Below are 72,089 nucleotides of genomic sequence, written 5' to 3' on the forward strand. Positions count from 1 at the left end.
GAAACTAGACTCGTCCGACAGATAATATGTTTCCAGTGAACAGTCCAGTGTCGGTGTTGACGGACCCAGGTGAGGCGTAAGGCTTTGTGTCCTGCAATCATGAAGGGTACACGAGTGGGCCTTCAGCTCCGAAAGCCCACATCGACGATGTTTTGTTTAATGGTTCGCATGCTGACATTTATTGATGGCACAGCATTGGAATCTGCAGAAGGTTTGCACTTCTGTTACGTTGAACGATTCTCTTCAGTCGTTGTTGGGCCCGTTCTTGTAGGATCTTTTACCGGCGCAGCAAAATCTGGTATATGATGTATTACCGGATTTCTGATATTCACGGTACACTCGTGAAATCGTCGTAGGGGAAAATCCTTACTTCATCTCTACCTTAGAGGTGGTGTGTCCCATCGCTCGTGCGCCGACTGGAGCACCACGTTCAAACTTACTTGAATGATAATAACTTGCCATTCTAGCAGCAGTAACCGATCTAATAACTGCTCCAGACACTTATTGTTTTGTATAGGCGGTACCGATCGCAACGGCGTATTCTGCCTGTTTACATATCTCTGTATTTGAATACGCATACCTACACCACTTTATTTGGCGCTTCCGTGTATAAAGTGCCAGCCAGGCCGTGACTTTGCGCATGCGAGCGGTGTCGTGAGCTTGCCTCGCAGAATCGTGTGCTAAATATCAACGTCGCCTGCGACTTCCATCCGAAGTGCCAGTTGGTCCCTTAATAACTACCTTCCAGTCATAGCTGCGCTAAATTTACAATTCCCCGAAATCCACGGCCGTACTTACTTGTGGCACAACAGCGTCAGCTTAACTGCCACCTTCCATGGGGCGTTTATTTCCAAACATTTTGCGGTCGAGAATAAGATATCGCAGTGCGATTACCAACAAGAAGACGTTCTTCACAAAATTTGACTCTGCTGATAACGTCGGCTGTTTCAGACGTTCTGTAGGGACACTATGTGGTTGCATCCCCACCGAAATTGATCGCATTCGTTTGGAGCGCACCGCAACCACAACTTTTGCTCTCGTGTTTAGGTTGTAACTGCCAGGGACCGTTTAAAAGTACTCAACGAAATTTACTCGTGGTCCGCAGAGGATATGGGTGCTTATGCTATTCCAGGGCTCCTATTTGATGTGTCGTGATGACGGAGAATGACACGTTGACACTTGAATGAATAAACCGGTGAAGTGCCCCTCTAAGACCCCCAGTTTGGCCTCAGTGGCACCCGCTCGCGTTTATTAAGAATTTTCAATATGGACCTGTACAGACAGCCAGTGACGATGTCCTAGGCGCCTGCAGACTGGCATCCCCTTCGACACTCTCCTAATTCTGAATAGCCTTCTATCTGATAAATGAGCAGCAATGTAACGGTGAAAGAGCTGAAGGGTAGCCTTGGATACGAGAGCGTGACGATCTACCGACCGTGGGACCTGCCCACAATGGCACTGGGCGGAACTCTGATGAACTCTAAGAAAATGGCTCCGAGCACTATGGGACTTAACTTCTGAGGTCACCAGTCACCTAGGACTTAGAACTACTTAAACGTAACCAGCCTAAGGACATCACACACATCCATGACAGAGGCAGGATTCGAACTCACTTTATTGTATGTTAGTATTGCAGAACACTGATCAGCTGCAGCTGTCAGAGATACGCAAATACTGTTAAGGTCGTGTTCGAGGCAACGACTTTGTCCGATTGTGAACACACAGACCAGTTGTTTTCCTCTGAGCATGTGCGCATTTTGTGTGTGTGTGTGTGTGTGTGTGTGTGCGTGTGCGCGCGTGTGCGTGTGTGTGCGTTTGTATATTGTGGGGGGGCCCCACCCTCAGACGCTCGTACAGACCTAATGCAGGTGGATTCTCGTCCTACCGCACTTGTAGGCAATGGGTCACAATGCAGCACATGTACTAGGGAGAATCGTCGTCCTAAAAGACTGCAGAGGAGGCAGTAGTTGCACTTGCGTTCTCCTCGATATGCGTCCACAAACTGCTGAAAATTTAGGCCCTCTTCCACCCTCCCTCCGACTTTTTCTCCCTCCACCCACAGCCTTAAGGAGGTGGTACTAGACATCGCGAAAGGGAAATACACAGAACGGAAATTAAGTAGCATAACCCCACCCTTTCTAAGTATGCTCCGAATCAGCACTCATCTTTCCACCATCTGGCCGCCACCTTAAGGCGACGGTCCTATGCCAACACAGTAGCGTGTATGGTCATCTAAACAATAGGAGATAAAAGGACAGCCTCCTCATGTGCAACCTATTCGTCTAAAATATAGCCACAGAGTCCCCACACGCCGTCCCCCCCCCCATCCCCCCAGACAGAGAGCAGCTGTGTCCGTCGACCACCATGGCAGACACGCCCCTCCCCCCTCCCCCGCCCCCTCGCCCGCAGGAGATTGTGATGGACAACTATTGTATTTGACGACAATGCATCTATAATCAAGCATGTATTAAAAACAGCAAAACACATTTGCGACCATAGTAAATGTCCTCTCTCCACGAAAATAGGTAATGTCGATTTTCTCTTGGTTTTCTGAGCAAAACAGGTATAGTTTCTACGATCGACTGCAGTTGCATCTCATTACTCTGTGACGTCCGGCGAGGTGTGCCGCCACCGATCACAAATGATCAACAGAGACCCTGCGTAAGAACAGGAAAAAAGAAATTTTTGCATAAACAGACATAATGTCTTATGGGATACCGCAATCACTGGTTATACAATGTTACCCATAATCCGTCTTGATTGCAAAAATGTTTATTCACATGACCGGTTTCAGTTCCTCTAGAACCATCTTCAGATCTGCAATTTCGATTACAGGAGTAACCCGTTCACACACAGCAACCTTCACATGCTGTGTCACGCATATCAATTTGATATCAAGGCGGCCAGTTCCCTACTACTTGCGAGATGTTATAAAGAGGAAGCTTGTGAAGTTGCCTCGAAAACGGACATAAAATACAATCTTAAAAGACGACAGTCTTGGTTCATGCTTCATTATATTGGGATTCCATTACAAAGCATGCGGTCAAGATAAAACTGCAACAGTTTTAACAGAGACAAGGGGTATATACTTAGTCGGTAAAGAAGCTGGATATCGAATGAAGACATAGACGGAGGAAGGCGGGAGGCGTCAGTTCAAGCCCGTCGCTGGACCCTCACGCCGCTTAACGTCACTCACTCCTGCGGGGTACCAGAGTTGCTACGAGCTGCCAACTAGCCGTCCTGCACTGTGTCTCTTTGGCCCTTTCTGCAGGCTGCCAGTCACTGCTATCGCTGCTCCATAAGCGGAATACCGTCCCAGTAAATGCATTTTAATCCTGTTGACTATGGTAGAGGCAACTATTGAAAGCTCAGGTGCCTTAGTTTGATTGCCACTGCTTATAACCCGAGATGGCCGGCCGAAGTGGCCGTGCGGTTAAAGGCGCTGCAGTCTGGAACCGCAAGACCGCTACGGTCGCAGGTTCGAATCCTGCCTCGGGCATGGATGTTTGTGATGTCCTTAGGTTAGTTAGGTTTAACTAGTTCTAAGTTCTAGGGGACTAATGACCTCAGCAGTTGAGTCCCATAGTGCTCAGAGCCATAACCCGAGATGATTCTATTCGCATCATGTGAGTGTAGATGGAACTGTAGATGTTAAATCAGTTGTCAACAGGCAACCACATATTTTAGTGAATAGTGTGAAAATGTGATGCAGTTTACAGTCACACGTTCATTGATAGAATCTTGTTTTCATGTCCTTAGACTGAAGATCACTTTTAGTTCGAAGTATCTAAAATCAGTATATCTGAAATGTGCTTCATTTCAGATATATTATTAGGAACGTTATGTTACATGAGAGTAGTGCTAAAAGCCAGTACTATCATATTATCAGTATTGTACTGTATGGAACTGGGGACCTAGAAATGACAGAGAGGCTTCGTCCCCGCCGCAGCACTCAATGGTTTACAGCCCCACAACAGGCTACAGCAGTCAACTCACCCCACCGCCGCCCCACACCGAACCCAAGGTATTGTGCGGCTCTCCCCCCAGTAAATAATTTTCAACTTGCATGTAGTTTTGTCCCCACAATACTGGATCCCAAAAGAAACCATAATCCAGCCAATAGTTTCCCTTCTATTACATACAACTTCGAAGATCTGACGACAATCTTTAACAAGCCAGTCACATGATTTTCAATGGAAATTATTTTGTAACAAACGACGACGTCGACTATGACGGCAGAGGAGCAGACATCACACAGCATCTTGCTGCAGCCATGGACGTTAAAAAAAAAGAGAGGAGGTGGCATTACGTCGCGAACTTGAAGCCGATGACCACCATCTAACTAGCCCAAAACATTAGGTTCACCGCATTCATACCCCCACTGCGCATGACGTTATTTTACTAAAAGCTACAGCTGTGTCACGTGATTCGGGGTACGAAGCCGAGTATGTCATCACGCACTTATAGTGCACAATTTATGACCTTTTGTTACAGATCAAACTTTGTGCTCTTTACTAGATGCAGCAGTAAAGACCATCACATATGCGCAGGTAAGTCTTGTTTTGTATCCTACAGGCTTGGTAAAGTGACGATAATCTCAGTTGTGTAAGTGAATTACTTTAAAATACTGAGACGGGTTTTGCGATTAATCATGGAAAACCCCCAGTTGGGAAACGAGGCCAAAATTTGTTGGTTACTGTCGAGTTGCCATTTACAATTTCTTTATTGATTACTTCAACCATTAAAAGTCATTTCTTTACCACCTGACCAGGATCAGATCCAAAGAAGCTAGCAGGCGTGAGTGCCTTTTCAAAACAATTTACTTTACAGTTAACGGCAAAGCCATTTTACTTAAAACCGGCTTTGATAAAACATTTGACATCAAATCAAAATTTTCCAAGTAATGAAATTAAAAACTTTACTTTACAGATAATAGCCAAGCCATTTTACTTAAAACAGACTTTGATAAAGCATTTAATAACAAAATTAACACTTTCCAAGTAGTGAAACACAAACACCAATTTGCATACAATTTCGGTACCGCACATGTAGGGAGCCACTTCATTTACATTTTGCCACAACAAGATATTAAATTACAAGTGCTCGCTAACAGGGAGGCAGAAATAGCATTTTCAAATGATGCCAAGTAAGTTAAAACAATCAAAGTAAAGATACAGTCATTCACCATTTACAATAATTAACCATTTTAAAGCCACGTAATTTTAAAAACCCAACAATGAAAGGCAAACTTAAACTTTTTAAACAGTGGCCCAAAACAATCAGAGTAAAATACGACCATTTAACATTTTACAATAACTGACAACTTTAATACCATGTCCTGCCACCAAAATGTCCTGGGATAGAAATAATTAACCGACCGGGAGTAAGGGCAGCCACAATTGTCTCCCGAAGGATGCTCAGGCTAGAAGCGGACTAACAGACACACAACGCCTCACATTCAGCAATCACATCGACCTCACGCGAGGCCATGGGAGTAGGAGAAATCAAATCAGGAACCATAATCCCTGCCCAAAAATACACTTTCTACCGGGCAGTACTAATAAGAAGCGGAAAAGATCACTGTCTAGAAGTATACCGGCGACAGGGACAGGAAACACGAACGCAGGAGGCCACAAGGCAGAAAAGACGCTGGTTGCACAAACCAAAATTCTTCAATTAACATCTAAACCTTTAACCAACTTAACTTGCAGTTTATCAGAGCAACACCAGGTGAACTCCGATGCAAAGGTTCCTCACACCCGACCGTGTCCACGTCGTCAGCGTACCCCACTAGGCACAGTCACACAGCCACGCGCTCTGTCACCGGAGCCCTCGTCTTCTCTGCACCCACGGCGGCGAAATACCACTCCTCAGGTTAGGTGAGTTAGTAGTCCATCATTCCCGCCTCCTGACGGAAAATTTAAAGACATCCGTTGCCGCTCCCACCAAGTAGTGACTCGGAACCACAGCCGTGGCCCCCGGGTGTTCACCGCAAGAGCTTACAGCCTTGTCCCATCAACTCGTCCCACAGGTCTCGCATCGCCATGATAGATCACGCGGCTTCTCGGAACAACAGCCAACTCTCCACCGACACGCCACGCCGCGGTGTCATCGTACGACATTCTGTAATTCCCGATTTTAAAAATCGACCGACCGTCTCGTCACCGCTAGGCAACCAACCGGCCATCCCCCCAAAGATCTTGTTCCCTTACACAAAGCGAACAGGAAGCAACGACTGGAAGATCGATAAGACCAGACACGCCGCCAGAGGGGAATCTCGACAGAATCGTACGCAGGATAACGATAAATACGAAAGAATCAATTAACGATGGAATGGGAGGACTCAGAACAATGTTAACAGCACGATATATATTGAGAGCCGACACACGGCTCAAATACCTGCAGGTGTTTCCATAAGTTGAAAGTTTGGATGGTTATTGGTCGTTGGGTGTAAATATGATGGCCGGCCGAAGCGGCCGTGCGGTTAAAGGCGGTACAGTCTGGAACCGCAAGACCGCTACGGTCGCAGGTTCGAATCCTGCCTCGGGCATGGATGTTTGTGATGTCCTTAGGTTAGTTAGGTTTAACTAGTTCTAAGTTCTAGGGGACTAATGACCTCAGCAGTTGAGTCCCATAGTGCTCAGAGCCATTTGTAAATATGATGAATGAGTAAGCTTTTGATATGACAAATCGTTAGTATGTAGCTCACTACACCAATATAATCAGGGCTTTTAATATAGTGCGCTACGTATTTTGATAACGTTTCAGTATCAATACTGGATTAAACATAAATCAGAAAACATACGATGTGCTTATTACGCGTAAATACCTGACATCATGCACATAAACTATTTTCCTTCCTCACAAAAGCTTACTAAAGCGTTTCACACATAGCCTTATAGAATCATTAGAGAGCTAAAGCTGCTTTCGAAATTGTAATTATGCCTTCTACTCCCGTTGACGCAATGAACTACAAAAATTCAAAATCCAAAATAAGAAAAAGAAAAAGGTTTCCCTAAATAACAGGCAGTCTGTCGCGTGTTAAAAGAACTGTTAATAGATTTCAATTTGACCACATGTAAAATCCATAACAACTGCTTCATTATCAGGAATTTCGGAGAAATTACAGCAACTGGGCTACTACTTATGTAAGAGTAGTACCACAGATCGTTGAACTGCCAAAATCAATGCTTGATTTCAGCCGTAAATGCCGGCCGCGGTGGCCCAGCGGTTCTAGGAGCTTCATTCCGGAACCACGCGGCTGCTACGGTCGCAGGTTCGAACCCTGCCTCGGGCATGGATGTGTGTCAAGTCCTTAGGTTAGTTAGGATTAAGTAGTTCTAAGATCTAGGGGACTGATGAACTCAAATGTTAAGTCCCATAGTGCTCAGAGCCATTTGCACCATTTTTTCAGCACTAAATAAGAGAACCGGTAACTGTCAGCTCCACTTCACACAGCGCGTAATGGCAGGAAGTCAGCTTTCTGCCTCGAGTCACGTGACTTAGATGTTGGTTTCAAGCGTTAACACGGCAGAGATATGGAATGCGAGGTCTGTGTTGTATGTGGTCTACGCATACCCTCAGTTTACCACGGTGACACATCCCCGTGACGTCACTCTATGTCGTATTGCTAAAGCAAATACGCCCTCAAGAACAGAATAAAGTTCGAAATTTTCATCATACTTCATGTAAGCTCTATAATTTTTAGTGTTTAAAACAGTTAGTGCTAGCACACGACAGAAGTAATGAACAAGAAGCACCATTAAACAGTAGTACGCTAACGTTTCGGGCTACTTAAAATGGAGCCCACTCTGGCTTCTAAACAACGCAACGTATAATTCTACAGTGCCAACTCCCTTCATTTTATTTACCTCCATGGCTGCGGCAATCTGTGACATCAGCAAGGTAGGAGGCGACGATAAATAAATCGCTAGTCACAGGCGCGTAATAGTAACAATGGCACTCTGTAACTAGAGTATAACCTTATTTGTTAGGCCTCATTTTCTTGTATTATTCACAAGGGCAGTTGTGTCAGATATAGTTTTGGAACTTGGCAAGGCCTTAAATAAGCTAGAGGAAAAAGTTAAATAAAATAAACTTACTTCATAATGAAATATTTTGCTATAGAATCATCGTAGCTATCACTAATTTGACTTATTAGATACATTACAGAAGCTACAATTTCTCGCAGGCGAAACCTATGCAGCAGGAACATAAAAATCATTTATCTGAAATTCGCATTACGGATCCTGAAACTAAATCTCTCTCATTACTTACGTCGTATTGGATTGCTGGATGCGAGCACTACCGTATTCGTTTACGTCCATATTTTCCAACGTAATGAATTAAATCTTGTTTACTGAGTGTTTTCAGATAATATAGACATGTCTATCATCGGCCACAGACCTTAATCCCAAATTAGCTTACACATCATGAGTATTCCAAGCCCAACCAAGAAAGACGCTTAGATTTACCTGTAGCAAGTTTACTGCACGTCTTCCTGCATGCAGAGTTTACAAGAGGTCCTCAAGAATGCCGTGGTGCCTCAACGTTCATGTACTTGCTGCTAAGAGACGCGGTGGTGGAAGACGCACGCCTGTCTCTTGCCAAGACAACTCGCTAACAAGCACGCCATTGTCGAAAACTCCCCACGGCTTCAGGCACAGACGGAACTCCAACCCACAAAGAAGGTCTCCAGCAACGTTAACGAGTTTCGAGGTCTGTAATCGAAAAATGAGGCATATTTTGAAAAAAAAAAAAAACGTTTTATAGTATCATGCGATATCGCGTGTTTGCACTTAGGAAACGATATAAGCGAAGTGCTACATTACAACTTTCATAAATCTTTCCCTATGCTAATTTTACTGCAAAAGAATGGTAAAGTCAGTTCTCGGTAACACGAATGTCATTGGCACGTATTTCACAATAGATACCACTTAGAGAACGAGGGACAAAAATTACATGAATCAGTTGATAGTTATAAGAAATAACATTAATGTGTAAAGATCCAGAACTTTTGCTATCACAAACTTCTTCGGTACTTGCACTGTGATCTCAGTCGTACCTCTGCGATTGGAGACAGGCAAAAGGAGAAATTTTACCAAGAACTGTTTCAATTTGGTTTTATCCCATCAGTTACTCGTGGTGAAAGAGGTCCAGTGAGCATAGAAGACTGCCAAACCTAAGCATTCGTGGAGCGGAAATTTCCACTACGCAAAGAGACCAACAGACATTCACCATAATTTTAAATAATACAGAACAGAACCGAGAAAAGCTACTTTATCAGTACGCACGAATTACATTATTAAATCTCAGCACAGACCCACATGTTTTTCTCTATCGCACTTTTCGACATTCTTGTCATACCATTGACTCTTTAGTCTGTCATCGTTGTGATCTAGCAGGATTAGGATTAATATCATCTCTCTGGCGACACAACTTGTTTATGTCTAGACAATTCTACCGGAAGACCGAGTGAGGTAGTGCCGTCCTAAGAAATGGATTCGTTGTAAGTTGGCGTTTCCACCTCCGCAAACTCAAATATTTTATAATTTCGTTACCAGACTTAAGATTTTGGTTTCAGTTTAGCGCTGGCGCAACAGATGAGGCTGAGCGACTGTATTTTGGTTTATGTAACTTGCTTATTGTTATTTGGTAGTCGCTCTATGCTGTATGCTTGACTTGGAAAAAATGAAGAACTCTGAGTTCTTTTCTATATGACTGCATGTTCCGCACATGTAATGAATAAGAATTGACGTTGAAACTTCCTGGCAGATTAAAACTGTGTGCCCGACCGAGACTCGAACTCGGGACCTTTGCCTTTCGCGGGCAAGTGCTCTACCAACTGAGCTACCGAAGCACGACTCACGCCCGGTACTCACAGCTTTACTTCTGCCAGTACCTCGTCTCCTACCTTCCAAACTTTACAGAAGCTCTCCTGCGAGGAGAGCTTCTGTAAAGTTTGGAAGGTAGGAGACGAGGTACTGGCAGAAGTAAAGCTGTGAGTACCGGGCGTGAGTCGTGCTTCGGTAGCTCAGTTGGTAGAGCACTTGCCCGCGAAAGGCAAAGGTCCCGAGTTCGAGTCTCGGTCGGGCACACAGTTTTAATCTGCCAGGAAGTTTCATATCAGCGCACACTCCGCTGCAGAGTGAAAATCTCATTCTGGAAGAATTGACGTTGTAAATTATTAATAAAGTCAAAATGGGTATTACAACGTATGGGGAAGGGGAGGGGGCTATGGGACTTAACATCTTAGGTCATCAGTCCCCTAGAACCTAACTAATCTAAGGACATCACACACAGCCATGCCCCAGGCAGGATTCGAGCCTGCGACCGTAGCAGTCCCGCGGTTCCGGACAGCAACGCCTAGAACCGCACGCTCAACGCGGCCGGCGGAGCGACCTGGAACTCTTACTTTGAAAACCTGAATACTTGGGCAAAGAATGACGAACTCACTTCGTTCTGGCAGATTCTTGATAAATTGCCGACTGAACCAACACTGGGTGAGATGATGATACTGGGAAGTGTTTGAAGAGCTATACCTTTAAAGAGGCGTTTTTACTGCAGTAGACAACCGGAGTTTGACGTCTCAGCAAATGTGTTTCGTGGTGACAGGCGTTCTGATCATATGCTAAATGCGTTCCAAGCAGGGGAAATATGTATGGATGTGCGATGAACTAGCTGAAACGACTTTCTTGCAAACGTAAGATTTAGTCCATGACAACGTTATGGAAGTAACATTCCCTACTTTGGTAAAATGTAAATGTGTGACTAGGGCCTCCCGTCTGGTAGACCGTTCGCCGGATGCATGTCTTTCGATTTGACGCCACTTCGGCGACTTGCGCGTCGATGGGGATGAAATGATGATGATAATGATGACAACACAACACCCACTCCTTGAGCGGAGAAGATCACCGACCCAGCCGGGAATCGAACCCGGGCCCTTAGGATTGACATTCTGTCGCTCTTACCACTCAGCTACCGGAGGCGGACCTCTATTTTGGTAATCCTGGTCGACAACTGTAGTTAAAGATGTAAATTAAACCAATAGCAGTTCCCATGTTTGCTTCGCAATGTTTGTTTTGAAATAATAGTGAACCAATGTTTATATCTTTTGGTCAATTTAATGTCTAGTACGAAGATCAGACCTGTGTCACCAACTAATTTGTATCAGCACAGCCAGTAACCAGCCATGTGTATTTTAGTAAGTAATGTAGACAATTTTGATGTGGAAATTATTGTTTGACCTATAAATTACATCAGCAGTGTCAATGTACAGGCCCTGTTTATTTTTTTAAGCGTTACGGAACAATTAATTGACAACACTGCCACAAGTGTTTGGTCCTCGAACTCATACTTATTATTTGTAATATAACATTTTTTTCGGTGCAAAGTCTACATTTTGTGTGTGTGTGTGTGTGTGTTGGTGTGTGTGTGTGTGTGTGTGTGTGTGTGTGTGTGTGTGTGTGTGTGTCTAAAGTAACATTGCGACTCTTAACATAAACATTACAATTTTGTGTTTCTCATGTATTTTTGTAGACATTTTATAAGATTAGTTAATATTTTGAAATTTCACAAGCATTGCAGAACAGGAGGATGGTGGACGTTGGTTGCCATTTTCTCGGATTTTTTAATTTCTCACTGCTGTCAGCAACTGAAGGCTTACAACATGAACGCTGAACAGCGGTTTAAGCTTAAACTATGGATCAATGGCCTCACACACATAACACTGCGATTTATATTTAAACCTATACTAACTAGTACGATATTTTACTGCCAAGTCTGTGGCAGATCATAACCACGAATTCGTAAGCATGCTGCCATAAGCATGTTTTTGGATCCACGTTTGTAGAGTGTTTTTGCTTCTGTTACCGTATATTTTTACACTTGAGTGTTGCGGTTTTAATTGTGATCCACCACGTATAGGAAACACCAAAAAATTAATTACAGCTTATACAGATCAATAAATAATCAATCTTGAGTCGCTCTACACTGGGAGAAAAGATTTTCATGTGACACCGTGTTAGAAATGAGCGTGTTAGTACAGATTAATGCTTTTACCAGTAGTGAATCCAAGTTCACCAAATAAATCCTTTTTCGTTTCACACAGAAATTTCTGAGAACTTTCTCACTTGCATTCACTTTAATTTTGACCATTATCAGCTTTGAGGTACTTTCATGTAAAATTTCCTGAACTTTGTCTACTTATTGGTTAGTTTTCCTGTACAAGGTCTGATATTCAACACTTCAGTACGAAACTATTCTTTTTTCTAATTTTTATAACACTTTTTCTGATGGAAATATAAATAACTTCTGAATTACGGATTTCGGACGTTTCATTATAAAACTAAAAGAAATCAAGTCTTTTACATTTTCATTTTCTAGACGAAGCTCAATACTACCGAATTTTTATTGAAATTTGAACAGTACAGTATGTCTAGTTCTTTCTGTCTTTAATAAAGGCTTTTGACCATTTCAGGAATAATCTTTGAGATGCTGCCGTTCAAAAATACTTCCTTATCCGTTGTGTATTTCTCAGATATTGGGTAGTTGCACTGAGTGTCAGTATCGGTCGGTGAATATCTGAGTTTGCTCTTCAGGGAGTTGGTTCCGTAGGTAAGATACCGGATTTGCCGTTGGATAGTGAAAGGTTCGAATCGCTGCCCAATTGTTAATCTTTTTTCATGGCTTCTCTAAATTAACAAAGGTGAATATCGGGCTTAATTATTTAAGATGTCTATGATCGATTTCCGACTTCATATTTGTGCAGGAGGTTTCATTATCACAATGTACACTTAGTATCTAACGTTACTGTCTTATACCTACATTATCTACTTGATTATTAAGTATCCTTTTCCTTTCATTGGAAGAAATATCGAATTCAGTTTCAGATCAACTGCAAAAAAGGATGCAAAGGAAATTAGGTGCACTTGGGACTGATGGTCTACCTAGCACTAAGTCATTTCTATGTGCATGTTCCAGTCTCTTAAAACGTCCGTGCTGATACTGCACTTAACTGCATTTTCCAATGCGAGGATAATGACGACGCTAATATAAAACTGGTGTTTCAATTGCAGAAATTTGCTTTCTGACGGGATACTACCGCCGAGAAAATGTTTCAGAGTCTCTAAGGTGCATCTTTTGCTGACGACAGAGGAAGTGTCCGTGATGGAAGTGCATCATTATTATTGTCTATCACATTTGCAATCCGTAAACCACCATTTGCTTGGGGAAGTAAGTTAAATCCCATACAGTGTGTTCCAAAAGTAACGATTCATTTTCATGAAACACCTTCTTAATATCGGAAGTACGTATATATACACCAACGGCATATATGAAACATTAGAAATCATTACAGTTCAACGTGTTCATCCTGCATGTCAACACAAAGAGACCATCTTCACGCTTTAGCTTGTAAAACGTCCGGCAGTAGATAGGGTGTGATGTTGTTAACAGCCTCAAAAATCTGATCACGCAGCTGATGTAGGGACTACTTTAACCGTGTAAGGGATTTCACATAATGCTACGCGCAGAAATCTAGGTTGGTCAAGTCAAGTGAGCTCAGAGCCCACGTACGTTGTGAAATTCTACCGATTTGCCATTCAGAAAATTCGAGGCTGAATTGGTCTCTAACAATGAGAGCATAATGAGGAGGAATGCCATCCTGCTAGTTTACGACAGAATTCAGAATTGTATCATACCCCAATTTCAATTCCAGGAGTAGCAAATGCATGTGAAGGTAATAGGTACCTGTAGTCGTTTGCTCTGCAGAAAGAATAATCCACACACCGCATTGCTCGTCATCCCAAGCAATACATTCAGTTCCGTGACTTTTCTCTCCCAATGTTGCAACTCATGAGGATTTTTGGCGGCCTCTAACGGACAGTTGTGATGGTTCACATAATTACATGGGTGAAACGAAGAGTGACCCAGACCGAGGGTCGTGACATGTCATCTCAGGCTAAGCCAAAAAACGGAAGTACGTGGCCCCTTTACATTGGCTTCCTCAACGCTCCAGACAGCACACTCTGATCTCGATTGTTGTCCAGAATGTTGTTCTGCTTCTGAATTTGTTGACCTGAAGCTTGTTGTTAGTTCTAGTTCATGACTCTTTTCTGGATCTTCGACGGTACGGTTCACGCACCTCCTTTAATGTTTTACCACCAAGTTTCTAGTCCGCAGCTCGTGGTGTAGTGGCTAGCGTTGCTGCCTCTGGAGCATAGGGTCCCCGGTTCGATTCCCGGACGGGTTGGGGATTTTCTCTGCCCAGGGACTGAGTGTTTGTGTTGTCCTCATCATTTCATCGTCATTCGTGGCAGTGGACAGACTTGAATGTGAAAAAAAGTAGGACTGAGTAAAAATTGGGACTTTGTACGGGGGCTGATGACCGTGACGTTGTGTAATGAAAGACACAAATGATGGTTTTCTTAGAACTGCTTCACAAACGTGCCACTTTATTAGTGCTTAGTTAATACATTGTAGGCACACACCATCTGATCGGAAGCATCCGCACAGCTATTAGTGGACATTAATAAAGTGACTAACCATCGACTTTACGATGTCTTCATCTCTGCCGGGGACTGGTGTTCCGTCAAGGAAAGAGTTACTGCAGCTGGAAACGAAGTACATGAATAATGATAACAAAACCAGCGTTTGCTTTTGGATCCGACATCACTTATTCTTTATAAAACCCACTACCAGTTTCGACACAAAATAGTGTCATCTTCAGGCACCAAGTTTAATCTGTCATCCACAGCCGTTTTCATGTGCAATGAACAGGATCGTATGCAGCGGGCCAAAAGTAACTGATATCCGAACCTCCCTTGGCAATAACAAGCCCAGCGTTGTCACACGTTTTGCTAGAAGGACAGCTGATAGAAATTTGGAACTCACGGATTATTCCTTCCGCTAATTGCCTGCGATTTTTCGCAGTAACACTCTGTAATGACGGAGCCTGTCCGCCAGTACTTGAAGCCTGCATGGTCTTGGTTCATCTGTGGTTTTACTTTCGCGTTTCCACCTCACAATCACATCACCAGCAGTAACATTAGTCACTGTCACTTGAGTGACAGATCAATTAGCCACATGTCAATCCTTCTAGTCACTGAAATCTCCAAAAGGCCGATTCCTTCTCTGCTGATAACACAATACTCAACCTCTTCTTTATACTGGCGGGTTTGTCTCTTGTGACATACAGTGCACAATATCAAATCAAATAGGAGTGATCGGATATTTTTGACTATATAGTGTACAGCAAAATATGGTCTCCTGTTAATGTGTAGGCTAAGAGCATTGGATTTCTCGGGACAAGTTTTTTGAGATTTTGCTTACACCAGTTGAGAGAAATGGTTGTTTTGATCTTCGGGTTAGCTGAGCGGAATCCACAGGTTACTGTTTTCCATGTATAAAAGTTAACGGAAAATCGATGGATGAATGGATTGGTTTAAAATTGGTGGGCGCTGAAAACAGCGTGGTCATTCTCTTCGTTACACAAGATTGTGATAGGAGGTTTTGAGTTGTTACTCATGCCAAAATGAAAAGCAGAGGCTGCAGAACTACAGCCACAGTCATAAATAATCTCACGCAAAGTCTTAAGAATATCTGTTCATTCTGTTGTCATACACTAATAGTATTGATAAAACAGCGAATGGCATTAAGATGGCTTTCTGATCGCGGAAGTAATAGCATGAGCTTACCACCCAGCATATCAAGGGCATCGTCCATGTTAACTGGGCAGGAGTAGTGACGCCCCACAGTATATCAAAAATTTCCCTACTGAAGTTTCGTCATCGCCTGAAGCTGACGGTAAGAAGCTCGGTAAGTCAGTGGTTTCCCTCGTATCAGCGTACGAAACACACGAAGTAGAAACATGGTGCACCGCATGCGGCAAAATATATGCCAGTGTCCGATACGAAGCCGATTGAGGGCCACTTCGTAACTTTTTGGGACTTTGAACGGTAGTGCGCCACGGCTGAATAATTGGTTTGACCGACTGCAGCTTGATTTTGGCCAGACCGTCTTACTTACTGAGCCAACGCTCGCTTTATTACCCGTGAAACGATAGCCTGTAGGGGAACGTTAAGACGAATTGTGATTTTTACTTGCAGGTTGCTTTCACTGCCCTTTCAGCTTTCTCATTCCCTTCAATTTCCATGTGTCCAGTGACCTTCAGGAGGTGATCGAATGGCACTGTAGTACATAACATTGTCGTTGTTGTTGTTGTTGTTGTTGTCTTCAGTCCTGAGACTGGTTTAATGCAGCTCTCCACGCTACTCTATCCTGCGCAAGCTTCATCATCTCCCAGTACCCACTGCAACCTACATCCTTCTGAATCTGCTTAGTGTATTCATCTCTTGGTCTCCCTCTACGATTTTTACCCTCCACGCTGCCCTCCGATGCTAAATTTGTGATCCTTTGATGCCTCAGAACATGTCCTACCCACCGGACCCTTCTTCTTGTCAAGTTGTGCCACAAACTCCTTTTCTCCCCAATTCTATTCAATACATCCTCATTAGTTACGTGATCTACCCATCTAATCTTCAGCATTCTTCTGTAGCACCACATTTCGAAAGCTTCTATTCTCTTCTTGTCCAAACTATTTATCGTCCATGTTTCACTTCCATACATGGCCACACTCCATACAAATACTTTCAGAAGCGACTTCCTGGCACTTAAATCTATACTCGATGTTAACAAATTTCTCTTCTTCAGAAACGCTTTCCTTGCCATTGCCAGTCTACATTTTATAACCACTCTACTTCGACCATCATCAGTTATTTTGCTCCCCAAATAGCAAAACTCCTTTACTACTTTAAGTATCTCATTTCCTAATCTAATTCCCTCAGCATCACCCGATTTAATTCGACTACATTCCATTATCTTCGTTTTGCTTTTGTTGATGTTCATCTTATATGCTCCTTTCAAGGCACTGTCCATTCCGCTCAACGACTCTTCCAAGTCCTTTGCTGTCTCTGACAGAATTACAATGTCATCGGCGAACCTCAAAGTTTTTATTTCTTCTCCATGGACTTTAATACCAACTCCGAATTTTTCTTTTGTTTCCTTTACTGCTTGCTCAAAATACAGATTGAATAACGTCGGGGAAAGGCTACAACCCTGTCTCACTCCCTTCTTAACCAATGCTTCCCTTTCATGCCCCTCGACTCTTATAACTGCCATCTGGTTTCTGTACAAACTGGAAATAGCCTTTCGCTCCCTGTATTTTACCCCTGCCACCTTTAGAATTTCAAAGAGAATATTCCAGTCAACATTGTCAAAAGCTTTCCCTAAGTCTACAAATGCTAGAAATATAAGTTTGCCTTTCCTTAATCTATTTTCTGAAATAAGTCGTAGGGTCAGTATTGCCTCACGTGTTCAAACATTTCTGCGGAATCCAAACTGATCTTCGCGGAGGTCGGCTTCTACCAGTTTTTCCATTCGTCTGTAAAGAATTCGCGTTAGTATTTTGCAGCTGTGACTTATTAAACTGATAGTTCGGTAATTTTCACAACTGTCAACACCAGCTTTCTTTGGGATTGGAATTATTATATTATTCTTGAAGTCTGATGGTATTTCGCCTGTCTCTTACATATCGCTCACCAGATGGTAGAGTTTTGTCAGGACTGGCTCTCCCAAGGCCGTCAGTAGTTCTAATGGAATGTTGTCTAGTCCCGCGGCCTTGTTTCAACTCAGGTCTTTCAGTGCTCTGTCAGACTCTTCACGCAGTATCGTGTCTCCTATTTTATTTTCATCTACATCCTCTTCCATTTCCATAATATTATCCTCAAGTACATCGCCCTTGTATAGACCCTCTATATAGTCCTTCCACCTTTCTGCTTTCCCTTCTTTGCTTAGAACTGGGTTTCCATCTGAGCTCTTGATAGTCATACAAGTGGTTCTCTTTTCTCCAAAGGTCTCCCTAATTTTCCTGTAGGCAATATCTATCTTATCCCTAGTGAGATAAGCCTCTACATCCTTACATTTGTCCTCTAGCCATCTCTGCTTACCCATTTTGCACTTCCTGTCGATCTCATTTTTGAGACGATTGTATTCGTTTTTGCCTGCTTCATTTACTGCATTTTTATATTTTCTCCTTTCATCAATTAATTTCAATATTTCTTCTGTTACCCAAGGATTTCTGCTACCCCTCGTCTTTTTATCTACTTGATCCTCTACTGCCTTCACTACTTCGTCCCTCAGAGCTACCCATTCTTCTTCTACTGTATTTCTTTCCCCCATTTCTGGCAATTGTTCCCTTATGCTCCCCCTGAAGCTCTCTGCAACCTCTGGTTCTTTCAGATTATCCAGATCCCATCTCCTCAATTTACCACCTTTTTGCAGTTTCTTCAGTTTTAATCTACAGTTCATAACCAATAGATTGTGATCAGAGTCCACATCTGCCCCTGGAAATGTCTCACAATTTAAAACTTGGTTCCTAAATCTGTGTCTTACCATTATATAATCTCTCTGATACCTAGTTCTTTTTAACAGAACAGGGATAAGAAGTTGTCTGAACTTGGTACCATACAATTCCTCAGGAACTCTTTGAGTCTTTACTATTGAATATTCAAATATAATTTGATATACATCAATTTGCAAGGCTCTCCACTTGAAGTACAGTTGACAAATTGTTCATGAAAAGATATGCTTAAGACATTTAAAACACTGGCGGGGTAGCGAAACTCTAGGAGGTGTGGTTAGACAGGCGTTTCTTATTCGTTGGTGCGGCATGCGGCGACTATACTTTTCTGCAGTTTCGTTGCGAGGTGCCAAAGTTGGTTTCGCATACTGTTCTTCAGACGGCACCACACGAAAATTTGCTTGATAGCCCGCACAGCTCTAACAACAGAGAGTCAGCGCAGACAAAATCTTCCCTTTACTAAGAAATACTACTTGCTCCCGTGCCTTCTCGACCTCTCACAGCTCTGCATAGTACACAAAGAAGTGTCTTGGTATGCGGATTTAATTGATAAAGTCAGAGAATTAACACTACACAACACTGTCTCTTGCTTTGGTTACTTGATTAGGACCACCTTGTGCTCGAGAAACTGAACCTACTACCGTTATCGACAATCCTAGGGAACAATCCTCCTGACGGTCAGTCACTTAGTGGTCACCTTCGACCATACTGTTCCGACCTTCACGAAGTTCGTCAGTGGCGATACAGAATCATGAAAAATTTCTAAAAAATACTTTTAAATAGTCGGTTATGAAGGTGAATGTTTTTCGAAAGTTGAACGAATAGATTCGAAGCTTTTTTTTTATTGAATTAGGCTTAGATGAAAATCGTAAAACAGAAATATCCAACTAAAACTTGCGTGAGTAATGTCCATTAACTCTCAACACTGTTTCGTTAGCCGTTCACTGTAAACAAACTGCCTGGCCCGTTTCTGATCTGCCATTGCCTTAAACAATTTCAAATGGCAAGTTTTTGAACAATAGTAATGTCACATCTCAGCAGTCTTCTGTAGCGAATTCACAGGTCTATGGAAATCCGAAACTGAAAAAAAAAAAATAATAATAATAATATGAAATAACGTATGTACCGCTTATAATGGTCACCCAATCGTTGATATTCCTATATTCGCACTATATCACTCCAATATACAAAGCTTCTTAGCACTTGATGTGGAGTATTGGGTTGGCGCCATTAAATTGTATTGTTGTAGTAGTTGTTGCTGCTGCTGCTGCTGCTGCTGCTGGCTGATTCACTGCAGTATCTTGATGTTAATGTTGGCTCTATATGTATTCGTCTAGGGGTAAAAAGATGAGGTCCAGTGTTGTTGATGTGCTTGTTGATAAATAATGCACGACAGCATAAGTGAACTTCAACTATTTATTGACATGGTAGCCATCGTAACTCCGCCGACCACCTAAAGACGTTGTCACAATACAGAGTAACACTTCTTTTACAACATCTTTGCATTGTTTTTCCATATAAGGCAATAACATACACACTTTACAAAAGTTATATCAAGACTGAGCTGACGTGGCTTCTTGCTGCTTGTATGTATAACCTCGTCAAAGAACTACTAAGAAGAGATGTGGTTTATAAGTCAGGCATCCATCTGTTATCGTAATTTGTGCAAAAAAGTTATTAATTTACATCGAGTGACATAATTTAACAGGTCGTTAAAATGACAGACGGATTTGTGAACTTGTCAGAACAATTCTTTGTAGCAGAAAGGCCATTCTTCAAAGGTACATCTATTGACTTCTCTAATTTGCATACATAAGTAAATAACGTGAATTATTAAAAATTACAGTGGTTCTCGTTTAAAATAGGTGTGTTTATGTGAGTAGTGAGTGGAAACAGTCCTAATGAATAAACAGGTTCCACTGGGTAATTTTTATTCAAAGAGATCCAAAATACGTAAGTTGACCAATATTATTCATATTTTATATTAATTATTTCAATTGAATATAGTGTTTTTACATAATGATATTTGTTGTATCAGTGTTCAAGTGATGTTAACTTTTGTGTGGGTCAGTTATTAATTATATTTTAATTGGTTGACTGTTTATGTAGACATGTTATTCTATCATTGCTAACATACACAATTACTTTTCTATTATCATAATTCCTAGTTAAACTGGTTGAATTAGGAGGGTATCGCATACTTCGTTATAATAAAGCCTTTAATATGTTCCGTTACACGCTGCAGAATTTTGTGAATTACGACATTCACCACAAGGAATGTTGACGATCATAATTCATACTTTATTGAATGTCATCTTGGTTACTACGGATTTTCGTCGCTCGCCAGCGCCGAGAATGGTACTAGCGGCGCACCTAGCAGCACCGCGTGAACAATGCGCCCGGAACTGCGCGGTTCGCAGCGGGGATGATTTTATTACTGCAGTAGCAGTCCAGCTGATGCAGCTAGCGTCCACGGCTTGACGTGCGGTATAGAGATCAATAGCTCTGGGCACATCCTGCCCGCTAAATTATTCCGACCACCGTCGAGCGTGGCCGAAGCACCAGAATGGCCACATACCCCACCCTGGCATATCCAATTAACGCCGGCCGGCGTATGAACCCGCCGCTGCTACCTGTCATGCCCGCTGGCGCAGATTGGGCCCCGATCCTAACAGCCTGCGAGGGGGAGAGCTGCGAGATTAATGGCACCCAATTATTGCAAAACATTGTTCTGTAATATCTAACTATGCTTTCTGAGGGCCATCGAAAGATACTCCAACCCTCCGTTTTTGTATCTTCATTTGTTCTCCACAGTAGTGAGACATGCCAATTCCACAGAACTTGAACTGGAAGTATCACATTACTGACCTTCTCAAACTGTTAAGTTCAGATAATTTTACTCTTCGTATAATTGCTAGTCTTGGAAACAACAAAACAGCCTTCGCACGTATTTTGCATATTTCCACTGAATAATGTCTTATGGAACAGTGGGAACAATATCCGGAGTTCATCTGCGAGTAGTCGTGTAGGTACATCTTCAGGGAGTGAGGCATTTTAAATGCACTGCTACAATACAGATACACTAAGGTGACAAAAGGTCATGGTATATCGATATGCAGACATGCAGATGGCGATACTATAGCGTTTACAAAGTATAAAAGGGCAGTGCATGGTCGGAGTCGTCATTTGTACTCAGATGACTGATATGCCGACGTAATTAACGCCCCACTACGGCAATTAACTGACTTTCCATGAGCAGTGGTAGACACATGGGACATTCCATTTCGGGAATCATTAGGGAATTCAGTAGTCCGAGATCCACAGAGTCAAGAGTGTGCAGAGAATACCACATTTCAGGCATTATCTCTCACCACGGAAAACACAGTGGCAGACGGCCTTCACTTAACGACCGACAACAGTAGAGTTTGCATGGAATTGTTAGTGTTAATAGACAAGCAATACTACGTGAAATAACCGCAGACATCAATGTGGGACGCATGTCGTACGTATCCGCTAGAGCAGTTCGGTGAAATTTGGTGTTAATGGCCCATCGCTGCAGACGACCGCCGCGATTGCCTTTGCTAATAGCAGCACCTCTCCTCGGCTCGTGACCATATCGGTTGGACGTTAGACGACTGGAAAACCGTGGCCTGGTCCGATGAGTCCAGATTTCGGTTTGTAAGAGCTGATGGTAGGGTTTGAGTGTGGCGCAAACGCAACAAAATCATAGAATGAAGTTGTCAACAAGGCACGGTGTATGTTGACTGGATAAATGTTCAGATACTTTGAGACCATTTGCAGCTATTCGTGGACTTAATGTTCGCAGACAACAATCGAATTTTTGTGCATGACAACGCGTCATGTCACCGGGAGACAATTGTTCGCATCTGATTCAAGGAACATTCTGGACAGTTCGAGGGAATGATTTGACCACTCAGATCGCCTAACATGAATCTCACCGACTATTTATCGGAAATAATCGAGAAATCAGCTAGTGCACAAACTACTGCGCCGTTAACTCTTTCGCAATTACGGACGGCTATAGAGGCAGCATGGCTCAATACTTCTGCAGGGGACTTACAACGACTTGTTGAGCAGTCCATCCCACGTTGAGCTGCTGCACTATTCCGGGCGGAAGGAGATGGTCTGACAAGATATTAGGAGATATCCTATCACTCTTCTTACCTCAGTTTATTCACGAATGAAATTGGCCATAAATCATAAGGAGGACAGTGATGTTCATACTTACAGCAGCAGAGAAAAGAATGACCCTTATTATCCAGTAACAAAATTGTTGTTTCAGAAAGGCGTTCAGTATGCATCTACACCACTTTTTATCATTTTTAGCATTTAGCAAGTAATATAGAATATCTGATAGCAAAGTAAGTTTTAAATGTAACCTAAAGTCATTTCTCCTCGACAAGTCCTCGTATACCTGGGACTATTTTCTATTTAAAAACAGGTAGCCTGTAAAAGTAAACCTTGTTTCTTTTTAAATATAATTACGGAAGTAGTACTAAAAATAATTTGTTATTAATGTTAAGTGTAGTAATGTATAAATGTACTACAAATTAAAATAATTGCTCCGATCAATGATGTAACTAACCTACTAAATAAAACCACTCCTGCCGTATTTATGGCGCATAAATGCTAGATGCGCAAAAGCTAATGCGTAGCTCTACATTCTGAAATCAATTTTGTGTCTTGTTGTGCCAGTTGTCTTGGCGATTTCAAAAGCGCCCTTAATTAGCCTGTCGTTGGGATCTGCATCAAAATCACATTTATTTCCTAATATTTGCCTCTAATTGTCATGGCTTAATTTACTGAATCTATCCTTGCCCAGCAACTTACCTACTTATTCTAAAAAAGTTAGCATATATCCGTCACATAGTCATATTAGTAAGGGGACAGTAATATGTTCTTTATTTAGTAGCAGAGATGTGTTTCACGCTCGCGTAGATGAACAAGTGCTCATACCTCTCAAGGTATGCACATGTTGACCATGTTTATTCGATATTTTTTCCCTAGGTTTACTCCATACTACCACCCATACAAATATAGAAAGCAAAGAGCCCTCAGGAGAAGAGATTTGCTTCACAGTTGCTTAAGGTTTGCATTTTAGAGCCCATGTTTACTAGACTTTCTTGCTTCGAAGTATCGTTCCTCTCATATCCCTGAATTCTGACTATTCCTGCTGGGGATTATTGAAAGATCCAGCCTCTGTACATCAAATCCATCACTGTCAAAGAATCTTTAAAGACAAGTGCACCGCTGTGAAGAAAGTGTTCTTTTGCAGGAGAGGTCTTGCACAATTAATGAGTTGTGAAGAAGCGGCCTAGAATCTGACAGTTATTACTGTACAATAATGAAGGTAGACAATAAGAAATATTCCCATGTTGTCCCAGAAAACACTGGAAGTCAACAATATAATACTATACTCGACTTGTGATACAGGTCGACCTGCTTAAGTCAACGATTTTACTTGAGGTGCACTAAGAATCGTTGCCAGCATACCACCTAATTGACATACAGAACAAATGATTTTGTTTCTAAAATTGTGTAAACGTTACTGATAGAAACCTTCTTGGAAAATCAAAACTGTGAGCCACGCCGCGACTCGAACCTGGGACCCTTACCTTTTGTGGGGAAATACTGTACCAACTGAGTTACCCAAGAAAAACTCACGGCCTATCCTCACAGCTTAACATTCGCCATTGCGACATCTCCTACCTTCCAAACTCGACGGAAGTGCTAGTACAAAACTTGCAAGGCTAGCACTCCTGGAAGAATTGATACTCCGGAGACACGACTTAGCCAAACCTCGCAGCGGATTGTGAGCTAATATGAAACTTCCTGGAAGATTAAAACACTGTGCTGGACTGGGCCTTTCGAGTTCTAGTGATCTACAGATCTTAAATTAACTATGGCTTCATTATTTTGTGTGTTTTTCTTTCGCAAGGGCCATGCTAATTTTGTATGTGTCGTTCCAGTTTTACGATATGTACCGTAGGAGCGAGTACGCCCAGCCAGCTACCCTAGCACGGTGCAGTAGTCAATGTACTAGGTATCCGTGGTAACTCTGTTGTATGTAGCAGTAGTAATAGCAGTAGAAAATTCCTGGTGGTGGCTCTTGGTGGTAGAAAAGTCCCTGTTGTGACTTTATTCACTTACCGTATTATGTTGATATGAATGCTCTATCGTAATGTTCTGCGGACAGACAGTGGGAATATTGTGCTTTCTAATTTGTTGTTTTCGGATGGTGCCTGCTTGGGCCCACAGGGACTGAAGCACATTTATATTGCCTAATTTGGAAGTTTTTCATCTATTTTAGTCAAGACATTGAAAAAAATCAGCTAACGAGTTGCAAAATAGGTAGTTGGTTGATTTTTTTCAACCTCCTCAGATTTATACAGTTGCTGATTCGCAACCATGTTTAAAATTTTGATATATTTTATGATTGTGTTACGCGCATTAGCTCTGGGCAAAGACCTGTTAATGCATTATTGTTGTCGTTCCAATTGTGCGTAAATACTTATGTAGTTAATAAATGATTTTGTGCGAAGTTAAGTCGCTGCAGAATATTAACGAAACTACAAATAACGTGGGACTGGCTGATACAAATTTCTACATTGTTACAGTACCACCTGCATCTAGCAATATTTCTAGTTCAATTTGTTCCGCCTATATACAATTGCCTGATGTCACTCTTATCCATCATGAACCAGCACACACGCCAAGTACTTATACCCCACACCCTGGAGTAAAACATGATATACTCAATTCTCCAGTCATAGTAGCTCTTCTCCTATGTCCGACTATGAGATTCATCACTATCTCTCTGTATCGTACTATCCAATCGCCTATTGCTGCTTATAGACCCTGAAAATCATCTTCCAAATAGCATACTAAAGCACCAAGCACCAACTTCATCATCATATATGTCACGACCACAATCTGTTTCAACAATAACATTTGCTTGTTATAAACGTTCCACTCATATCAATGTGACCGCCGCCTCTTTTTGACGTCAACGTGAAATACCAACTCTCAGGCGGCAGATGGCAGCACTAGATATAAAAAAACTTATCGGAGGGACACGGAACAGTGCAGTCGTTGCCGTAATGTGGAAACGGAGCGATTTATCTGACGTCCATAAGGGCTTCATCACTGGCTTTCGGTCCAAGAGCGGAAGCTTTTCCGAAACCGTGAACTGGTTGCATTGCCGTCGTTGTTTAAGTGAAAGCATGCACAGAGAAGTGGTGCTATGCAAAACCAACGCCGAGGCAACCGTTGCACACTACAGGCCATGAATGACAGGGGGAGATGACGGTTGCGGAGATATGCACGTGCGAATGGACGTGCTACTCATGAGCAACTAACTGCCCTGATGAACCAAGGTGGTATCAACAGTCTCCTCAACAACCGTTCAGCGAACATTGCTGCGTATAGGCCTTTGCAGCAGACGTCTTGTTCAAGCAGGAGTGCTAACCGTTGTTCATCTGCGATAAAAATTGGAACTTTCACACCTATACCGCAACTTTACGTCCATTGAATTGCGACAGGTGGCATCTTCAGGTGAATCCCGCTTTATGTTCCATGTGGCAGATGGCCCTTGCCGTGTACGGCGCGAAACGTCAGAAATTAAGCACCATCAAACAAGCAGGGAACGCTATGGTCAGTGGAAATATTTTCATGTCACTCCATGTTTTCGTGATCTCCTCATTCTAGAAGGCACAATGGATCAAAGTAAGTATGCATCAATCCTTGAGAACCATGTCCACTTCGACATGCAGTTTGTCTTTCCTCGGTACGGTGACACCTACCAACAGGACAATGCACAGTGTCTCTCAGCTCGCAGTGTACGCGCCTCGTTCGAAGAGCCCCACGATGAATTTACCGAACACCCCTGGCCACCAGACTATCCGTAATGAAAAGCAGTGGAGAATCTGTGGGACCACCGAGATCGGCCCGTAAGTGCCGTGGTCGCTAAACCGAAAAACCTACCGCAGCTGTCCAATACACTGGAGTCGCCGTGGCTCCACGTTTTCCAGAACCTCATTGTCTTCCTGTACATCTCGCAGCGGCTCCCGCTGCAAAAGCTGGCTTTTCGGGCTGACACTAAAAATCAGTGGACGACTTACTATCAAAGTGAAAAGGAAATATATACGGCAGGAGATCGATCAATTTTTTCTGCCATATTTGTGACACCGTCCCTGCAAATCCCATTATTTTTAACAACGAAAGAAAGGAAAAAGAGAGGCAGCCGCAGCCCGATTTGGAGAGTACTTTCGAAAATTGTTATTCTCCTTCGTGCAACTGTCTAACGAACTGGCTATGTGGGAAACAGTATTCCGTATCAGGCTACTGCTTGCAGAAAATAACCACCGTTGCGTTACGCATACTCGACACAGCTATTTTGCGTATCTGACAACGTCAATCACTCGCTGAGAGAAACCGCTGTCTGTCACTGCTTGTACGACATGTGACTGTCAGTAGCAGCGACGTCGCGTTTCCGGTACTGACATCCCTACCGTTGTTCATTTGTGACTGTCTCTGACATGTCTTCGCTTTGTATCGTAAAACATAAAATTCGTGTAAGTAACCGACTGTAGAAACTCTTCCAAAAGATGTATTTCACGGACAAATATAGGGTGTGACAGTAGTTCGGTTGGGACAGAGCTGGAGGGAGGTCCGGCAGCGCAAAGAACATGCCGGGACCGCTGGCGGCACGCAGACATTGCCAGATCGAGGGGCTGTAGTTGCGTGGGCGACAATCTCGTTGTCCACCGGATACAGGACGTCTGAGTTCAGTGAACATTAACCCAGTATTGAAACCTCCCCTATTTTGAGATCACGCAGTTTGTTCATGCGTTGCTGCTCACAGGATCGCCGAGACAAAGATCAACGACTGAAGTGTTTGGAGTTGGCGAACTTACGAGTAATTAGTCCTCCTCCACTTCTTATTATTAATCATTGAATTCCTTATGTTGATTCATGAAGTTCCACCAACGGTATTTTTGTGCCTAAAGTGCGCGTCATTTACGACGGCGGCCGAGTTTAGGTTCGTTCTGCGCATCTGACGTCACAAAACACAGTCAGCCAATGAACAGAGAACGACGTTGCCAGAGCTCGACTGCAGTGCAGAGCACGGACGAGTGTGTTCAGTTTTAGAAACGTTCAGTCATAAATAAGGTAATTGAACAAAAGCAATGTCTTGATAGCAGACTTTCTTTTATAGAACGTTTGGAAAAATCATTCTTTATACCAACTGCTTCATATTCTATTAATTAATTAAACCAAAGAAGCAATAAGCCTCCTAATTCAGGCAATAAAGAGCAGCGGTAATTGTTATTTCCTATTGTACTTCGACGAAACGTGAGTAATTCATAGTCATACCAAGAGTGTTTGTCGGGATTTTGCGTGTCATTTTAAAGTCCTCTGGATGATGCATTAAATGACGAGCTGCGCTAGCGTAATGGTTAAAGTGTATGGCTGCTAAACGAAAGGTTCTGAGCTCAATCCTTGTTCCTTGCTCAATATTCTTTATTTAAAAACAATATCGAAGTGTCTTTTGAATGTAATTTTTTGAAATTTCTAGTGGCAACTAAAATCGACCATATGGAAAGTATACACTATGGACTTTTACCTCTGCAAACTCAAATTTCGTGCAATGGTTTACTACATCTATTGCTGCACAATAACTGCGTTGAACATCGAAACAAAATTAAGTCATTTATGGGGGGAAGGTATCAGTCAAGAAGATGTGTAAAAATCAAATTTTTGGGCCAAAGAGTGTTTATGAAATCGAATGATAAAGTGTGTCAAAGCAGTCGAAACACCATGTGTCTGCACAGGCGAGCAATGCAATGATGACAAAATCGCGCACATCGCGGAATGCGGGGAGCACGTATCTGTAGCAGCGAAAGGATTAATGCGGCCGTGGTGGCTTCACTTCATAAACTTCGCGCTCCCCCCTAAACATAAGTTTGCGAACTATACTATGGCCCTGCTTCTCTTGCCGCGTACAACTGGCAACACAGCAATTTCCCGTGTCTGGGCGGGCATGCGCGAACCGCCAAGATAAAAGAATTGAACTATAGTGGCGATTAACGCCCAGTTACCTGCCCTGGAGGTTAGTGTATTTTCGCGGCAGTGTACCTTACCTCGCCTTGGCGCTACTGTCCGGTAAGGCGTGTAGTTTGCCAGCGTCATTGATTCTGGTTCGGATATTTCGTTCTTTTGGACTACCTTGGTCGTAGTGGTTCCTTCTGCTTCTGGATGTTCTAAACACCAGATTCTGAAGGCGTAATTCTGTCCACCGGTTCCATCTAGCCTGGGTTATTCGATCGTTGTGTTGGTTATCAGACGTTACCAGAATGAGATTTTCACTCTGCAGCGGAGTGTGCGCGGATATGAAACTTCCTGGCAGATTGAAACAGTGTGCCGGACTGAGACTCGAACTCGGGAACTTTGCCTTTGGCGGGCAAGTGCTCTACGAGCTGAGCTACTCAAGTACGATTCACGCCCCGTCCTCACAGCTTTACTTCTGCCAGTATCTCGTCTCCTACCTTCCAAACTCTACAGAAGCTCTTCTGCGAACCTTTCAGGACTAGCACTCCTTTCTTTCAGGGGCTTTCAGCAGGCAAATTATTTGAATTTCTGGTCAATAAGGCCTTTGGCATTGAATGCAATTTATCTAAGGAAATTTTTTAATTAGATATTGTCCGTTAATAGTGAGATTTTGACGAGTGTGTCTCTCTTCTTTTAAGAAAATATTTTAGTGTCTCTTGGAGAAGTTTTACTGTTCTAAAGAATTTTCTATCCAGGCCTTCAGGCGTCAAATAAGGCCTTCAGCCGTGAGTGCAACTTCTTTAAGAATTTTTTTTGATTAGACATCGCTCCTTATTGTCAACCTCATTGGCAGTTGTTTTCAAATGTAGTGTACGTGATTTTTTTTTTAAAAAAGAAAAAAAACTGACCAACCAACGGTGACTGAGTACGGCCCCATCCACACCAAATCCTGCCTTCCGTAAGTACCATGTTTCACATTTGTTTGTATTAACACTTTAACATTACGTGTTTACATTACTCCAAAACAAAAAGAACCCAGCATACTGTACGTACAGTACGATACTGGTGCTTTACAACAACGGCTCGATGTGGCGACTACTAGCGCTGTTTGGACACTGTACCTACGAAGCATATTCTGGTAGACAGTTTCCATCCCAGCTGGTGACTCTCCAACTTCTGGAGCAGCGTGCAGAATTCGCGGCAGTAGATGTTCCTCTGTCTCTACAGGAGTCTCCTAAACTGAACATTGCATTCGATCCAATAAGAAGTAGCACACGTCATCCTGCCTACCGTAATGCCTACCGAGAGACCGAGACAAACCACTCTGAGACTTTTCTCTTGCACTCGGCAGACGTGGACGCGCTACACATCTGAATTGAAACCATCTAAGAACCGAAACGGTACCTTCCCGGACAAGGGTCCCTATTCGAGGTAATAAGTATCCACTCCTTTCTGTAGTCCTAGAAATTTCTAGCGGCAATTTCCGAACACCCTGTATTTTGAAACTGTTGTGGATATGCCCAGGTACGTATTATAACCTTATGCCCACATCATTTAAACGGAGTTAAATAAATAATGAATTACAACTTCACCTTTACCTGGCATCACGATAGTATCACACCGGCGTACTGTCAATTGGCCTCAGAATATTATATATTTACTTTCTGACTGCCGAGAAAATTTAAGGAGAGTATCTAACTCTTTAGGAGTCTGTATAGTACAGGTAACAACGCTTGAGGCAAAACTGTGTAGACGCCGTACAGCCGTCAGCCGGACGTTACTCTCGCATTTCTCCTACCGGAAGCGGGGGTCGGCTAGCCACCGGATATTAGTGTCCGTAGGGGTGAAGGCAGCGGGCACAGGCAGCAGAGACTGCAAAAATTGCCTCCTTAATTGAAATTCCGCCGTGTCCCCGCGGTCACACTCTGGCCTCGTCGTGGGGCGGACACTAGAAGTGCTGGGCAACTTTATAGGAGTAAAGTCCTGTTGCCGCTCCTGTAGTTCAGAACACACAAATCAAAACGGCATGTGTGCTTGATTGCTCTGTGAAAGCCAGACGGCAAAAAAAAAAAAAAAAAAAAAAAAAAAAAAAAAAAAAAAAAAAAAAAAAAGTTTAATTAACTCAGGGTCTCTACAACATCCAATCACATTTGGAGGTCTTCAACGGATATGCACTGCCATAAAAAATCGAAACGCCAAAAAAAACTCAATGTACAGTAAAGAAAATTCCGAAATACTCTTGTCTAGGTAAGATATTTAAATGATTAACATTGCGAGATCACAGGTTGATGTACGCACACTACGGTCGCAGGTTGGAATCCTGCCTCGCGCATGGATGTGTGTCATGTCCTTAGGTTAGTTAGGTTTAAGTAGTTCTAAGCTCTAGGGGACTGATGACCTCAGATATTAAGTCCCATAGTGCCCAGAGCCATTTGAACCATCTAAATCGTTTTGCAATTTGTTTTGATGACCTGATGACATTATAAACAGGTAAATTACAACATCATCTGCAAGAAACTTTAAGAATGCTCCTCAAATTGTCTCCTATATCTTTTTATAAATCAGGAATAGAAGAGCACCTGTATCATTTCCATGGGGAAAGTCGGAAGTTAATTCTGTTTCACTCGATGAATTTCCGCCATTTACTACGAACTATGACCTTTCTGACAGGAAATCACGATTCCAGTCCACCACGTGAGACGATATTTCATAGACACATAATGTGAACGGAAGTCACTTGTCAGGTATGGTGTTTCTAACACCAGAAATCTAAAAATGGGGAATAAGTTTGACATCGCCAGTCAATAGCACTCATTGCTTACTGTAAAGAGCTAGTTGTGTTTCACAAGTACGAGATTTTTCTCAATTCGTGTTGGCTGTTTGTCCAGAAATCTTTTTCTTCGACGTAACAGATAGTGTTCCAACACGTGTATGGTCCAAAATGCTACTGCAAATCGACGTCAGCCATATGGGTCTTTGATTCAGCGGATTACACCCACTTCCTTTTTGGGTATTGGTGTGACTTGAGCAGCTTCCCAGTCCTTAGGTACGGATCTTTCAACGCGCGATCGGTTGTTATGGCTGCTAAATATCGATCTATTTAACAGCGTAGTCTGAGAGGAACCTTATTGGTACACAGTCACGACGAGGGACCTTGTCGTTATTAAGTAATTTAAGGTGCTTTGCTACACGTCCGATATCTGCTTCTAAGCTACTTATGATGTCAGTTGTTCTTGACTCGATTTCTGAAGTATATACTGAGTCTTCTTTGGTGGAAGAATTTCGGAAAACTGTGTTTAGTAACTCCGCTTTTTTGGCACTGTCGTCAGTAAAGTTTGTTTCGAATGCCACCTACCTAGAGAATTGGTAATCAATTGGTTCATGTTTGTGTAAACTGCCTGGTGATTATACTGAAAAACATTTCCTGGCAAGGTTTATTTCTCCCACGTATCTGGTAGGTGAACAGTGTCTGTCTAAAGTAATAATAACTGTTCTGCAGCTGAAGCTGCAGCAGGGGTGTAGGAAAATCGGCATCCATTGAAAACATCGAATTGGTTCCATCTTCACTGATGGAGCGCGTGTGTTATAAAAATAATTTCCTTTCTGTGGAAAAGTAAGTATATGGGTTTGGGGGGAGAGGATTCTGAGCAGTAGTCGACATGCAATGACGACGGTACTACACGTACGTACGAGTTTAAGATTACATTATTCATCCTACGGTTTCCACTTCCTGTACATAAAGCATGTGAGCCTCTGGTAAGACGTTGAAATAAATCAGACAAAGAACACATTTTTGAAGTAAGATCTGGAATTTGACAGACTGAGAACAAGTTTGGATTTGTCTTCAAAAATAAAGAAAATTATTTCCCTGCATTCGATCGTTTCATTTAGAGGACAAGTAAGAATAAATGTGTTTGATAGGGTGTTGGTGAGCCATTTTCTTGATGTAGGTTCGGATAATCACGGAGGAAAAATATTTGCCATATGAATGCTGCAATTTACAAACCTTGTTTCAAAATTTCCACTCAGCATTGGTTTTCTCCTGATATTGTTTTCTGTTTTTTCGTTTTTTTACGTGAAGTTGGTAGCCCAAACGTTGTTGTGACAATGTTTTCGTACCCTTCTTTCGAAAGGCACAGCATGCAGCCTGCTGTTCGATGTGTCCTCTTCTTATCATCTGGCATATTACAATCCTTAACTATCGAAAAAAATTGAGGGAACTATTGAAAAACGAAAGGAATGGTAAGCATATGATTTGCGATAATGGAGTTCCAAGTATCACCTATAGGTATGTAGCATTAAGAACGTAACTCAGATGGGGCATACACACTAAAAATCGGGAGTGAAATGAAAACAATAATTGACACATTCATACACCAAACCTCGAAATACCTAACTCTCATAGAAGTCTGTACTTTGACACATGGTGTATAGGCCCACCGTAGTACCACTCAACTAGCAAAAAGTAATAGACATTATAATGAACATAACAGCAAACAATGGGTACATTAGTAAAGTTGTTACAAAGTTGAACAACAGAATTAAAAGTGAAATAATAAAAGTAAGCTACAAACAAACAAACAAACAAACAAACAAAATCCAACACACACACACACACACACACACACACACACACACACACACACACACACACACATATATATATACATACATACACGCGCGAGCGTGCACACACACGCCCACGTGCTGTGTACCATTACATGGGCAGGGAGTAACCGCAAAAATCTATAAGAAGACACAAAGCGTTACAAAATCACACACTAACACAAACTCTCATATAAAAATCACGAACAAATCAGAAGACAAGGTGTAAACACAGCGTAAAAAACAGGCAGTTCGATCCAAACACACATCCCAGAACTAAGACATATATCAGAAAGCAAGCAGATTAAAATATAGCACTTTTTATGGGACGTCCATGGGGTGAATAGAACATTAAGTATCCAATACAAAGAAAAGACGAGAGACTGGAAACGTGAGACCAATCACTCCATATTTGCAGAACATCTCAGACGTCGTAATCAAAAGGCAACCAATAGAGAAGAAGACATGAAAATAAAAATTAAACACAGTCAGAAGTCCCTGGCTTGCCCATCGGAACCGACCGACCGCCGTGTCGTCCTCCGCCAATGGCATCGTTGGACATGGTACGGAGAGACGTGGGGTCAGCACACCGCTCTTCCGGCCGTTTTCATTTTACGTGGCTTCATGCCGTTACCATTCTGTCAAGTAGCTCCTCAGTTACATCCAGTTCAAGCCCTAACAACTAGGAAAAATTCCTGGTAGCCCCAGGAGTAGAACCCGTGTCTTCCACATGGCTGTCACCTGCACTGACCACTGAGCTTTGGAACGTACATCAAAATATTAAAGCCACCCGGAGTGGCCGAGCGGTTCTAGACACTACAGTCTGGAACCGTGCGCCCGCTACGATCGCAGGTTCGAATCCTGCCTCGGGCATGGATGTGTGTGATTTCCTTAGGTTGGTTAGGTTTAAGTAGTTCTAAGTTCTAGGGGACTGATGACCTAAGCAGTTAAGTCCCATAGTGCTCAGAGTCATTTGAACCATTTTTGTTGTTGAGAATACTAAACACATGCAGTAAAAGATTCCTTCTAACCCTGATGGAAAATGTCACATACAAAAACCAAGAGTAGAAATGAACACCACTTTGAATGAATTACTGTACATTACAAATAACTCACTATTTACGTGAATAGCTAAAACAGTAACATCCAAAAGATGATCATCAGACTAATGCCGAATAGTAACCCTGGAGTTACTCTCCCTGATCCAAATAACCTCCAAAAACGGAACACAGTCGCCTAAACAGTGGAAGTCTTCATGCACTCTCGGACAGCTATTCCGTCGACATTTAACGTACCGCAACGCTCTCTTAGATTTGCCACACACTCTCCAAGTGTCTTCAGATACTTTTAACACTTTGCATAAAGTTTTGAACATGGCTGTGTGGTCAGCGATCGTTTACAAACTAAAATTAACAGCACAAGCACCCCTCGGTCGCCAGAAAGGTGTCTTTTAACCCAGGTTTCGGCACTGCTACGAGTGCTTTCATCAGAAATTAAACTCTCAAATTGCCACGTCACGTTTTTAACTAAAAATCGAGCGATAAAGCTTTGCTCACAAAGTTTACAAAACAGAATACATAAAAGGCAAGCCACTATTGGTTGCTCACTTGCGTCGAGCTACAGTAGCATAAGACTGAGTCAAAAGGCTCCTTTTTTGCGACCGAGGGCTGCTATTGCTGTTGATTCTACCTTGTATAAACCTCAAAAAAAAAAAAAAAATGCATTCCCACACATGAGCGCGCTCTCTCTCTCTCTCTCTCTCTCTCTCTCACACACACACACACACACACACACACACACACACACACACACACACACACAGAGAGAGAGAGAGAGAGAGAGAGAGAGAGAGATGCTGTAATTAAACTTGCCCTATTTAACACATTATAACAAGGTAACTAATTACCGTACGAATACCAAACATGGTAGCACTAATGTCCAGAGTATGGGGCGCATGATGTCCATACCTCAAAGGGCTGCTGTCCAGTTTCAGATGTGGCCACCAGGTGCCGTTATCGGTCATCGTGATTCACTGTCTCACCAGTCAAAGTGCAGTTGCTGACGTGTCAACATGAGCTTGCAGGAATCGAGCAGGGCATTACTGGTGAAGCTATATTATCAAAACAACAGTAATGTTGCAGATGCACTCCGAGAATATCGCCGGCTGAAATGAATACGGAAGGGTCCTCCTCCACCACCTGCTGCGCTGAACATGATGAAGTTCGAAACAAGAAAACTATGCGTTGCTCCGGAAGAGGCCGACGACTTGTTGCACCACAGACAGTTGATGAAATCACAGTTGCTATGGCAGACAATGCTGTCCGCAATTCTCGACGGGGAGGCAGTGCGCGTGCTGTGTCACGACAACTGAACATCCCGTGGTCCACTGTACAGATGATTCTTCGAACCGTTCTCAAATGGTGTCCGTACAATATACATGTAGTACAGCAGCTTGCAACACAGGACGCACGGCAACGTGTCGAATTCTCTATCGACTTTCTCGGAAGGACTGAAAATGGTAAGGGCCTACCCATGGACCGTCCTATTGTCCGGCAAAGCTCATTTTTCTCTGACAGGTGACGTGAACAAACAGAAATGTCGAGTGTGGGGATCTTCACCTCTAGTTTCTGTGCATGAAGTTCCTCTATATGGAGAACGTGTCACTTTATGGCGTGGCTTGGCGGCTACGTTCATCATTGGCCAATTCATTTTTGAACGGGTTGGCGCTCAAGGAGCGAAGACATTCAGTGCAACTGGCCAGTGTTATTGCGATATGCTCCTCCAGCATGTGATACACCCCCCCCCCCCCCCTACAGGAGAGAGACGCATTGAATTCAACAGTTTTCATGCAGTATGGTGCCGCACCGCACATCGCTCATGAAGTTCACCAGCTTCTCCGAAACATTTCAAAACAATCACATTATCAGCCGATCGTTTCCAAATGCTTGGCCGGCGCGATCATCTGATGATTCCTGTGATTTCTGGTTGTGAGGCTACTTGAAGGACAGGGATTAACAGAGGAACATTCGCATATGTGGTGATATGATGCACTGCATATCAAGAGAGGTAGCCAGAATACCTGCCCACACACCTCGTTCTGCTGTGCAGAATGGCATCCTGTTGTTTCAGACTCTTCTGGACATTGATGGGCGCAGTATTGAGACCCATTTGTAGTACTAATACTACTGGTACGGTAATTAATTTCCGTGTTATAACTTGTTAAATAGAAAAAGTTGTATTATAAACACCCAGTATGATATATGGGATTGTCTGGCAAAAATCATGAACTGAGCATCACGTGACAATGCTAACAAAAGTCCTGGTTTTATGTGAGGGATGGTGCATAGAGCAATGTCCAGGCTACTGTTATCCCCTTTAATTATCCAATTAGAACTTCACTACAAAACAAAAGACAGCTCTATTTGATAATCTGTCGATGTTCAGTAAGTGAACTGACAGTGTGATCCCTAATCTATGACCAGAGACAGCGCAAACGAATATCTGTAAGTAACAATTTATTCATGTACAAATGATTGGGTGAAATATTTTCTAACATGCAAGCATCGCATAAAAATATAAAACTGTATTATTTCGCATTACATGTTAAGAAATTTCTTAAAATATTTTGTTATAATCTTATAAACAATCTTGTAAACAATCTTCTGGAAACTGCATTAGCTGTTGCTAATGTTTTACATCAAAAGTATATGCGACTGCTTTCGCGACACTGTAACCGCATTTTCAGGTGAAAAAATGCAGTTAATTTGAAACTAGGCCGTTGAAACAGTACGGTCTCCCAACGTTCGTATGGCACATGATAATACCACTGCCGATTAAAGTTGATGGTGAGTAATCCAAACAATCCGGCCGCTGTGGCCCAGCGGTTCTTAGCGCTTCATTCCAGAACCGCGCTGCTGCTACGGTGGCAGCTTCCAATCCGGCCTTGGTCATGGCTGTGTGTGATGTCCTTAGGTTAGTTAGGTTTAAGTAGTTCTACGTCTAGGGGACTGATGAGCTCAGATGTTAAGTCCCATAGTGCTTAGAGCCAATTGAGCTATTTTTCAATCCATAAAAGGAAGAAAACCAAGAATTAGTGGTTGTAGGCCGTGTAACTTAACACTGGGTGATTGATCAATGGAGTAATGATGCCTGGTGCTGATGGTACAAAATGGGGTGATAGCATGGTAGACGCCAACACATGATGATGATGATGATGATGATTATTTGGTTTGGTTTGTGGGGCGCTCAACTGCTCGGTTATCAGCACCCGTACAAATTCCAAACCTTTGCTCAGCCCAGTCTTGCCACTTTCAGGAATGATGACGAAATGATGAGGACAGCACGAATACCCAGTCATCTCGAGACAGGTGAAAATCTCTGACCCATCCGGGAATTGAACCCGGGCCCCAAGGGAAGTGAGGGAACACTGGAGTATCTAAGTGGCGGTAACTTATGTAACACAATACTACTTACTGTGATGTGAAAGCGTCGAATATCACCAACCAAATGGGGCTGGAGAGCGGACACCAGGTGTTACGCGTGGCCAATATAACCGGGGGAGGCGTCAGGATGTTTTAATTGACAGTCACTTGCCCGGTGTCGGCAAATAAATACGGTATTGCAGCGCCTGTGTTGTTCAGAAATACGGTGCAAAGTTCCTTCGAACGTGCATGCATGCCTCGATCTTCTGAACAACACTGACACTACAGCATCTTATTTATGCACCGATACCGGGCAAGTGACTTTCAATTAAAATGTCTTCCCTGTACGGGAATATATATAATAAATTTACGAGTACAGGTTGTGGACACATGGTTGATGACATATGGAAGTTTGGGTCTGCTCGGTTAGTCGTGCTCGGTTAGCCAAACGGTAAGGCAACCGTTCGTGATAAGTGGGAAATCCGGGTTCGAGTCCCGATCCAGTACAAATTTTCAGTGTCGTCATTCCGTTATACAGCTGATGGTGGCCCATATTCGCAAATGTGAATATGTTTCATGTCGTTGATAACAGCTGCAGTCGCTGCAGTGCCAGCTGTTCCTTTGGACATGCGTGCATGAGGGAAGGAATTTTGCAAAGTACTTCTGATCAACACTGTCATTGCGATATTGTAAGGGAGGAATTAGAGTGACTCTATCACGGAGTGGTTTCAACTAACGTTTCAAACGGAACGTCTCGAAACTTTACACATTCTTGCGATTTTGTGTAGTTCCTAAATTAATTAATCTACGAGTATAGAACTTACTCTGTACAGTTCAATCGATGGGCCACCATTCAGGCACACCTTCAGGATTATCTGTTGGCTGGTGAAGACTGAGCTAATTACATAAATCGATTAATTAAACAGCGGAAAACCCAGGATGGAACGTGAACTGTGCTGACCCCGGCTTATGCGTTGCTTTGGCACTTGGCTGTTACTCTGCGTTTGGTTTCCCGTGATTATTGCAGTTATGCCATGGTTCCTCCTCTTTCTACGTGTAGCAGTAGCAGTGTGTATCGATATCTGCCCCATATACCATCTTTGGTCTGCTGCTTATAGATCCGGCTTTGCACTGTGCAGCCAGTCCGTCGGCTGGAGCGGATCAACAAGCAAGTATCAGCGCGGAGCAGACGGCCGGGCAAGCTGGCGGTCTCTACGCAGTGTCGGAGCGTGTGGGGGCTGTACCAAGAGTTGAGTGGTGATTTAACTACCGAAGCCACGTCTGTCCAAGTTGTCTCGTTGGTTGGTGGTTTGCTGTTGGTGGTATTCGTAGGAGCAACAGTGAGTGTTTGAGTTGGTTAAGATTAGCCACCGTGTTGTGGAATTAACTATGTTTGTCGATTTGAAATCCAACTGCTACAGCGGACATTTCTGTCTTGTGGCCGTTAGTGTTGCAGTTACCTGCCCTGGTCGCTGACGTAAATGCAGGCAAGGTCATATCCTCGCCTGTTGCCGCTGTCCAACATGGTGTGTAATTTTTAACAGCTTAATGTATAATTGGTTGTGGGCGGCTGTGTCTATAGTGTTTTGGCTTTGTAATCCTTGTGTACTGGTCGGTGGTTAGCAAGAGGTCTTGTCGGAGGGTCCCTGACTGTCTCTTGGTTGTGTTGCCGGCGGATCGAGTATAATTGGGCGGACTTCTTGTCTCACCTAAACGAATGTTAAGTTTTCCAGGGAAGACCGAGCCCCCTGGAAGCTTTTGAGCGCCACTGCCTATACTGCCTTCTTATAAGCGTTTAACTGTGTATTTTTAATGGGTCATAGCTTATGGTTGGAATTTGTATGTTTGTAATTGTGTTTTTGAAAACAAAGGCCCTCAGCTTTTTTTAATAGCAAGTTTTTCTAAGTTGGGCAAGTTTCACGGTGTCTGAAGATAAAGCTTGGGCCCTCTGCCTGGTGAAAATGTATTGTATTGATTTGAAAAGCATTGGGCCTCAGCCGCTTTAAAATTTTGGATTATTGCGTATCATGTCTTACATGAGTTGGGCTTAAATACTACTTAAAGTTAAATGCTTTGGGCCTTCTGCCTTGGAAAGTTGGTTGCAGTTTTCTTAAACAAAGGTCTTCAGCCGTTTGAAGTAAGGTTTCTTGTTGATCATAAAGCTTGGGCCTTCTGCCTATTGAAAGGTTATTGTAGTTATGTTGTTTTAAACTAATGAGCCTTCAGCCGTTTTAGAATTAAAGAAGTTTTCTGTCGATAGTCAAGCTTAGAAGTTGAGCTGTAATGTTTGGACAACTAAATGAAGTGTGATGTTTGTAGTGTACCTCACAGCCGCTCTTTCTGGCCCCTTCCACGAATCCTACTAATTGTCCTGTCCTGCAGGTTTAGCAGGGTGTCTCAGAACGCAACAGTATAATGAAAAGGATAGTTGCTACTCACCATATAGCGGAGATGCTGAGTCGCAGAAAAGTACAACAAAAAGCTGTCACAGCCTCTGGCTCCACAGACGGGCTCCAGATGGCAGAGACCACACTGTGGTCGTGTGTGTGTGTGTGTGTGTGTGTGTGTGTGTGTGTGTGTGTGTGTGTGTGTGTGTGTGTCCGTCTGTCTAATTTTGACAAATGCATTGTTGGCTGAAAGTTAATTGTGGGACTGTCTCTTTGTTGTGTATTTCTGAGACTCAGCATCTCGGCTACATGATGACTAGCAACTATCCATCAAATTGACTGATTTTGCTGTATGACACTAATTCATGATCCGTCTCGTGTGAGATTAGTATCAATGAACTATGAGAATAGCAGACAACCAGATTCTCTGACTGCAATTACTAAATTAATTTTATTCGGCTCTCTTTCTTTGTGATGGGGACTGATCGTGACAGCTGTCGTGGCCGAGCCACGTCTGCTGTCTCATGCATGCCATCTGAAAGTCCCGGCGTTACTCTGTGTCCAGGAGACTACTGGTGTTGGTAGTGTACATTGCCTTCACAACAGGTGTGGATGATACTTGGCAAAGGAACCTAATCCTAAGAAGCAAACTTTGACGAGACTCTCTTGGTTGACCATTTCTTAAGCTTACCTATTGAACCTGTCGTGATGATGAGGCACTTGGCTGGTCTCCGTAATAGTGATTCACAGCCTCATTGTCTGATGCGTCTGGCGTAAGCGCTGACAAACATGTTCTTTTCTTTGATGCAGAGTGTCCTTTAAATTAAATGGCCTCAAAGTTATTTACAGGGTGTATTAACATGATGTGAATTATTTGAAAAGATCTTTGGAAAGCCTACAGATTCATGGGACGCACATAAGACAGTATATGAAATATGCGTTACAAATGAATCGGATTGGTGCTCAATGATCACTACGGAGAGGCGGTGGAGGAACTACTCTTCTGATTTCTCACGTTGGTGTTCGGCTCACTCATGCATCGTGACGCTGATTTCCGCCCACAGGTGACCGGTGTTCGTTGCCTATGTACGTCATACGTGATAGCTGCCCGAGAGCGATCACAGGAGCGTGCCTCACTATATCGATTAGAAACCCTTGCTTTCGGTAGCAGTCATTAACAACATTGTCAAAATGATAATAACGTAGTTTATTTTTACTCATGCAGGTATTCCTAACAACAAGAAAGCTATAGAACTGTACGGTATGCAGTTTTCTTTTAAAAGCTTCATTCTCGTCATAAGCGCCATTACTGCCGATATTTGTAACAGTCCAACAACTCTTAATATTCATATTCGGGAAATAGATAGAAACTGGTTATATTTAACCCGAATGCCAAGGAATTCCCTTCTGAACCAAGTGTAACATTATGAATAGAATGAGAAGTTAGTGTAATGAAGAAACAACAGGGTGTGTTAGACAATCTGAAGAATTTGAAACACGAAGCATATTAAGAAGAACACTATCTGTCTCTAGGAAGATTGTGTGAGTTTTCGTGCACTTGAAATGTAAAGCAGCGATTAGCGAAATTACAGACAGTAAATTCTTATGCGAATTCCAATACCATGTAGACTTGGAGATCATTAAAGACTGAGCACCAGCTTAGTCGAATATAGAAAATAAAGCAATACGGCCTAGACTTTATTGAAGGAACCATAAAAACAGCCTGAAGAAGAGCAGGTAGGCGTCAGTAGTAATCGTATATCGATGGTCTATTAACACATTTGTCGGGATCTCTGAGTGTGTAGAGCAGCGAGAGGGAGAGCATGTATGAAACTGGTTGCCCAGCGTAATGCAAATGTTTGACGAAGGTGAAAGCCCTGTGAGTTCACTTTATGCAGCAAGCATTTCCGCATCAGTTGTTTATAAAATTGCCGGTTTCACGTAATATTATAGTAGAGGTGAGACGCTTCAGTGATCTGGCAAAATGCATTACCATTCCGACAAGAAAGAGAAATGAATAAATGATTGTAATAAATGCACATCATATGCAGATCACCTCACAGATCTGGTGGATAGGGTACAGGTAACAAAATAACTGACAGTAGCACTTAAACAAATTACAGAAACAGCTGGACTACATATCTCTAAAAACTATAGGTACTAGAGCTAATGAATGACACACAGTAAGTCGGCACGATCAACATTTAACACAAAGTATAAAAATAAAAACATACAGATTTAATTCGTGGGAGAGGTTATCATATCCAATGTAGAGAGAAACGAAACTACCAGAGTAAGACTACTGAATATAAAATTATTATTCCATTCCATATGTTTGTAACAAAAGGTGCTTTATAAAATTCAAAAGGTCGTAATATATGTATTATCGACCTATTTGCCTTCTTCCAGTATTGTTCAAGTCCTTAGAACATGTAGTCCACAGTCGACTGTTCAATTACAAGTAACCCACTAGACTAATATACACTACTAGACACTGAAATTGCTACACCAACAAGAAATTCAGATGATAAACGTGAATTCATTGGACAAATATACTACACTATAACTGACATGTGACTACATTTTCACGCAATTTGGGTGCATAGATCCTGAGAAATCAGTAGCCAGAACAACCACCTCTGGCTAAAATAACGGCCTTGATACGCCTGGGCATTGAGTTAAACAGAACTTGGATGGCGTCTACAGGTACAGCTGCCCTTGCAACACAATACCACAGATCATCAAGAGTAGTGACTCGCGTATTGTAACGAGCCAGTTGCTCGGCCATCATTGACCAGACTTTTCAGTTGGTGAGAGATCTGGTGAATGTGCTGGCCAGGGCAGCAGTCGAACGTTTTCTGTGTCCAGGAAGGCCTGTACAGCACCTGCAACATCCGGTCGTACATTACCCTGCTGATATGTAGGGTTTCGCTGGAATCGAATGAAGGATAGAGTCACGGGTCGTAACACATCTGAAATGTAACGTCCACTGTTCAAAGTGCCGTCAATGCGAACAAGAGGTGACCGAGACGTGTAACCAATGGCACCCCATACCTTCACGCCAGGTGATCGGCCAGTATGGCGATGACGAATACACGCTTCCAATGTGCGTTCACCGCGATGACGGCAAACACGGATTCGACCATCACGATGCTGTGAACAGCACTTGGATTTATCCGAAAAAATGACGTTTTGCCTTTCGTGCACCCAGGTTCGTCGTTGAGTACACCATCGAAGGCGCTCCTGTCTGTGATGCGGCGTCAAGGGTAACCGCAGCCATGGTCTCCGACCTGATAGTCCATGCTCCTGCAAACGTCGTCGAACTGTTCGTGTACATGGTTGTTGTCTTGCAAACGTCCCCATCTGTTGACTCAGGGATCGAGACGTGGCTGCACGATCCGTTACAGCCATGCGGAGAGGATGCCTGTCATCTCGACTGCTAGAGATACGAGGACGTTGGGACCCAGCACAGCGTTCCGTATTACCCTCCTGAACCCACGGATTGCATATTCTGCTGACGGTCATTGGATCTCGACCAATGCGAGCAGCAGTGTCGCGATACGATAAACTGCAATCGTGATAGCCTAAAATCCGACCTTTATCAAAGTCGGAAACGTGATGGTACGCATTTATCCTCCTTACACGAGGCATCACAACAACGTTTCACCAGGCATCGCCGGTCAACTGCTGTTTGTGTATGAGAAATCGGTTGGAAATTTTCACAATGTCAGCACATTGTAGTTGTCGCCACCGGCGCTAACCTTGTGTGAATGCTCTGAAAAGCTAATCATTTGCATATCACAGCATCTTCTTCTTGTTGGTTAAATTTTGCGTCTGTAGCACGTCATCTTCGTGGTGCAGCAGTTTTTATGGCTAGTAGTGTATCATTGTACAGTATGTTATGACCTATCAACAATGCTGTCGTGCTGTAATTACCATATGATTGATGATAACCATCAGTTACATCTAAGTGCCAAACCAATGAACTAGAAGACACCTAACGAGAATTTTTGTGTTTACTATCAAAATAGGAACACACTGTATTAAAGGTCAGACCATACAAATCCCAAGCAGTTCTGTATGGTCATTCTAGACTCGTTAGTCGAAAATAGCGGGAATTCCTACCATATTTGACAATAAATGAGAGCGATATTAATTTCCCTCCCTCAGAAAAATGTTCAAATGGCTCTGAGCACTATGGGACTTAACTTCTGAGGTCATCAGTCCCCTAGAACTTAGAACAACTTAAACCTAACTAACCTAAGGACATCACACACAGCCATGCCCGACGCAGCATTCGAACCTGCGACCGTAGCGGTCGTGCGGTGCCAGACTGTAGCGCCTAGAGCCGCTCGGCCACCCCGGCCGGCCGTCCCTCAGAAAGCAGCTTGTGAGTAATAACAGATGAAAAGCTAAACTGGGCTGAGCAGATAGCACCAATGTACAGGAAGGCAACAGTACCTCTCCGTGCCCTACAAAGTAGTATAAAGCTCTTCCCTTGCGTTCAGAAAAAGAAAGTTTGAAAAAACGCTAGTACTTCAAACGACTTTAACCTGCTGGGTCCTCCTCAGCAACCTGACGACTTCTAGGACCTTTGATAAACAACTACGTTAAAAATGTCTTCAAGTTTGAATTTTTACCATATTTCACTATCTTATGCACAGCTATCCTGGCTATGTGAGAATAAGAGCAGAAACTTTCATACTCTGTCTCTTCCACCGTCTGATCAAGATACACAGATCGTCATGTAACTCCTCGACTTTGGCACACTTGTATGGACAATACGGCAGAACACTCGTTCCCCACAGAGAAAACTTTTTTTGTGTCCCATTCTGTCACTCCGAAACTTGCTCAAAGTCCTTTCCACTGCCACGAATCCAGGTCTGATATGTGTTACTAGGGCTGTTAGTTGGCATAGTCTTCCTATTTCAGGCGTAGTAACTTCTGTATCATGTGGGTTTTTTGGGCATTTATTGAGTTTTCATCCCTGGTCCATACACGTGGCGCACTGTGCTCATGTACAGTACCTGCACCTACTAACGGCTGGACATTTTTTTTGTTTCCTCTTGTACCCATCTAGTTGAAGTGGTTCTGGCAATTAGAACGCCATCCAACGTTAGAAGGCCGCGTAATTTTTAAGGAACCGATATTAAATTAGTTATACGTACATACCTAAGGATGCGATTAAATCATAACGAACTTTGTTTTGTATAGTCCTGTTAAGGAACTGCTAACAGGTAATGCCCCTAACATAATTTTTTAAAGTATCAAAATCTTCTAAAAAAAATTTAAGTATATCTAATGCCTAGAACGGACCCATCTCTAAAAGTAGTGTGTACGAACTCTATATTGTTATCGATGTCTCTCTTTTTGTGCTTAACCACCCTCAAATGGGTGCTAAATGTAGTATTGTTTTGTCTCTATGTTCATTAAAATGTGTTCTAAAGTGCGTTCTGTCGGCCCCATATAATGTTTGGACACTTAGTATATACACTTTTATAAATGCGGAACTGTTAATACTTCCTCGTCCCTCGTGAAAAGTTGTGTCACGCGCTCTGTCTTAGGGTGTTATTCGTGTGAGTGGAACTGTAACGATAGCTTTATGTAACGAACCGCTTTCTCTCATGTAAAACCGAGATGTATCACTCTCTCTCCAGACTATAGTTCTCTGATTAATAAGGACTAATGGTCACTAGCGTTGTTACCGGTCAGCAGACTGGCCACCCTCCGTAATAAAAAATGCCCGGCTGAAGTTCTCATGTACGGAATCTGAAAGATGTCATGCTACATCCGCATAGAGCCACAGACGAAAAACGACGAAAAACGGAATAACGTAATGGAGGAACAGTGATCTACGGCTAGGGTATCTGACTAACAACCAAAACGTCATCGGTACTGGGTTCAAACGCAGCCACTGCTTAAATTCTGAACTAAAATCATCAGCAATGGTGGCTGAAGACTCATAGTGAGCCACCGGCCATGTGAAAGAAGATAGGGAAGCAAACACAGTACGATGCAAACCTCTTGCCCTTATGGTGTGAAACTACCCCTATAAGGAATCAGTAATTATCAACAGCATGAGGATCCATAAGGCAGCGCAAATCGCTGCATTGAGCACGTGATCTGAAACTGAGAATGTGTCATCATCATTCTCCCTTTGAGAAAATATTCACAACTAGTTCCCCAATCGCATGTCTATGAGCGACTACCAAGGAGGAGGTGCGTACGTGAAACTTGCTGAATAACCAACGAAAGAGTAACATGTTACACACCGGAAAATGGTAGGGAAAATAGAAAATCTTGTATGGGAAATGTAAATGTGCAATCGAGTTATAGTGGAAGTCAATGATGTGAAACGGCAGGAAAAATGAATTTAAGGTCAAACGAATATAGTGTAATATCAACGGTAACAGAAAATATTACAATGGAATTAGGACCCGTTATGAGTAGTGGGTTACTGTAACAGTTCAATGATAAGATGTCCGAACAAGAACAGTACAGAAATAATGCCGACGTCTGAAGCTGAAGATACACAAACAATATGATGATACTGAATGGATCATTCAGTATGTTAAAGAAGTATGTTGAAGAATAGGATGAAGTTTAAGAGACACGTCCAGAAGAATCTTTGTGCAAAGAAATGGTGTAACTGTAGTACTGAGGAAGGATGAGATGCGTTTCAATGCTCCTTGGCTATAGGCGCTGTGATAATGAATACCATAGGAGGTAGGTCAGTTGAACAGGTATGGAATTCTCTAAAAACGGCAATCACAGAAGCTGAAAAGACGGACATGAGTACACGGACGATAACTACGCAGAAACCTTAGGTAACAGTGGTATCTCAAATGACCTATGAAAAAACGAAGTACAAGATTGTTCAGATATATTCGGAAATACAGATATCTAAGTGACTTCAGAGCGAAATAAATAGGAAACGCAGAGAAGCCAAGGTGAAATCACTGCAGCCAAAATGATAAGGAATCGAGAAAGAAATTATTGCCTTAGGGTCTAATTCAAGATTTCCTGTTCTTCTGACTGGTTTGATGCAGCCCGCCACGAATTCGCGATCTATGCCAAACTTTCCATCTCGGAGCAGGAATTATTCCGTATGTCCTCACTTATTTGCCGGGTGTATTCCATTCTCTGCCTTCCTCTGCAATTTTTACCCTTTGTAGCTCCGTTTCTTATCATGGAAGTCATTCCGTGGTCTCTTAACAGATGTCCTAATATACTGTTCCTTTTTCTCGTCAGTGTTTTCCATAAATTCCTTACCATGCCGATCCTGAGCAACCTCATATCTTACCTTGTCAGTGGTCCTCATTTTCAACATTCTTCTGTATCACCATACATCAAATTTTTCGATTCTCTACCGTTTTTCCCATAGTCCATGTCCCACGACCATAAAACGCTGTTCATCAAATATACATTTTCAGAAATTTCTTCCTCAAATGAAGACGTATGTTTGATACTATCAGTCTTCTATTAGCCAGGAAAAGCCTTTCGGCAGTCTGGTTTTCATGTCTTCATTGCTCCATCCGTCATAGCTAATTTTGCTGTCTGGGTAACAGATTCCCTTAACTTCATCTGTTTCAAGATCCCCAATTCTAAAGTTAAGTTTCTTGCTCTAATAACTTTTCCTTCATTACCTTCCTATCTCTTCGACATACGCTCGATCCTCAATCTGTACTCATTAGACTGTTTGTTTCATTCAGTTGATCCTGTCATGTTCCTTTGCTTTCAGTCAGGATAGCACTGTCATCAGCGAATCTTACCATTTGAAACGTCCCCTTTGAAAAATTTATGAATGACTGTCCTGATACACCTCTTACGTTATTTGGTTTTCAAACAGCTGAGCAGAACTGAACGTACTCAGATATTTCGCTCTTTACTTATTCTGATCAACACTAAACTGACACACAATATTTTTAGCGCAACGCAGTCTGACTTTCTATAATCCCTACAAAAGAATGGCCCTGACTAACAATATCCTATACCTGTCATGTTTCACTTACCTCACAAAAATATTCGTTACTCGAACTTCTGCAATACAGCGAGCGCCAATACTGCCAGTTAAAAGATTCAAACTACTGAAGGTACTAACTACTGATGGGCATAGTTAGCAAATGAAAGATTATAATAGAGAACAAACAATGTATTCAGAGTTTTGAGAGCGGATGATCTGGGCGTGTGTCCATCAGAGACAGTAAATTTGTAAGACTGGTTTTTATGAACTGATATGACACACGCCCAGATCATCCGCTCTCAAAACTCTGCCCTCTCTCTCTCCCCACATCCACCACTGCTGGCGGCTCACCTCCAACTGCACAACGCTATGCGCTGTTCACATCCTACTGTCCAACACTACAATAGCGAATATTCCAACAATGCCAACCAGCCACAGACTGCACGCAGCACAGCCAATGATTTTCATACAGAGCGCTACGTGACGTTACCAACATAAAAACCTAAACAGCCTACTTACACGTTGATATCTTTTCAACCTGAATTTGGACCCCTCTATTGTGCCTTTCGTCTATTTCCCTCACTGTTTCATCAATCTATAGATTGAACAGGAGAGGCACTAACCTCACATCCATGCCTCATATGGTTTTTCTTTCGACACTTCGTTATTAGTCTTGCAGTCTTATTGTTCCCTCTTGGTTCTTGTAAATATGTATATTACCCATCTTTGCCTACAGTCTACCCTGCGGTGTACAGCGTCGTAACAAGTCAGCAGATGTGGATAACTGAGTGGTGCGGCCATTGCCGTCGTAGGAAAGCTGGACAGGAGCAGAAACGATTGGCGAACAAGGTGACGCAAGAAACGGGATATGTACTTGTGTTTCTCGAAACATATGAAGACTCATTACAAATAATGTAGCGAGAAATGGAGTCCAGCTACCGTGTCAATAGGAAGAGAGTCCAAGTGGGAGTGGGCTGTGTGGCAGCCACTGGCTGCCCTATACCCGGTGGCAGTGGGCGCTCATGGTACAGAGCCGCTGGATGTATGGCTTAGTGGGTGCTCACCATTTAGTGTGCTCAATCCCGCGCGACTGCTATCGCCGTCAAATGGAGACTTCACTTCTGACACCAACGTAACGACGCCCTTGAGTGTGGAATCGATACGTGATACTGGATACCCCTATTTTTCTCAGAATATCAAACTTCATGTACTATTTTACATTGTCATATGCTTTTTCCTAATGGACACTTCCAATGAACGTGTCTCCATTTTTCTTCAGTCTTGACTCCATTAGCAACCAAAACGTCTGGAGCATTTCTTTCGTAAAGCCAAACTATTTGTCAAATAACAAATCTGCAATTCTCTGTTCCATTGTTCTGTATATTATTCTTGTCACCAACTTTAATGTAAGAGCTGTTAAGCTAACTGTACCATAAGTTACTCACTTCTGGGTATTGCTTCTTCAGACTTCTGTGGATTGTTTTTCAGAAAGTCGGATGGTCTGTCGCAAGTCTCATACATTGTACACACTTACGTGAATAGTCGTTCTGTTGCCACTACCACGAATGATTTTAGGAATTCAGATGGAATTTTACCTATCCCTATTTGGCTCAAGCCTTCAAAGCGCTTTTAAATTCTCATTCTAATACTGGATACTCTGTTTCTTCCCTGTCGACTCCGTTTCTTCTTCTATCACGTCATCACCCAAATTCCTGGTACAGGCCATCAATGATCTCTTTCCACTTTCACATTTTTCATATAGCCATTTCGCCATAGCTTCCTTGCACTTCCTATTTGCTTCATTTCTAAGTGACTGGTATTCCTGTATTCCTGAATATCTCTGAAGATTCTTGTACGTCCTTCTTTCGTCAATCAGCAGAAATATTTCATCTGTTATCCATGGTTTCTTCGCAGTTGCGGTCCTGGTACCTAAGGTACTCTTTCCAAAATCTGCGACTGCCCTTTCTAGAGACATCCGCTCCACTGCAACTGAACTACTTCCTGAACTATTCATTATCGCATCATCCATAGCCTTACAGAACATCAAGGGTCTCTCTTCATTCCTTAGTACTGCCCTAATCCAATTTTTTCACATTGATTCTGATGAGTGCAACTGTATCACTGAACTGTTCACAGTAACTAACTCCCTGGGCTATCTTCCTATTCATAACGAATCCTAATCCCTTGGATACACATAACGTGTCTTTAGTGCAGTGGTTTCCATCGCGTTCTGCATCCTCACGCAGTTCATCTTCGCGGATTCTTCCGGCTTTTAACGGAAGTTTCCCGTCCCAGAGGTAAGAGTGTGCTCTGAAACACTGTCCGCTCTTCTGTACACTTTAACAAGACCACTGGCAGAACGATGGGGATTTATTACGCCGGAAGCCATCGGGCGTCATTGCTGGTGATTTTTATTCAAAATTTGATCAGTGGTGAGGTTCGAACTCGGAACAGTGGACATTTTGCTTATACTCACACACGCTATCCCGAGACAACAGGTCCGTTTCAAGACAGAGGAAAGTAAAGCAGTCTTCGATGGGATTAAAATGGCGTCCACATGAAACATGAGATGGGAATTCCACCTTTAAACGCAAATGAAAGCACATTGAGGAAACTTTTCACTGAAGGCCTCTACGATGGGAAGGAATTGACATATGATGTGACTAAGGAAGAAATATGAGTCAAAATGGAATTTTGGATGACATGCAATCAAATAAGGCCATATGGATATGTAACATCACCTCGGAATTTTTCATATCATTGGGCGAAGTGTCAATCAAAATCACTAATTATTAGGGGGCCTGAAGATTACGTACTAGAATGCCAAAATTGGTGGTCAAAATCAAACAGAATAACTTAACAATTACACGTCTGTTGACGAATTTAATTGACATTGACAAATACTTAACCAGTTGATGTCCCCTGCTCATGTTGGATCAACAGAGAGATCCAGGTTTTGGAAATCCTGCGGCCCATCTTTTACTTCGACCACTTTTCCCGTACTGCGAAAATGCAATTGCGCTTGACATCAACGAAGGTGATCTGCGGATTTCTTCAGCAGCATAGCTCCCGAATGTGGTTGAGGGGATACATCCGTACGTCGACTGGCATGTCGTTTGGCGATCGGTGAGCGCTCCTTCCTTGACATTGACGTCCAATGGGCACGGTACCTCACTGTCAATGGGAAGCACGTATGGTGGTCACGCCTTCATGCGATTAATCTCTCGGATACCCAGTTGACTGTCGCCTGTTATGTTTCGGACACGGACGAGCAGCGCCTGGTGTGCGGAACTGCGAGAGATTTCTGGTTCTTGGTGCAACGGATGCTGGGCCTAATTACCTGTACGACTCCTCATCAGATACCTACTCACCCGCTCCTCTTTCTGGACAAGGAATACTTCCAACAAGCGAAGACGAAATCTATGCAGTGCATTTGAGAACACGCACTTCACTACTTATTTGCTGGTAGCGGGAAAAATGTCCTCGGTTTTACTGCTATTCCTTAATGACTGCCGTTGTGGAGTTGTTCGCAGTCCCAAATACAGGCAATTTTTCTGCAATCTCCTTAAACCACCCCAGAGTTAGTTCAATGAGGAGTTGATCCAATCCATTCCCACCCTTAGAATTGGTTATTCTCCGGGCATCGGAATTTTTACGTAAAAACGAGTATTAGAAAGAAAAAAACAGAAAAAGAAAATTACTACATAAAAATAACACTGAATCATACTTTACTCCACATTTCCTACACTTTTCTTGGTTCCTGGGCGGAGGAGGGATGGGACATGGCGGCCATGCATTGGGTTACAGCTCCTGCCCGCTTTGCCCTCAAACCTCTCTTTGGTCGCCAGGAAGGTAAGATTCCTAAACAAAAAAAGTAGCATTTTTGATTGGTGAATGAAACGACCTCAGTCCCCCTTCTAGTGCTTATCAGCAGTGGCGGCCAATGGTCTTGTCAAAGAGAGTGGAGGAGCAGACAGAGTTTCAAGGCACTCTCTTGTCCTTGAGGTGGGAAACTGCCCCTAGAGACGGAAGAATCAGCAATGACATCCAGCATGTGGACGCAGGAAGCAATGGACCGTAACTGAAAGATATGACATGATGATCTATTCATTGGCCAAAGGTTCTTGAATCTTCGGGAGGGGAGTGTCAAGGGAGAGGTGACTAAAACAAACAGATTGAATAACTAACGAAAGGATAACGAGGACGTAGAATGTCAGAAGTACGAAAGCTATATCTGAAAAAGGCAATGCTAAAGTTCGATGCGAAAATACACTGATCAGCCACCTAATAGCTGGTATGCTCACCTTTGCACGGATAACAGTGGCAGCGCATCGTGGCATGGAAGTAATAAGACCTTTTGAAGGTGTCTGAATGGAATTGGCTCCACCTCTGCACGCACAAGTCACGTAATTCCCGTAAATTGCGGAGAGGTTGGCGATGAGCTCCGACGCCATTTTTGTAACTACATTTCAGATGTGTTCGATCGGGTTCTGATCTGTCGAGCTGAAGGACTGAAACTTGCCACTGTGTTCCTCGAACCATTCCATCACACTCCTGGCGTTGCGTCATGGCGCATTATCTTGTTGATGAACATCACTGCTGTCGGGAAAAATTATTGTCATGAAGTGGTACACGTAGTCTGCAAACGGTGTATGACATCCCTTGGCAATCATTGTCCCTCGTGCGAGCTCCACTGAACCCATGGATGCCCATGTGGCTGTTCCCCAGAGAATAATGGAGTCGCGGTCAGGTTGTCTGTATCCCGCAGTACAGGGGTCCAGATGCTACTCTTCTGGACGGATTCACGCCCTCCAATCGGCTTGATGAAGAATGTATCGGGATTCATTAGGCCATGTAACGATCTGCCACTGCGCTAATGTCCAGTTTCAATGATCACGTGGCCCTTTTAGTCATAGTTGCCGATATCGTGGAGTTTTAGTTGGCTCACGCATGGGTAGTCGCCTGCAGAGGCCAATAGTTACGAGTGTTCTGTGCACAACGTGTTCACGCACTCCGTACCCAGCATTAAGTCGCTAAGCTTTAAAGTTCGCCGACTGTTCTGTTTTACCAGTCTGCCCCGCCTACGACGTCCGTCGTCTGTAATGAGGGGTGATTTCCCAAGCACACGACGTCTTGACAGGGACAGGTAATGAGAGAGGGGAAACGTTAATTGCGTTCTGCAACAGATTTCGCCACGTGTTGAAGACACTCACCACAACACTCCTCTGAAAACATCCGACAGAGCCGTGCATTTGGCGAAATGCTCATGACGAGCCTCTGGTCTATCATAATCTGCCCTCGGTAAAATTCAGACTGATCCCGCGTCTTCTCTGCTCTGCACACGGAGAGCACAGTCACTGATGTAACAAGCATCGTTGGTATTGCTGACTAGCAGTTGTTCCTTGTTAGGTGACGCTGCCATCGCCTGGGCGGGTTTATATCGATAGTAAATCGGTGGTGGTCATAATTTTCCGGCTGTTGAGTTTAGGAATATATTCCGACGTCGAAACCTGAGGTTGAAGAGATAGAGAAAGTATGTGAGGGTACTGAAGGGGAATACAGTACGTAATGGGAGATCAAAATCTAATAGTCATAGGGAACTGGAATGCTGTTGTAGGGGAAGGAGTAGAAGAAAGGGTTACGGGAAGATATGGGCTTGGGACAGGAAATGAGAGAGGAGAAAGGATAATTGAGTTCTGCAATAGATTTCGGCCAGTAACAGCAAATATTCCGTTCAATAATCTCAAGAGAAGGAGCTATACTTGCAAAAGACCGGGATATATAGGATTATTTCAGTTAGATTACATCATGGTCAATCAGAGATTTCTAAATCAGATTCTGGATTGTAAGACGTACCCAGGAGCAGAGATAGACACTGACAAACATTCAGAAGTAATGAAGAATAGGCTAAAGAATGAAGTGGCATACGAAAGTACTAAGGAATGAAGAGAGATGTTTGAAGTTCTCTGAGAATACAGATACCAGGGTAAGGACCAGCTCAGTAGGCAGCACGGTTGAAGAGGAATGGACAACTCTAGAAACGGCAGTCACTAAAGGAAGAAAAACATAGGTATAAAGGAGGTAACTGCGAAGAAAGCATGGCTTTCAGTTGATCGATAAAACGAGGAAGTACAAAAATGTTCAGAGAATTTCAGGAATACATAAATAAAAGTCGATGAGAAATGAAATTACTAGGAAGTGCAGCGAAGCTAAGGTAAAATTGCTGCATGACAAAAGTGAACAAAATAGAAAAAGCGATAATGGTATTAAGGATGGACTCAACATACAAAAAATTCAAAACAAACTTCGGTGAAATTAAAAGCAAGGGCAGTAACGTTAAGAGAGCAATGGGAATACCAATGTTAAATGCGAAGGAGAGAGTGGATAGGAGGAAAGATTACATTTAAGACTTATATGAGGTGAAGATTTGTCTGATGACGTGATAGAAGAAGAAACACTAGTTGTTATACAAAGGAAATAGGATCCAGTATCAGAATAACCACTTAAAAGTGCTTTGGGAGATTTAAAATCAAGTAAGGCAGAAGGAATAGATATTCTATTGGAATTTTTAAAATCACTTGAGGAAGTTGCAACAAAACGACTGTTCACGTCGGGGTGTGGTACGTATGCGTCTAGCGATGTATCTTCCGACTATCGGAAAAAGATCATCGACCCAGTTCCGAAGATAGCAAGAGCCGGAAAATGAGGGAATCATCGAACTATCACCTTACATGGGAAACTCCTCATGGCACCCCCTTTCAGATTTAGCGGCAAGTTGGCACAGAGAGTAGCCCGTCAAAAACTGAACACAGATCGAGCATGAATATAGGAAGAAGGGGCAATGCACTGCGAAAAAAATCAAAATAGAAACCGGGAACGGTTCAAGAACAAGAAGTGCAATAAATAGGAGGCCGAAACAGCAACTGCGTCGTGAGTAAGTGGTCATGATATAGGACTGCCAACCAGACGAGTCGTGTTCAACACTCCCTTTTCACATTAATTTTCTTTTCCACAACATTATGAACTTTCCGTCCGGTCATTGAAGTGTTCATACTCTTTCTGTAGACCTAGGTAAGCTGCAGGGACAGACTGGTAATCTACACTACTGGTCATTAAAATAGCTACACCACGAAGATGACGTGCTACAGACGCGAAATTTAACCGACAGGAAGAAGATGCTGTGATATGCAAATGATTAGCTTATCAGAGCACGTCCTGACAGGAGGAAAGTTTCCAAGTTTCTCATACAAAAATAGCAGTTGACCGGCGTTGCCTGGTGAAACGTTGTTGTGATGCCTCGTGTAAGGAGGAGAAATGCGTACCATTACGCCTCCGACTTTGATAAAGGTCGGATTGTAGCCTATCGCGATTGCTGTTTATCGTATCTCGACATTGCTGCTTGCGTTGGTCGAGATCTAATGACTGTTAGCAGAACATGGAATCTGTGGGTTCAGGAGGGTAATACGGAACACCGTACTGGATCCCAACGGCAGTGTCACTAGCAGTCGAGATAACAGGCATCTTATCCGCATGGCTGTAACGGATCGTGCAGACACGTCTCGATCCCTGAGTCAACAGATGGGGACGTTTGCAAGACAACAGCCATCTGCACGAACAGTTCGACGTTTGCAGCAGTATGGACTGTCAGCTCAGAGACCATAGCTGCGGATATCCTTGACGCTGCATCATAGACAGGAGCGCCTGCGATGGTGTACTCAACGACGAACCTGGGTGCACGAATGGCAAAACGTCATTTTTTCGGATGAATCCACGTTCTGTGTACAGCATGATGATGGTCGCATCCGTGTTTGGCGACATCGTGGTGAACGCACATTGGACGCACATTGGAAGCGTGTATTGGTCATCGCCATACTGGCGTATCACCCGGCGTGATGGTATGGGGTGCCATTGGCTACACGTCTCGGTCACCTCTTGTTCGCATTGATGGCACTTTGAACAGGGGACGTTACATTTCAGATGTGTTACGACCCGTGGCTATACCCTTCATTCGATCCCTGTGAAACCCTACATTTCAGCAGGATAATTCACGACCGCATGTTGCAGGTCCTGTACGGGCCATTGTGGATACAGAAAATATTCGACTGCTGCCCTGGCCAGCACATTCTCCAGATCTCTCACCAATTGAAAATGTCTGGTCAAAGGTGGCCTAGCAACTGGCTCGTCACAATACGCCAGTCACTAATCTTGATGAACTGTGGTATCGTGTTGAAGTTGCATAGGCAGCATTATCTGTACGCGTCATCCGAGCTGTTTCACTCAATGCCCAGGCGTATCAAGGCCGTTATTGGGTCCAGAGGTGGTTGTTCCTGGTGCTGTTTTCTCAGGATCTATGCAACGAAATTGCGTGAAAATGTAATCACATGTCAGTTCTAGTATAATATATTTATCCAATAACCAATGAATACCCGTTTATCATGTGCATTTCTTCTTGGTGTAGCAATTTTAATGGCCAGTAGTGTACAATATGCAAAAGAGTCAAGAGGAAATAATAAGAGTGGACGACAAAAACGTAGTGCTCGAATTGCTCGAATTAAAAAGTGTGTAATGCAGGGGTGTTTTCGTACACCCCTACTGTTGAATCTATACATCGAATAAGAAATGACGATAATAAGAGAGAGGTTCGAGAGTGGAATTAAAATTCAAGGTGAAAGATTAGCTGATGACATTTCTATCCTCAGTGAAAGTGAAACAGAATTACAGGGTGTTTTGATTATAATTAACGATCTAGTGACAACAATATGGATTGAGAGTAAATCGAAGAAAGACGGAAGTAATGAGAAGTAGCAGAAATGAGAAAAGTGAGAAAATTAACATAAGGATCGGTGATCACGAAGTAGACGAAGTTAGTTAATACACCTATCTAGGAAGCAAAATAACCCACGATAGACAGAGCAAGGAAGACATAAAAAGTAGACTAGCACTGGCATAAAGGGTGTTCCTGGCCAAGGGAAGTCTACTAGTGACAACATAGGCCTTATTTGAGGAAGAAATTTCTGAGAACGTATGTTTGGAACACAGCATTGTGTGGTAGTGAAACAGGGTCTGTAGGAAAATCGGAAAAGAAGAGAATCGGAGCATTTGAGTTGTGGTGCCATAGACGAATGTTGAAAATTTTGTGGACTAATGAGGTAAGTAATTGAAGACAGTCTCCACAGAATCGGCGAGGGAACACTGACGAGAAGAAGGGACAGCACTGCAGCACAACTGTTAGTAAACCAGAGAATGACTTCCATGATATTAGAGGGAGCTGTAGAGAACAGAAACTGTAGAGGAAGATAGAGATTGGAATACGTCCATCAAATAATTGAGAATAAGGTTGCAAGTGTTACTCTGAGATGGAGACGTTGGCACAGGAGAGAAATTTGTGGCGGGCTGCATAAAACCAGTCACAAGACTGATAATTTAAAATATTTAAATACAATTTTTTGAGTTATTTTGGAAAGGGATTATATTTTATAAGTTTTTATCGAAAGAGTGATTCAGTTCACTCTACGTGTTTTCGAGATCATATTTTTAATAAGTTTGTATTTTTTTAATCTCTGCTCTTTTGAACAAATATGTAAATATTGCTTATTAAAGCCAAAAAAGTTTATTTAGGTCATAAACATTTTATCCACTGAAGGCCTTCTGTTTAAAGATGTGTTCTAGGTCCATTACTTGGTTTCTAATTTACGTTAACTTGAATGTTTCCCTGTATTTTAGTAAGAGGTTTTGTGGAAAGTTCGCGTTTATTTTAGAGTGTAAAAGTATTTTATCGGTTGTTATATTTGAAGAAATTTACTATAACTGCCTTTTCCATGTATTTAGATCACTAGAGAGTATACTCTTCTGTTTGTAATACGTGATATCTGACTGAGAAGAGAACACATTTGGAGTGGTGGACTTAGACGGTACTCAGTATATGCTGTTGGAAAAAGTACACAAAAAGGAATTCTTACATAATTTAATCTTCAAACTGTACATATTTTAATGACTTTTGGTGACCTTTGTTGTTGCTACTCGAATTTGTATGAGTGGCGCCTTCCACTATTCAACTGAGTGTGCCACCTTGAGGAACTATTAGAATAGCTTCATGCCTCTCCTGGGTAACGGCAGCAGGAGAGAAAAGTTACTGTAAGAGTAGTGTATGTGAGAAACCCTGCAGTGTGATGTGCCGAACGACTCTTGTTCTTCGATACTTGACCAAAACTTTCTGACCCCCATCAAGTAAAGCTGATAGAGCTCATCCGCTCCTCTATGATATTTGCTTGCCTACGAAACGTCAAAGGTAAGAATACTCAACATACAGTCATACAAGATGTCCATCATTGAAAAATGTCTAATTCTACATCTACATCTACATGGATACTCTGCAAATAACATTTAAGTGCCTGGCAGAGCGTTCATCGAGCCACCTTCTCAATTCTCTATCATTCCAATCACGTATAGCGCGTGGAAAGAATGAACACCTATATATTTCCGTATGAGCTCTGATTTCCCTAATTTTATCGTGGTGATCGTTCCTCCTTATGTAGGTCGGTGTCAACAAAATATTTTCGCATTCGGAGGGGAAAGATGGTGACTGGAATTTTGTGAGAAGATTCCGTCGCAACGAAAAGGGCCTTTCTTTTAATGATGGTCCGGCCCAAATCCTGTATCATTTCTGTGACACACACTCTCATATTTCCCGATAATACTAAACGTGCTGCCTTTCTTTGAACATTTTCGATGCACTACGTCAGTCCTATCTGGTAAGGATCCCACACCACGCAGCAGTATTCTAAAAGAGGACGGACAAGCGTAGTGTAGGCAATCTCCCTAGTAGATCTGTCACATTTTCTAAGTGTACTGCCAATAAAACGCAGTTTCTGGTTAGCCTTCCCCAAAACATTTTCTGTGTGTTCCTTCCAATTTAAGTTTTTCGTAATTGTAATACCTAAGTATTTTGCAGAATTTACGGCTTTTAGGTTAGACTGATTTATCGTGTAGCCGGCCGAAGTGGCCGTGCGGTTAAAGGCGCTGCAGTCTGGAACCGCAAGACCGCTACGGTCGCAGGTTCGAATCCTGCCTCGGGCATGGATGTTTGTGATGTCCTTAGGTTAGTTAGGTTTAATTACTTCTAAGTTCTAGGGGACTAATGACCTCAGCAGTTGAGTCCCATAGTGCTCAGAGCCATTTGAACCATTTAACGTGTAACCGAAGATTAACGAGTTCATTTAGCACCCATGTGGATCACCTCACACTTTTCGTTATTTAGAGTCAACTGCCACTTTTCGCACCATTCAGTTATCTTTTCTAAAATCGTTTTGCAGTTTGTTTTGATCTTCTGATAGCTTTAATAGTCGATAAACGGCAGCGTCATCTGCAAACAACCTAAGACGGCTGCTCAGACTGTCTCCCAAATCGTTTATACAGATAAGGAACAGCAAAGGGCCTATAACAGTACCTTGGGGAACACCAGAAATCACTTCTCTTTAAATCGATGACTTTCCGTCAGTTACTACGAACTGTGACCTCTCTGACAGGAAATCACAAATCCAGTCACATAACTGAGACGATATTCCATAAGCAAGCAATTTCACTACGAGCCGCTTCTGTGGTACAGAAATGCAGAAATACGGAATCGATCTGAAATCCCTTGTCAATAACACCCAACACTTCACGTGAATAAAAAGCTAGTTGCGTTTCACAGGAACGATGTTTTCTAAACCCACGTTGACTGTGTGTAAACAGTTTTCTTCGAGGTAATTCATAATGTTTGTACACAGTAAATGTTCCAAAGTCCTGCTGCATATCGACGTTAACGATATGGGCCTGTAATTTAGTGGATTACTCCTACTACCTTTTTTGAGTATTGGTGTGACCTGTGCAACTTTCCAGTCTTTGGTTCCGGATCTTTCGTCTAGCGAACGGGTGTCTAAGATTGTTAAGTATGCAGATAATGCATCAGCATACTCCGAAAAGAACCGAATTGGTACACAGTCTGGACCAGAAGACTTGCTTTTATTAAGTGATTTAAGTTGATTCACTATTCCGACGATATTTACGTTTACGTTACTCATGTTGGCAGCTGTTCTCGATTCGAATTCTGAAATACTTACTTCGTCTTCTTTTGTGGAGGCATTTCGGAAGGCTGTGTTCAGTAACTCTGCTTTGGCAGCACTGTCTTCGATAGTATCCCGCTGCCATCGCGCGGAGAATGCATTGATAGTTTCTTTCCGCTAACATACTTCACATACGATCAGAATCTCTCTGGATTTGCTGCCAGGTTTCGAGAAAAGTTTCGTTGTGGGAACTGTTACAGGCATCTCGCATTGAAGTCCGAGCTAAATTTCGAGCTTCTGTAAAAGATCGCCATTCTTGAAAATTTTGCTTCTATTTAGATTTGGCATGTTTGTTTCGTTGTTCCTTTAACAGTGTTCTAACCCGTTTTGTTTACCAAGGTGGATGAGCTCCGTCGTTTGTTAATTTATTAGGTACAAATCTCCCAATTTCTGCCGATACTATTTCTTTGAATCTAAGCCACATCTAGTCTACACTTATATTATTAATTTGGAATGAGAGGAGATTGTCTCCCAGGAAGGCGACAAGTGAATTTTTATTGTGTATTGGCAGCTGTAAATTAACTTCAGTAACCTACAGCATTTATTTAAAATATACAGGAAAAAATCTCAGAAATACTGAGTCATATCAGCCAGTTCCCGGCATCCCATAACATAAACATCCCATGGTACTGTCTAAACCCGAAACCAAATCAAATTTTTAAATAAATGATTAAAATGAACTGAAAATATTTGAAGAAATAGCATTCAGTAAAGATTGTATTCATACACTGACTGACAAAATAATCTGTAGAAAGAAGAGGCAGAGGGTTACAGCTCTTCTTTATCCACCTCAGACAGCACAAAACCACACTCATACCAAATGGGCCCTGATTTATACCTGCTTACGACTTCACAGGTTCTTGCCAGGGAACTGAAGTTCAGGAAATATACTCTGTCTTCTTATATTAGGGATACTGTTGCCCACTTTCTGTTCAATAGTAAAGATAATATTGCATCTTTAGAACAATTTCCTGCAATCAGTGTGGCAAATTACATGTAGGTCAATTAGATAGGGCTATAACCACTAGGCTGACTACGTACAAAAGGAGTTGGAGACTGAGAAAGAAAGATTTGCTGAACAAGCTCTGAACGAATGTCATTTATATGATATGAAATGTGATGTTCTTCATAAAACAAAATGGTTCAAATGGCTCTAAGCAATATGGGGCTTAACATATAAGGTCATCCGTCCCCTAGACTTAGAACTATTTAAACCTAACTATCCTAAAGTCATCGGCACACGGCACGACCGTTGAGCGCTGAGCGTGCCGAGTTACTGACGTCATAGCGTGGAATAGCACGTTCGGGAGTCTTTCCGAACGTGCAGAGCAATATCTGGTATGTCAGATATTCTGAGCATGCGTCTAAACGTTGACCAATGAGATGGCACAACGCTGCCTGCGTCACACGCACGCCGTCTCCATTCAGTACAGAGTTGTGAGGCGCCATATTGGCATTCATTTCAAGCCTGTATGTGTATATGCCGTTTCCGAGCATCAGAAAATTGCAAATCACTGGAAAACCCGTTGTTAACTGTGTGATTCGTTCCAATAAAATAATGAGAAACATCATATTCGTGGCAAGAGAATTATTGTAAGTTGCGTATAATGAGAGTAGGCTATTTGAAGGCAGCGACACACTGAAGATCCAACCAAAACGCATTGTTCTTGGTCAATTTGTTGTAACTAAATTTCAATTAGTAACATATCTACGATTAAAGTCTTCAACAAAGGTAAAACAACATGATTAGAGAGTAGGATGTTGTTGTTGGTTTAGTGTAATCAGTAGCGTAACTGTCCTATACTCAGATGTCTGTGGTTCGTGTCTTGACACCCACAATTTTTTTTTTAACATTCGCGTTTTTATTAGGTTCTGATACTTTATTATTAGTTTAATATAATGATATAGTATAATGTTTGATGTTATGTAAATATAAGTTCACCTTTTTTTGAGGGCTGACTTTGTTCGATTGGCTTAATCTACAGGACAGCTTGCGCTACTTGTATAAAGATATTTCACTCCTTTTTCATTTACGCTTCGTAATTCGTATGTTGCAAAGATTCTGCTACTGGATAGGAACAGTGATCAAATAAGACTGACCTTGGGGTTTTACTAAAATGTGGGAATGATGAAATAATGTTTATCTTATGCGGAGAAGTATTCCAAATTTGTAAAGCACTGTTTGTAATGGAACTTTTGTAAGGCTGTATCGTTATTGGACATGGTACTTTCCTTTTCGTGGACGATGCAGGATATGTGCGTTTTAATGGAGCTAACGTTGGAACTTTATGCGTGCCCGTTGAGTGAACAGTGTGATTTGCGAACTAGAATCATCCCTCAACTGCCGCTGGAGTGCGTTGCGATTGAGTATACCACGTTGGGCCAAACGTACCGTATGCACAAGTTGCATCGTTCCTGAGCGTTCAGCAGCACGTTGAACTTGGCACGCTCAACGTTAACGTTCGACAGCACGGTCCGTGTGCCGACAGCTTAAGGGCATCACACACATCCATACCCGACGCAGGATTCGAACCTGCGACCGCAGCAGCAGCGCGGTTCCGGACTGAAGAGCCTAGAACCGCTCGGCCACAGCAGCCGGCCTCATAAAACAAATAGTTTTCCTGCTTTATCATTACTTGAAATTCTGACCATTAGTGAACACCAATCAAAGAATCCTTAACTGGTCCTTAATGACCGAAGAGAATTCCATTACTCACCCTTATTAAAGCACCAGCCAGTTATTTTCCTCTTACGATTAGCTAATAAGCGTGTTATAATTATTCCACACCAACATTTGATAGACGTCTTTCTTCCCCTCCGTTTATTTGGTCTGTTCATCACGTTCACCAGCTTGTCCATATGACATCTTAGCCTGTGCCATTACTCACGTAAGTTTAATATTTGAATACGCTGTAATGTAAGACTGATTTGTTCAGTGTCTCTCTCGGTGTTAAATCATGCTTCTGTTTTGTATCGATATAGTCGTAAGATGTCACTGAACCGTATGATCTTCATCTCTGCCTAGGTGTGGTGTGTCGTCCTCCGGAGCCTTGGCTTTGCTCTCTCGCGATTGGTCCGTTTGCTTTTAAATTTCGGTGGGCGCTGCGTTCTGGGGAGAGACCTGCTGACGACGAGAGTATCGAGTGCTGCTGCCGGAGTGAGACGGGGAGTTCAGTTTCCGGTTGTGTGGCAGCGCAATGTTGCGGGAAAGGTGGTATAACTTCCTGTGAACGCACGTGATTGCTACGAGCGTGTGTACTCGGGACGGCGGCAGTCGTTCTGGACGGGCTGTGTGATAAGGAAGCTGTTCGTGCAACTGCTGACGTGGCGTGTACGCGTTGCTATGGCGGAACTGCGGCGATAGACATAACTGGAGTTGGTGCTGGTTGCAACCTGTCGCCGAATGCTTGTCTGCCTTCGGAACTAACGGTGACAATTTCTTGATGTGTCTCACTCAATTTCTGCCCGTGTAGTCGGGTGTGTTTAGCTCTAAGGTCGTGTGCGATGGTGTTTCGTGATTTTAGTAGGCTCAGGCTTGCGAGAAATCCCGATTCAATGATCTGCTGTTATATTGTCAAGTGTAACTACCACTAGAAAAGTGTGTTAGCTCTCTGTGCCTTAATAACTGAACCTAAAATATTATCTGTGAATGAAATTTTATTCTGACCCAAGTGCAATAACGATCTTGTACTTTACAATTTGTTGAGTGGTATTATTATTATTATCATTATTATTATTTAGTACTGGCCGTCACATTTTCTAAGTCGAAGATTTACGAAGGCCTGTGGGCGTCATTAACCGTTCCTGCCTAGATAGGCGTTATATGTGTTTCAATGTTTAGTAATTTTTATTTTGTGTGTTACAGAGTGTTGCCGTCATGTCCTATGTAGACGATTCGAATTTTTCCTAGTCGTGAGGAGCACGGGCTGATTTTCAGTGCTAACCCACTAACTTCTACCATTCTCAAATATTTATTACTACTGATATTCAAGCCCTTCAGGCCGAGTGGCGACGTCACTACCCCTTTTTGGTTATTAATGTTATCTTGTTTGCTTGTTTCATTAAAAAAACCTTTGGTATATGAATTTGTTTTTTGGTCTATACTGCTCCATTAGACGAAGTAAATTAACTGTTGGCTTTGCATTCTTGTAGCATTATCAAAGCAGCATTTGTGGTTATATTTGATTGGCCCTTCTGGCAGAAGGATTAAAGTCATTCCTTTCAGTAACTTATTGTATTGGTCAATAATTAATCAAAATTGTTGGGTCTATCAGACCGTAATTATCTCCTTATGCTGAATCTGAAGGTTGTCATTTTGACATTACAGGTGTGAATGTTCAGCGGCTCTACAGGCCTGGAGTTTAAAAAATTTTATTGTGTTGTTCCAGTGAACAAGTGCTTTTTATGTTTAATAAAATTAAATTGTCTTTGAAACTGTAACCTCATTTGGCTCTACGCTTTCACTCCCTGCGGCCTTTGAGCTCTGCTTACCTTACGTTTTGGTTAAGTTTTCCCTCATCAGTCACCTACCTTTGTACAGCTATGAATTCTGACTGAAGTTGTGTGCACTCTCTTTCCAAGGGTAAGTTATCTGACGATAGCCTAAGAAGCCGAAACCGGTTCATAACAAACTAATAAATATTATTGTGAAACATACACTCATTCAAGTTATTAATACGTGGGGATTACGTAAGCACAGTAAATATTTTTACTCGTGTTTTCCCCAGAAGTTCGTTATCACCTGAACTAAGAACTGGTGTTAACCCTTTAGTGTATTCAACCTTAGAAGCTCCTTACGTACGTATTTGTGGAACGACTCTTACTGACCCGTTTGGGTACTATAAAAGCAGGTAGATCCTGTAAGATACAGAAGCGAAGCGGAGGAAACGTGAGCCTTCACATATCGATGAAAAGTAACAGCAGGAGCCCTCCGTGCTCAGAGTTGAGGATACATCAGCCATGCCTCGGCAGCATGCGGGTGTCTGGCTGCAGCCCGCCAGAGAGGCAGGCGCGGCCGTCGCCTCATCTGCATAATCACCGCGATTAGGGTGACAGCCGGGCCGGCGGCCGCTGCCGGAACGGTTACACGCTGTGGGGGCGGACCTAGAGCGCTCAGCCGTCCGGCCGCACTTTACTGTCATCCCCTTTCCTTGGCACGTGGCGCAAGTGGAAGGAAGCTGTTCACGTCTGCTACCCCACAGCCCTTCGATACTGTCCCGCAGACGCAATACGGGGTCTGTTCAAAAATTCCACAAAATTCGACATTTCGCCCCGACGGTGTGTTGGAGTGTAATGCGCTTGGAATCCTTCCTTAATGTGTAACTGCAGCAGTTTCATTGTTCTATGTCTGTCACTTATTTTTCAGTGCAGTATTGAATAGAACATTGTGTCGCAAAGTCTGCGAATTCCGAGATGGCAGAGTTAGAGGATCAACGCGTCTGCACTAAATTTTGAGTGAAACCCAAAGACACCTCCACAGACACACACCAAATGATGCAGGAAGCCTACGGTGATGAGTGCTTAAGCCGTAGTCGGTGTTACGAATGGTTCGAACGACTTAAAAATGGCCGGAGGGTAGTTGAAGATGAGCCTCTTTCAGGACGCCCTTCGATACCTACCGACGACGCTCATGTCAGGGACGTCAACGAAATAGTGCGTGGCAATCGAGAGATCGCAGCTGAATTAACACTTCAGTTTGATCAAATGATAATTAATAATCAAATCAAGACACTACTCTGCCGACAGGCGTTGATATACCGGGTGATCAAAAAGTCAGTATAAATTTGAAAACTTAATAAAAACACAAAATGTCCGACGGATGGCGCTGGACAGCAAAAGGTCAGTGACTGCGCATGACAATCGTGTATAAAAGGAGTTGTGGTGTCAACGCCAGACACCACACTTGCTAGGTGGTAGCTTTAAATCGGCCGCGGTCCATTAGTACATGTCGGACCCGCGTGTCGCCACTGTGTGATCGCAGACCGAGCGCCACCACAAGGCAGGTCTCGGGATACGGACTAGCACTCGCCCCATTTGTACAGACGACTTTGCTAGCGACTACATGGACGAAGCACAGATCCTTTGCCGAGCAGATAGTTAGGATAGCCTTCAGCTACGTCAATGGCTACGACCTAGCAAGGCGCCATTAGTAACATTGCATGTATCTAAAGAGTGTCACTTGTATCGCCACAATCTCCAGATGTACCAAAAGGATGGATTAAAGTTAAGTATTCCAGAAGCTACGTACTTTTCTTTATAGCATTCATTACGTATCCTGTTTCAGACCTCACGCCCATCTGCTAGCTTAGCGCGTGCCTTTCGGCTTCCTCTCATTGTGTCTAGGCTGTCTTGTCTAGACACAACAGGAGCTGTAATGAGAGAGAGAAAATCAAATGCGCCACCAGTCGCAGCATGTTGACGTTACCTGAAAAGGCGCTTTTAGTGAAGCTGTATTATCGGAATGGGGAATGTGCTAGTTCAGCGTTACGATCCTATCGCCATAGGAAGGGGATTTGAACGGGTAAAGGTCCGTTGACAAATGCAGCTGTGGCGAGAATGATTTCTAAGTTCGAAGCCACTGGTTGTTTAGACCCCGTAATGGCCGACCGAGCACAAGGCGTAATGCTGCTGAGACAGTTCAGGAAGAAATGGAGACTGTAGCGGATTCGTCTATGCGCGGGGAAGTCAGCGCTCGTGCAGTCGCACGTCGCACCGGCATTCCATACACTACTGTTTGGTTGGCACTTAGGCGTACTCTCCGATGCTGTTCGTACAAAATCCATCGGCATCATGAACTGTTACCTGGCGATTTAGTGAAGCGGAGGGCATTCGAGGCGTGGGCGTCTCAGAAGATGGCGGAAGATGAAGATTGGTTAAGTAACATGGTGTGGGCCGACGAAGCTCATTTCACGCTCCAAGGTCTGTCAACGCCCACAACTGCAGAATTTGGGCTACCGAAAATCCTAGAACTGTCGCGGAAACTCCATTGCACGAAGAGAAAGTCACGGTATGGGATGGATTTACCACATCTACCGTTATCGGGCCTTTTTTCTTCGAGGAAATGCGTGATTCTGGTTTTGTAACTGCTACCGTGATGGGTGAGAGGTACGCCGATATGTTACAGAATCACGTCATCCCCAGCCTGGCTGAGAAACACCTGCTAGAACGTACGATGTTTATGCAGGATGGCGCTTCAACCCATATTGCTAGACGCGTGAAAGATCTCTTGCGCACGTCGTTTGGTGATGATCGTGTGCTCAGCCGCCACTTTCGTCATGCTTGGCCTCCCAGGTCCCCAGACCTCAGTCCGTGCGATTATTGGCTCTGGGGTTACCTGAAGTCGCAAGTGTATCGTGATCGGCCGACATCTCTTGGGATGCTGAAAGACATCCGACGCCACTGCCTCACCATAGCTCCGGACATGCTTTACACTGCTGTTCACAACATTATTCCTCGACTACAGCTATTGTTGAGGCATGATGGTGGACATATTGAGCATTTCCTGTATAGATCATCATCTTTGCTTTGTCTTACTTTGTTATGCTAATTATTGCTATTCTGATCAGATGAAGCGCCATCTGTGGAACGTTTTTTGAACGTTTGTATTTTTTTGGTTCTAATAAAACCCCATGTCATTCCAAGCATGTGTGTCAATTTGTACCTCTCTATCTACATCATTCCGTGATTTATTCAGTTTTCAAATTTATACTGACTTTTTGATCACTCGGTATATCAACGGGGCAGTTGAAATGTGTGCCCCGACCGGGACTCGAACTCGGGATGTCCTGCTTGCATGGCAGGCGCTCTAGCCATATTTTCTTTGCGTTTTGGTCGGTATTGTTCGTTGCATTTGTTCTGGGCGGACGTCACAAGACATCCGTGCAAGTAGATCGTTGATTGCTTTACTCAGTTTTTTTTTACTACAGAGAGCGAACAGCCCTCTGACCGAACACACTGAGCTACCGCACCGGCATCCATCTGAGCCACCGAGGGTACGGAGAATAATGCGACTGCAGACACTTGTCCCTTCCACGCATATATTTCGTAAAGCAACCATGTGTCGGAAACGCATACTGTTGAAGTACTTAGTATGCAGGAGGTTATTGTGTGAGACTGAGAATGAAACGCGGTTAAATGTCATTCATTGCTTTATTGTTAGGATCACATCTATATTACAATAAATGTTCAAAAGAGCACAATTAAACTCAGCGCATAGCAGTTGTCGACGTAACAGAGAGTCCCTCATTCACTGGAAAATGCGTGGTGTGTTCTATATTCGTGTGTCTGCTGCAAGAATTCTTGCAACCAGTTACGTCTCCGAGCCGGAAGGTGTAGAATACGTCTCGGCTTTCATGCAGCGGCAGATAACTATGTCTAATGTCGTGAGGTCCAAGGATCTGGCAGACCTATGTACAGGTCCTCCCTGGCCGATCCAGCGATTGCCAAACGTACCGGTTAATATTGTTCGTACACGCTCTGCAAAGTGCGATGGGAACCATCATGATGAAATCACATCCTCCTCCTGGTATCTAGGGGTACTTCCTCCAACAACGTCGGCAGGTGCATTTCCAAGAACACGGTGTACATCGGCCACCTGAACCGAGCAAGAAACAATTAATGCCCAATTATGTAGTCGTCAACAATACAGCCTTACATGTTTTCTTCAAAACGTCTTTGACGACCACGACAAATTGTAATAGGGGTTTTTAATCTGGCTATAAGCGCGAACTGTGACTATTGTAAATACCTTCCCCAATAAATTTTACCTCATTTGTAATCATAACTTCAGGAAAACGATGGTGTTCGTTAGCGTGCAGAACAGCAGTTGCTCGCGTACTTGCCTCTCCAGTATTCTCAAAGTGTAATTGCATTTCTTCCTAAAAGTTAGGTGTACGCACCGACAGTGGCCTGCTCCCCCATTATCCTTGCTTACCATTAATGTGCCGATATTTCCCAGTCGAACGTGAATTACGATAAATGTGCGATAATGTACAGATCTGCTTGTAGGGAAACGTTCGTGGCATATTCGCTGAGCTCTTCGATTATTGCCCTCAGCAGCACCATAAACAAAGAGCATATCTCGCAGTTTTCCCCACATTTAGCGCTTCAAGTTGACATTGTAACTGTCATACATGCTCTAGTGCTGCCTGCTATTTACTGGCTCAGCGTCGAAGAGCATGACATCACAACGTACTACGTATCTCAAACTAACACTGGATGTAACAATGTTTGACACCAACTTTTACTTGCTCCGCTCCTCAATTACCTACACATACTCAGCGTTCACGCAGTATGGGTTTCTGACACATGGTTGCTTTACGAAATACATTTGATTTTGGTTCATGGATAATTCATGTTATAGTTTGGGCACTGGATTCTAGAAGACCTTGTATACGGTGACGAAAATGAAATTTTTGAAACGAATTATCACTGCAGATGTAACATGGATTCATCGTTTTGACACAGAGAGCAAACGCCAGAGCATGAAATGTAAAGTCCCTGTGTCACCAACCGAAAAGATATTCAAGAGTCTACCTTCTGCAAGAAAATCTATTTCGTTTTTCGTTTGAACGCATCACAGCCCTTTCTGGAACATTATATGGAAGAGAGGGGTAAACAATAAACTGTGTAGCAGTTGCTTTCCAACGAGCTGAAGCCTTTAAATCGAAACAAAAGTCTATTGTCAAATTAAGATCAACATGCAGAAAATTATGCCTTCAAGAAATTTTTAATGCTGCTGCTGTTGTTGCAGATCACAAAAATGTAGCGCACATGCTTTTTGTATTACGGTTTTTATTACAGAGCATGTCTAACAATGCTTTAGACAAGGGCAAATGTTTTTCTAGTTCAGAACGTGTCTCTGATGTGGAATTGGGATATCGGGCGTTGCAATTACTTAAAACGTGCAACTGTTTTCCTTTTTAGCAGCAGTGCGGTTACATGAAGTGTGTGGTAGATATTATGAAGGTACTGAGTGACCTAAAATCATCTTGGTGGTGTAGAGCGTATGGAAAAAAAAACGTGATATGTTGTGAGTACAGGAGATTTCCCTGTAGGTTGTTCATAGGAGGACGAGGGATGTCAGTGCCTCATCAAAGGATTTATAATTAATATACGCACTATTTATATCTCACAAATATACTAATCGAGTTCCACTAAGCTGTTCCTCTATTACGAAGATGTGAGCCTAGTGGGCACCGAACAAGCTGACAACCGCACCGTAAAGCGAGCGATTGTAAACTGAATTGTAATTTCTGCAGCGGTCCCAAAACAACAATAACTTCAACAGTTCTGTCACAGGCGATGAAAGGTGGTATGTTCAAGCGAGGAAATCCAGCTAGAGTCAATGCTCCCGTGTAACAGCAGACGGCAGTTGTGTACCAAAGCATTCTGCTAATTACGTTGCTGCCCCGGGCACAACGTAGAACGTTGACATTTACTGTGAACTGTTGCGGAGGTTCCAACGACCTATTCGAAACGAGAAGCGTCTCATACATCGTACATGCGCTGTAGAGTACCCAGGTCCATGCATTTTTTACATGCTTACAGAAAATAAATGAAGAGCTTCGGCAAAATAAATGCAGCCCAGGTGCTTTCCTACAATCGAGCAATGTTTTCTGGTGCTCGACCCAATTTTCAGCTTGTTATTTTTATTCGCTACAGATCCCGTTTTCCAAATAAAGTCTGCACTGCAGACTTTGCTGGAGGTCCTACCAGAAAACCTCCAGACACAAGCTCTTCCCAAACAGTTCTGCTAACGGTATCCACGTATTGCGCTACGCATAATATTCGATAATGAACACACCAAGTTTTGTCGAGAGCACCATATTCGGTGGCATTCAACTGGTTACTGACCAAATCTCTCCTCTCACTCACTCGGACATAACACAGTGGAAGTACTCGGGACGGAACAAGGGCAGGAATGTTACAGAAACAGAATGTGCGCCTAAGTCACGGTTTCCCGCATTTCTTGTGATGGGCTGTTGTTCTGTTGATCGCTATGGGTCTGTTCCGGGTGAGTGTTAAAAATATTTTCTGGACCACTTTTATTTTGCCAACCCGGTATAAACTATTATTATTATTATTATTATTAGTAGTAGTAGTAGTAGTAGTATTGTTTATTGGCTCACTCATTTACACGGGCTATAATGATAACGGTGCAAATAAGTTATCACTAAATTACGTATGTTCCCACTGAAGTCTTCTACAGTTTCTAACAGAGGTAAGGATTCAGTTTTAGATCCTATAGACTTAACACAACCTTTTGTGACAACATTGTGTCCGCTGCTACCTCAGGGATTAACTGTACTGACATCTGTTTCCAAAAGGCTTTTACCTCATCCATGTAATTGGCCATTTTCTCTTTGCAGGTAGTCCGCAAGTTATTGGTGTTTAGTACAGCGGTCTCTTTAACGAAGGTGGCTAGTTCCGCTTTACTTGCGACTCTTACGTCCGGTGAGTGGTTTATCTGTTATTATGTCTCGGTTCAAGTAAATTACGAGAATTTCGTTTTATGCAACAGTGAGAGAATCAAATCTGCAGTACGGATTGAAATCTTTCATTAAATATCGCTGTAGTCCCCAACGTCTGGTGGATTAATTCTGCGATATCTTCACGACTTTTCAGATATTCTGCGGGTGTCAAAATTTTCCATCCTGCAGCTACTCCTTGCCCTTTCAGAATATACGACCAGTACTTCTTCCTCGCAGTGAGTTGATTTTGCGTGGTTGTCAGTAATGTCGTATGTTCTGCATGCAAACGTCACGTCAATCAGTTGTCCGATTCTTGCGACATGGCTGAAGTCATTCACATGTTTCCCGTGCAGTTCTGTTCTAACCCATCCTATTACACTGGTGTCCAATTATTTACCCGTCACACCAAGATAATGTTCCGGAGGTTTCTGATACGATCACTGATCTGTAACTGACATATGCTGATACTATTGCTTTATGATGAGTTGCTATTGTACAAATTTTGTTTAAATTTGAGAGTTGCTTTCGATGAAGCTATTGAACACCTATTAGTTTCCTACTTTCTTTCAGCGGCTGATGTAGAAAGATGGATACATCAGTTCGTGTAAATTCCACGAATATTCCCCTGTATTTATTCAAAGTATCGTTT

At 42.8% G+C, this 72,089-nt stretch overlaps 1 non-coding gene across 1 annotated transcript; it reads right to left on the reverse strand.

The window, feature by feature from the left end:
- Positions 1-24,331: 24,331 nt before the first annotated feature.
- On the reverse strand, positions 24,332-24,438 carry LOC124614516. The gene has a single exon (XR_006979742.1). It is a non-coding gene; the product is annotated as a U6 spliceosomal RNA (small nuclear RNA).
- Between the last annotated feature and the right edge of the window lie 47,651 nt (positions 24,439-72,089).

The sequence above is a fragment of the Schistocerca americana genome, chromosome 4 (assembly GCF_021461395.2).
Source record: "Schistocerca americana isolate TAMUIC-IGC-003095 chromosome 4, iqSchAmer2.1, whole genome shotgun sequence".
Classification (NCBI taxonomy): Eukaryota; Metazoa; Arthropoda; class Insecta; order Orthoptera; family Acrididae; genus Schistocerca; species Schistocerca americana.